General features: G+C 38.2%; 2 protein-coding genes, 2 long non-coding RNA genes and 1 other non-coding gene across 6 annotated transcripts; 2 read left to right on the top strand and 3 right to left on the bottom strand.

Annotated features, from left to right (window-relative positions):
• The first annotated feature begins 33171 nt into the window (after nucleotides 1-33171).
• On the top strand, nucleotides 33172-38134 carry LOC140184445 (uncharacterized). The gene is made up of 3 exons (XR_011881205.1): nucleotides 33172-33821; nucleotides 33956-34161; nucleotides 37921-38134. It is a non-coding gene; the product is annotated as an uncharacterized lncRNA (long non-coding RNA).
• LOC140184446 (uncharacterized) lies at nucleotides 33172-38229 on the bottom strand. The gene is made up of 2 exons (XR_011881206.1): nucleotides 37245-38229; nucleotides 33172-37185 (listed from the first exon to the last, which is right to left on the bottom strand). It is a non-coding gene; the product is annotated as an uncharacterized lncRNA (long non-coding RNA).
• Nucleotides 38230-38575: 346 nt separating this feature from the next.
• On the top strand, nucleotides 38576-44512 carry LOC140184512 (uncharacterized). Its single transcript, XM_072236275.1, has 4 exons — nucleotides 38576-38606; nucleotides 39639-40258; nucleotides 40351-40598; nucleotides 44299-44512. The coding sequence occupies exons 1-2, from the start codon at nucleotides 38576-38578 to the stop codon at nucleotides 40190-40192; spliced, it is 585 nt and encodes a 194-aa protein (XP_072092376.1). The 3' UTR covers nucleotides 40193-40258; nucleotides 40351-40598; nucleotides 44299-44512.
• A 5730-nt stretch (nucleotides 44513-50242) lies between these two features.
• Nucleotides 50243-50346, bottom strand: LOC112799204 (small nucleolar RNA R71). The gene has a single exon (XR_003200780.1). It is a non-coding gene; the product is annotated as a small nucleolar RNA R71 (small nucleolar RNA).
• A 16468-nt stretch (nucleotides 50347-66814) lies between these two features.
• LOC112795005 (protein trichome birefringence-like 10) lies at nucleotides 66815-68774 on the bottom strand. 2 transcript variants are annotated; one of them, XR_011880758.1, is made up of 5 exons: nucleotides 68712-68774; nucleotides 68450-68535; nucleotides 67969-68081; nucleotides 67462-67620; nucleotides 66815-67377 (listed from the first exon to the last, which is right to left on the bottom strand). XR_011880758.1 is itself a non-coding variant. In XM_029297888.2 (3 exons), the coding sequence occupies exons 1-3, from the start codon at nucleotides 68151-68153 to the stop codon at nucleotides 67110-67112; spliced, it is 612 nt and encodes a 203-aa protein (XP_029153721.2). In that variant the 5' UTR covers nucleotides 68154-68454; the 3' UTR covers nucleotides 66815-67109. The 2 variants fall into 2 exon arrangements, 1 of the variants encoding a protein (XP_029153721.2); XM_029297888.2 differs by lacking the exon at nucleotides 68712-68774 and having other exon boundaries at nucleotides 67969-68454.
• Nucleotides 68775-72089: the final 3315 nt, after the last annotated feature.

Here is a 72089-nt window from a genome sequence, read left to right as displayed (position 1 = left end):
AGTAGACGCAGCCTCAGGCTATAGATATCTCTCCTTCATGGACGCATACTCGGGATACAATCAAATCCCGATGTACGGACCCGACCAAGAAAAGACCTCATTCATAACCCCAAGGGCAAACTACTGCTACGTAGTAATGCCCTTCGGGCTGAAGAACGCAGGGGCAACCTACCAGAGGCTAATGAACAAAGTGTTCTCAGAGCACATCGGATTACAGCTGGAGGTGTATGTCGACGACATGCTGATAAAGACACAAGAAGACAAAAACTTGCTGACCGACCTCACCAGTATCTTCGGTACCCTCAGAAAACACAACATGAGACTTAACCCGACAAAGTGCACCTTCGCCTCAGAGGCCGGAAAGTTCTTAGGCTTCATGCTGACTCAAAGGGGCATCGAAGCAAACCCGGACAAATGCCAAGCGATACTCAATATGAAGAGCCCGACGTGTGTCAAAGAAGTACAACAACTGAATGGAAGGCTAGCCGCCCTATCAAGATTCTTGGCAGGATCAGCAATAAAGTCACTACCTCTCTACTCACTCCTAAAGAAAGGGAAACCCTTCTCATGGACCCCGGAGTGCGAAAAAGCCTTTCAAGAATTCAAGGAATTCCTCGGGCAGCCACCAATCCTAACCCGACCTTTAAAAGGAGAAGAGCTCGTACTATACCTCTCAGTTGGACATCGAGCAGTCGCTTCAGCATTAATACGAGAAAATGACCAAGGACAACACCCCATATACTTTGTAAGCAAGGCACTACAAGGGGCCGAATTAAACTATCAGAAGATAGAAAAATTCGCCTACGCCCTAGTGTTCACAGCTCGGAGGCTCCGTCCCTACTTTCAAGCCCACACCATCAAAGTCCGGACAAACCAACCCATGAGACACATCCTCCAAAAAACAGACCTGGCAGGACGAATACTGCAATGGGCAGTGGAACTGTCCGAGTTCGACCTCCACTATGAAACCCGGACTGCCATAAAATCTCAGTATCTAGCCGACTTTATCGCAGAATACACTGAGACCCCTGGAACCCCACTCTCATGGAACCTGTATGTCGACGGGTCCTCAAACAAAACTGGAAGCGGAGCCGGGGTTATACTCGAAAGCGACCAAGGAACGCGGATAGAACTATCCCTAAAATTCGAGTTCCAGGCTTCGAACAACCAAGCCGAATACGAGGCCCTGCTAGCAGGTCTAAAGCTAGCCGAAGAGGTCGGAGCCCAGAAAATCACGATCTTCAGCGACTCCCAGGTCGTCACATCACAAGTAAATGGAAGCTACCAGGCCAAAGACCCCACCATGAAAAAATACCTGGACCAAACACAGGCACAACTACGCCACTTTTCAGAGATACAGATTCAGCACATACCTCGGGAACAAAACGCCCGGGCAGACGCCCTCTCAAAGCTCGCCAGCACCAAGCCCGGAGGCAACAACAGAAGTCTCCTCCAGGAAACCTTACAATCCCCCTCCGTGCTAAGAGAGGAAGAAACGCTAAATATATCCAACCAACAGCAAGGATGGATGACCCCCATACTCAACTACCTGAAGTCGGGAACTCTTCCCGCCGAAAGAAAGGAAGCTAAAAGACTCACGAAAGACGCCCAGAATTATACACTAATTCACGACGTACTATACAGAAGAGGATTCTCAAACCCCCTCCTTAGGTGCGTCCCGACCTCAGAAACAAAGAACGTCCTCGAAGAAGTCCACGGAGGCATGTGTGGGAACCATCTCGGAGCTCGGGCATTATCCAAAAAAGTAGTCCGAGCCGGGTTCTACTGGCCGACCTTGCAGAAAGACGCAACGGAATTTGTGAAAATATGCCCCCCTGCCAAAAACACGCCAATTTCCACAAGGCACCACCCGAAGACCTTATCAGCATCACCGCACCATGGCCCTTCGCAAAATGGGGACTTGACCTACTCGGCCCGTTCCCCCAAGGACCGGGGCAAGTCAAATACCTCATAGTGGGGGTCGACTACTTCACAAAGTGGATCGAAGCTGAACCCTTAGCCACCATTACGGATCAGAAAAGCCGCAAATTCCTATACAAAAACATTGTCACAAGGTTCGGAGTCCCCTACTCCATCACAACAGACAATGGAACACAGTTCACGGACACAAGTTTTCAGAACTTGGTGGCCGAACTAAAAATCAAACAGCAATTCACCTCAGTCGAGCACCCACAAGCCAATGGACAAGCAGAGGCCGCAAATAAAGTCATCTTGGCCGGGTTAAAACGAAGACTCCAAGAGGCCAAAGGGGCATGGGCCGAGGAGCTCCCCCAGGTACTATGGGCATATCGGACAACCCCACACTCTACAACGGGAGAATCGCCATTCCGACTAACTTACGGGATGGAGGCAATGATTCCTATCGAAATAGATGAAGGGTCACCCAGAGTCATCTTCTACAACGAAGAAGGTAACCCGCAGGCACAAAAGGAAGAACTCGACCTCCTCCCCGAGGTCCGAGAAAGAGCCCGGATCCGAGAAGAAGCCTTAAAACGGCGAACGGCCCTCAGATACAATCAGAAAGTAATAAAGCGAAGCTTCTCCATTCACGACCTGATTCTAATTCGAAATGACATCGGAACACAAAAATCGGGAGAAGGAAAGCTAGCTGCAAATTGGAAAGGACCCTACAAGGTAACAGAAGTCTTAGGAACAGGCTATTACAAAGTATCCGACCTAGAAGGCAATGAGCTGCCCAGGGCCTGGCACGCCTGTAATCTAAGACGGTACTACAGCTAGAAAAATTTAACCCGAGGTGTACTCTTTTTCCCTACAAGGGTTTTTTAATGAGACACCCGGTCAAAGTAAGGCACCCGACCTAGTCAAGGGTAAACACTCTGTAAATATTCTTTCTTTTTTAATACTAATCAAATTTTTCTATTTTCTTTTCTTCTTCCTCGTGATGAAACAAATCCTGAAAAGTACCCCGCCAAGGCGCATTAATTTATGCTCGACAAAACGCAAAAAATCATTGCCAAGAGACCACACAAGGTCGGCAAAGATAAAGCGACGAGGTTCAAATTAATGTGAGAAGTTATAAAGCAACTCTGAAAAGGCTCAAAAAGCCAAATAAAAAGAGATTACAAAAATAACTTAAAAGGCCGACCAACGACAAGGTCGGGCCCAACAAAGGGAAGTACTCGACCGCCCCCTCCTGAGGTCCGAGAAAAAGCCCGGACCCGAGAAGGAAGCCTTAAAACGGCAAAAACAAAGATTTCGAAAACGCTTACTAAAAAGTTGCTATACAACTAAAAAGTACAAGCGAAAAAACGAAATCAAAGAAAAAGGGTAAAACAAAAGTTTCAAGCGCTAGCTAAAAGGTTGTTATCCAAAAACAACTAAAAAGCATAAAAGCAGAACAAAAAGTCAAAACGCGAACAAAACACCGCATAATAAGCTAAAAAGTTACTACAAGTAGCTAATAGCAAAAAGGTGTCCAAAGCATTCACAAAAACCATTCAAAAACAAAAGAGCCCACAGGCCGGGCAAAAAACCAAAGATAAAAGGATTACAGAGAATCAACATCCTTTCCGGACTCCACATCAACAGGAGGCTGCGGAGGAAACATAGAAATCGGGACAGCATCGACGGCACCGTCATCTCGGTTTAAAACCTCCACACCAGATCCATCCCCGGCCAAAGGTGAAGTCGGGTTCGCAACCAGAACTTTGGGGTCGGACACCGGAACCTCATCCTCGTTGGGAGCAGGAACAATCTTTCCCTCCACAACAACGTTATCCGTACTGAATAAGCTCAGATCCAGGTCAGGAGCAAGAACCCGGACCTGAGCCTTCAAATTTTCAAACATAGCATCCATACCCTTAGCCACATGACCTTCTAGCTCGTAAAAATCATCCTGAGCGGATTACAATCTCTCTTTTGTCTCCACAAGCTCAGCATATGTCCGAGTATAATTCTCTGTAGCCGCCTTCGCCATCTCCTCAGATGCATTCGCAGCCGCCACAGCCGCAGTAGCCTTAGCTTTCTCCTTCTCCAAAGATGCCTCCAGCTCAGCAATCCTAGCAGCCTTCAGTTCACTAATCCTCTCGAACTCAGACTGAGCCTTCTCAAGTCGGGAGCTGGTCGCACCAATGGGGGATTTCTTGAACTCCCGGGCAATAGCGGCATGAAGACTAGCCATCCGGACACAACTCCGCGCCATATACTGAAAATGGTGCTCCATAGACACATCATCAGTAGAAATAAAGGTCTGAGGGAGAATATGCTATTCAATCCAACCAAGAGCATCAAAATCCTTGTCATTAAAGCCCGCAAGCTCTTGGGAGGACTTCTGTTTCTTGGGAGGAGGACCCGAGGACGAAGGCGGGGAAGAGTGACCGGGTCCAGAGGTCGGAGGATCTTGATTTATAGCTCGGAACTGGGGAGTCGGAATAGTCTTCGACCGAGTAGTAACACCCACAGTAGTCTTCTTCGGAGAAGATCGGGCAGAAGCCTCCCCAGCCTCGATATTTCGAGCAGCCATAGACTTCTTCGTCCGACGAAGGTACTTCATGGAATCCGCCTGAGAAGACATCTCTGCAGAAATAAAAGAAAAAGGATTACCACAAACAGAAATTCCACCAAAACAAGCAAAACCAAAATACTAAAAAAGATGAATCTCGGAGAGGTCGGGAACTACCTAACTCGGAACGGAGAAGGCTTGGATCTCCCAACATTTTCTTCGTGTCCAAGTGAGGTGCCCGACCCCATAAACTGCTTACCACACCCACAAAAGCCTGCTCCACCTCATCTAGACTCTCAAGGGTATACTTAGTAGACACTACATTCTCCTGCCAACAAAGAGGAAAAGAAGGCTCCCCACTCTCATCTAGAAAGAAAGGTCGGACGTCTCCAGTAGCCCGGACCTTGAAATAAAAGTTCTTAAAATCATGAAAAGACTCATCATACAGGGTACAAAACTTCCTTCCCTGATTAGCCCTAAAAGAGACCCAAGATACCTTCCCTCCACCCGACCCCGGCTTCGTCAACACAAACAAATAGGAAAAAAGAGAAATAGAGGGAGAGACGCCCAAAAACTGACACAAAAGTTGAAACAGCTTTAAAAACGCCCAAGAATTTGGATGGAGCTGCGTAGGGGCAAGGTTACAAGACCATAACACCTCGGACTCCAGATCGGTAAAGGGAAGTCGGACACTCAGCTTAGAGAAAAAACAATCATAAGCATAAAAGAAGAGCTTCTCGGAACTATCTAAGGGCGGGAAGCACACTCTCTCCTCGGAATCCGGGGCTACTAGTTCATAATCCCTCTCAGACTCTCTATTTTCACATATGCTACAGTGCCTACGGAACCTAGCTAAATACTCAGAATCTACCACAGAAGGGACTCTTAGAGGAAGAGGGTCTACCCAACCAAGACCACATGGAATCTTAGTCGACATCGCTTGAAGAACCTTTCGAGACATAAAATTCTTACCTACAAAGAAGAATACAACAGCAAGCAAAAATCACATAAAGAAGACAACGAAAACCCATTCAGCAAAGCAAGAAACAAAAACCCCACGAAGAAAATGCGGCAACCCGGAACAAAAAATACCAGAGAACAAAAAAGAGCCCCCCCCATATATACAAACAACAAGCAATGGCGGCGCCTCTTTTCGGGGCAACCCAGGCATAAAGAAAAAGAAACAAACAAGAGCCACACAAAGAATAGAAGCATATGTGCACAAGAAAAGAGAAACATGGGAACAAACCTGGAAGAAAGAAACGAAGACGACGAGCTCCGAAGCAAGGAGAACGAAACGACGGCACAGAGGAAACCCCAGAAAGACACACAGAGAGATTCGGGGAAGCAGAGCAAAGAGAAAGAAGAAGCAGTGCTCGAAAAAGGATAAAAAAAAACAAAACGCAGAAAAGGAGGAAAGGGGCAAATAAATAAAGCCTTCACAGGGCCCGAACGGAAATCGAGGAAAAACGGTAAAATGCAATAAATGCAGGAACGGCCATTTTTGAATTTTGAAAAACTACTATGCCCGAGCTCGACCTCCCAAAAAGGACGAACTCGGGCAGGGGCACTGTTCATACCCTGACCGGGCTCCTCCAACTCGGCAAATTCATAAAAGGTCCGACCTCGTCCTAAGGCTCACGCCTAAAGGTCGGACCTCGGACAATAAAGCAAGGAAGGCCCATCAAAAGGAACGCAGCCCAAAACCTAAAGGCCGAAAAGGCCTAGAAAAGGCGGTTCCACAAAGATAGAGATAAAACTCCCAAAGATAAGATAAGATAAGAATATCTTATCCAGGAAAGATCACGGCCAACTACTATAAATACACTGGAGCACCCAGGTATGGCATTCATTCCACATTCTACACATATCTGCTTGGACCCATGCTAACTTAAGCATCGGAGTGTCATTGCAGGTACAACCACCAACCACTCTGCATATCAAGCTCGGGTCCCTGAACCCCCACCTCGGGCCTCTCCAGACGACCGAGCTACACGTTTCAGGTAACCCTCGGAACAATACCCAATTATGAAGAACAACTACTAACGCTCCAGCCAATTGGGCAGTAACTTCAGTGTTGATTTTAAAGATGTATTATATTTATGGATAAAAGTATAATTTTTGAAAGTTAATATTTTGAAAAAGCACAAGAAAAACAAGAAAAGACACAAAACAAGAAAAACTCAAGATCAAACAAGAAAAATAAACAAGAACAACTTGAAGATCAATGAAGAACAAAAAACACAAGTTCGAAAATTTAAAGAAAAATATAAAATATGCAATTAACACCAAACTTAGAACAAGACACTAAACTCATGAAAATTAGCAATTGATTAAGAAAAATAATATTTTTGAAAAGAAACTATCCTATCAGGATTTAATGACACTATAACAATAAAAATAAATTATTCCTAATCTAAGAAATAAAATAAACCTTTAGTTGTTCAAACTCGAATAATCCCCGGCAACGGCGCCAAAAACTTGGTGCACGAAATTGCAATCACACTTTTTGCAATCCGCACAACAATCCAGCAAGTGCACTGGGTCGTCCAAGTAATACCTTACGTGAGTAAGGGTCGATCCCACGGAGATTATTGGTTTGAAGCAAGCTATGTTTATTTTATTATTCTTAGTCAGGATGTCAATCAAAATTATCAATGGGAGTTATTAGATAAAAAAAATAAAAGAGGATAAAATCGTTACTTGTTTTGCAGTAATGGGGAATATGTTGGGGTTTTGGAGATGCTTTGTCCTCTGAATTTCTGCAATGTAATATTCAACTCAATTGTTTGTAAAGCCCGACTACGGCAAGCTGTATGTAGGGTGTCACCATTGTCAGTGGCTACTTCCCATCCTCTCAGTGAGAACGTTCCAGATGCTCTGTCACAGCACGGCTAATCAGCTGTCGGTTCTCGATCATGTTGGAATAGGATCCATTGAACCTTTTGCGTTTGTCATCACGCCCAGCAGTCGCGAGTTTGAAGCTTGTCACAGCCATTCAGTCCTTGGATCCTACTTGGAATACCACAGACAAGGTTTAGACTTTTCGGATCCTCAAGAGTGGCCGCCATCAATTCTAGCTTATACTACGAAGATTCTGATTAAGGAATCTAAGAGACGCTCATTCAGTCTTATGTAGAACGGAGGTGTTTGTCAGGCACACATTCATGAGTTGAGGAAGGTGATGAGTGTCACGGCTCATCACCTCCTTCACAATTAAGCGCGAATGAACATCTTAGATAGGAACACACACGTTTGAGTGAAATAGAAACAATTGCATTAATTCATCGGGACGCTGCAGAGCTCCTCGCCCCCAACAATGGAGTTTAGAGACTCATGCCGTCAAAAAGTATGTAATTCAGATCTGAAAATATCATGGGATACAAGATAAATCTCTAAAAGTTGTTTAAATAGTAAACTAGTAACCTAGGTTTACAGAATATGAGTAAATTAAGATAATTGGTGCAGAAATTCACTCCTGGGGCCCACTTGGTGTGTGCTGGGGCTGAGACTAAAGCTATCCACGAGTTGAGGCCTTTCTTGGAGTTGAACTCCAAGTTATAACGTGTTTTGGGCGTTCAACTCCGGATCATGACGTTTTTCTAGCGTTTAACTCCAGACAGCAGCATGTACTTGGCGTTCAACGCCAAGTTACGTCATCTATCTTCGCGCAAAGTATGGACTATTATATATTGCTGGAAAGCCCTGGATGTCTACTTTCCAACGCCGTTGAGAACGCACCAATTAGACTCCTGTAGCTCCAAAAAATCTATTCCGAGTGCAGGGAGGTCAGGATCCAACAGCATCAGCAGTCCTTTTTCAGCCTAACTCAGATTTTTGCTCAACTCCATCAATTTCAGTCAGAAAATACCTGAAATCACAGAAAAACACACAAACTCATAGTAAAGTCCAGAAATATGATTTTTGCCTAATAACTAATAATATTCTACTAAAAACTAATTAAAACATACTAAAATCTACATGAAATTACCCCCAAAAAGCGTATAAAATATCCGCTCATCAAGGATCAACAAAAGCCTCAACAAGGCTTTAATAATGGTGGAATAAATAGGCTCAGCAATATCAAGCCTTATCCATCATCTTCTCAGCAACAGACAGAGAATTATGAACAGAGTACCTCTAACTTAGCAAATTTAGTCTCTGATCTGTCTAAGGCCACTTTAAGTTTCATAAGTGAAACAAGGTTCTCCATTAGAAATCTGGAGGCACAAGTGGGCCAATTGAGTAAGAAAATCACTAAAACTCCTCCTAGTACTCTCCCAAGCAATACTGAAGAAAATCCAAAAAGAGAGTGCAAGGCCATTGATATAATCAATATGGCCGAACCTAGAGAGGAAGGAGAGGACATGAATCCCAATGAGGAAGACCTCATGGGACGTCTCTCAAGCAAGAAGGAGTTCCCTTTTGAGGACCTAAAGGAATCTGAGGCTCATATAGAGACCATAGAGATCCCATTAAACCACCTTCTGCCATTCATGAGCTCTGAAGACTATTCTTCCTCTGAAGAGGATGAAGATGTAATTGGAGAGCAAGTTGCTTAATATCTAGGAGCCATCATGAAGCTGAATGCCAAGTTGTTTGGTAATGAGACTTGGGAAGGTGAACCTCCCTTGCTCATTAGTGAACTAGATACATGGGTTCAGCAAATTTTACCTCAAAATAGATAAGATCCTGGTAAATTCTTAATACCTTGTACCATAGGCACCATGACCTTTGACAAGGCTCTATGTGACCTAGGGTCAGGCATAAATCTTATGCCACTCTCTATAATGGAGAAACTGGGGATCATTGAGATACAGCCTGCCATATTCTCATTACAAATGGCAGACAAGTCAGTAAGACAAGCTTATGGATTGGTAGAGGACGTGTTGGTAAAGGTTGAAGGTCTTTACATCCCTGCTGATTTCATAATCTTAGACACTAGGAAGGAGAAAGATGAATGCATCATCCTTGGAAGACCTTTCCTAGCCACAGCGAGAGCTGTGATAGATGTTAACAGAGGAGAATTAGTCCTTCAATTGAATGGGGACTACCTTGTGTTTAAGGTTCAATGATCTTCTTCTTTAACAATGGAGAGGAAGCATGAAAAGCATCTCTCAGTACAGAGTCAAACGAAGCCCCCACAGCAAAACCCTAAGTTTGGTGTTGAATGCCCACATCCAAACTCTAAGTTTGGTGTTGTGAGTCTACAACATTGACCTGATCACCTATGAGGCTCCATGAGAGCCCACTGTCAAGCTATTGACATTAAAAAAGCACTTATTGGGAGGCAACCCAATTTTTATTTATCTAATTTTATTTTATTTTCATTGTTCTTTTATGTTTTATTAGGTTCATGATCATGTGGAGTCACGAAAAAAAATATTAAAATTAAAAACAGAATCAAAAATAGCAGAAGAAAAATCACACCCTGGAGGAAGGACTTACTGGCATTTAAACGCCAGTACAGAGCATCTGGCTGGCGTTCAACGCCAGAACAGAGCATGGATCTGGCATTGAACGCCAGAAACAAGCAGCATCCTGGCGTTTAAACGCCAGGAATATACCCTGAGGAGAGCTGGCGCTGAACGCCAGAAACAAGCATGGAACTGGCGTTCAACGCCAGAAACATGCTGCAGTTGGGCATTGAACGCCCAGAACATGCATCACCTCGGCGTTTAAATGCCAGAATTGCATGCAAAGGCATTTTACATGCCTAATTGGTGCAGGGATGTAAATCCTTGACACCTCAGGATCTGTGGACCCCACAGGATCATCTCAGGATCTGTGGACCCCACAGGATTCCCACCTACCATATTCTCCCCTCTTCTCAACATTCATCCTCTCTTTCCAATAAACACTCTTCCCCAAAACCCTTCACCAATCACCTCAATCTCTCTTCCCAATTACCCCCTTCACCACTCACATCCATCCACTCTTTCCCATAAACCCCACCTACCTTCAAAATTCAAAATTTCTTTCCCACACAAACCCACCCTAAATAGGCAAACCTACTCCCTCTCCCCTCACTATATAAACCCCTCTATTCTCCTTAATTTTCACATAACACAAATCCCTCTCCTATACCTTGGACGAATACACCTTTCTCCATTCTCCTCCATATTTTCTCTTCTTCTTTTCCTTTCTTTCTTCTCTTGCTCGAGGGCGAGCAATATTCTAAGTTTGGTGTGGTAAAAGCATAAGCTTTATGTTTTTCCATTACCATTGATGGCACCTAAGGCCGGAGAAACCTCTAGAAAAGGGAAAGGGAAGACAAAAGCTTCCACCTCTGAGTCATGGGAGATGGAGAGATTCATCTCCAAAGCCCATCAAGACCACTTCTATGGTGTTGTGGCTAAGAAGAAGGTAATCCCTGAGGTCCCTTTCAAGCTCAAGAAAAATGAGTTTCCGGAGATCCGACATGAGATTCAAAGAAGAAGTTGGGAAGTTCTAACCAACCCCATTCAACAAGTCAGAATTTTGATGGTTCAAGAGTTCTATTGCAATGCATGGATCACTAGGAACCATGATCAAAGTATGAACCCGAATCCAAAGAACTATCTTACAATGGTTCGGGGAAAATACTTAGATTTTAGTCCGAAAAATGTGAGGTTGGTATTCAACTTGCCCATGATGCAAGGAGATGCACACCCCTACACAAGAAGGGTCAACTTTGATCAAAGGTTGGACCAAGTCCTTAGGTACATATGTGTTGAAGGAGCCCAATGGAAAAGAGACTCCAAAGGCAAGCCGGTTCAATTAAGAAGACTGGACCTCAAGCTTGTGGCTAGAGGATGGTTGGAGTTTATCCAACGCTCCATCATCCCCACTAGCAACTGATCTGAAGTTACTGTGGATTGGGCCATCATGATTCATAACATCATGAATGGAGAGGAAGTAGAAGTTCATGAAGTCATCTCCCTTGAATTCTACAAAATAGCCAAAAAGCCCTCTACCTTGGCAAGGCTAGCTTTTCCTCATCTTATTTGCTATCTATGTTACTCAGCTGGAGTCATCATAGAAGGAGACATCCCCATTGAGGAGGACAAGCCCATCACTAAGAAAAGGATGGAGCAATCAAGAGAGCCCACTCATGGAACCCAAGAGACGCATGAGGAAGCTCATCACCAAGAAATTCCAGAGATGCCTCAAGGGATGCACTTTCCTCCCAACAACTATTGGGAATAACTCAACACTTCTCTTGAAGATTTGAGTTACAATATGGATCAATTAAGGGTGGAACATCAAGAGCACTCCATCATTCTCCATGAAATTAGAGAAGATCAAAGAGCAATGAGGGAGGAGCAACAAAGGCAAGGAAGAGACATAGAAGAACTCAAGGACATCATTGGTTCTTCAAGAAAAAAGCGCCACCATCACTAAGGTGGATTCATTCCTTGTTCTAATTTTTCTGTTTTTCAGTTTTTATGCTTATTATGTCATCTATATTTGTGTCTCTGTTACATGATCATTAGTATTTAGTAACTATGTCTTAAGGCTATAAATAATTCCATGAATCCTTCACCTCTCTTAAATGGAAAATGTTTCTAATTCAAAAGAACAAGAAGTACACGAATTTCGAAATTACCCTTGAATTTAGTTTAATTATATTGATGTGGTGAGAATACTTTTTGTCTTCTGAATGAATGCTTGAATAGTGCCTAATTTTGATCTTGTTGTTTATGAATGTTAAAATTGTTGGCTCTTGAAAGAATGATGAACAAACAAAAATGCTATTGATAATCTGAAAAATCATGAAATTGATTCTTGAAGAAAGAAAAAACAGTGAAAAAGCAAAAGCTTGTGAAAAAAAATATAGAAAGAAAAAGAAAAAGCAAGCAGAAAAAGCCAATAGCCCTTAAAACCAAAAGGCAAGGGTAAAAAGGATCCAAGGCTTTGAGCATCAATGGATAGGAGGGCCCAAGGAAATAAAATCCAGGCCTAAGCGGCTAAATCAAGTTGTCCCTAACCATGTGCTTGTGGCATTGATGATTGGATTTTTGACGGTTTAGAATTCACAAATGAATTGTCGTTGCAAGTATAGTTTCTAAACCAATCAATAATCCTTTCATACAAAAAGTTGTTTGTCACTAGTACAAACCCCTAAAATTTATAAACCGAAGTATTCAAACCTCGAGTCGTTCTCCCTAGGAATTACAATAAAGTGTCTTGTTATTGGTTGTGAGTTGTTTTGGGGTTTTGATAAGAAGCATGAAAGATAAATGACAAGAAAGTAAACTAGGGCCTAAAAAGATCTTGGCAAGGGTTGGTGGTCAAGGATCTCTATCCTAATCACTAACCACAATATGAGAATTGGCAAGGATTAATCTCATTATATCATCCTCTAACTAGTAGTAAAGGAAAGTCAAATGAGCTATATCAATCCTAGTCCATAAGTCCTAACTTTCCACTAATTCAATTAGTGAGAACTAGAGTCAATGGATCCCAATCATCAATTACTTGGACATTAGTAACTCAAGAGTTCCTAAGTTACCTTTCCAAGCCGAGAACATAAAATTTTACTCTAAAATCCAACCAAGCATTTCATCAAACACTTGGAAGGCATAAAAGGAAAGCATAGTAAATCAACAAGAATAAAATCTAACAACAATCAAATGTAAAGAATTAACAACAACAATCAAGGAAACCACAATTATCATGAATTACCTCAAATTGCATTATTGAAAGAAGACAAAGGAACAACAATCTATCCAAAACAAAATGAAGGATTACAATTATTAAAGCATATAACTAGAAAGAGGAAGAGGAGAAGATTAAGACTTGATGAAGGAAAAGTGAATTGAAGCATGAATTAAACCTAGATCTAAGAAGAGAGATTAACCTAAACCTAATCCTAATTTTAGAGAGAAGAGAGAGCTTCTCTCTCTAAACTAGCTCTAAACTAATCCTAATTATGCTATATGCTAGAATGATGATCCTCCTTCCCCTCAATCCTTGATCCTTTTATTCCCTTCTATCAGCAATTGGCGCCAAAATGGGTTCAGAAACCCTTCCAAATCGCCAGGCACGTGTTGCTTTAATGAAGTCATGTGCGGTCATCGACGCGTGCGCACACGGCACGCGTGCGCGTCCATGGCCGATTTTGCAATGTGCCCGCGGGCGCCTTGTGCGCGTGCGCGTGCATGGTCGAGATCAATTCTTTGGCTTTTATGCTTCTCTCCACTTGCTTCTTCCTTGCTCCTTTGATCCATGTCTAGCCTATTTCAACCTGAGATTACTAGCAAACACATCAAGGCATCTCATGGAATCAAGGATGAATTAAAATTATCAAATTAAAGGCTTAAAAAGCATGTTTTTACACTTAAGCACAAATACGGGAGAGATAACAAAACCATGCTAATTCATAGGTTAAATGTGAGAAAAGGTCATCAAAATACTCTAAATTCAATACAAGATAAACCCTAAAAATGGGGTTTATCAGGCATGCAGGTCCAAGTGAAAAGCTTGACACTGAGTGGTTAAAGTCGTGATCCAAAGCAAAAAGAGTGTGCTTAAGAGCTCTGGACACCTCTAACTGGGGACTTTAGCAAAGCTGAGTCACAATCTGAAAAGTTTCACCCAGTCATGTGTCTGTGGCATTTATGTATCCGGTGGTAATACTGGAAAACAAAGTGCTTAGGACCACGGCCAAGACTCATAAAAGTAGCTGTGTTCAAGAATCAACAAACTTAACTAGGAGAATCAATAACACTATCTGAAATTCTAAGTTCCTATAGATGTCAATCATTCTAAACTTCAAAGGAGAAAGTGAGATGCCAAAACTGTTCAGAAGCAAAAAGCTACAAGTCCCGCTCATCTAATTAGAATTAATATTCATTGATATTTTGGGATTTATAGTATATTCTCTTCTTTTTATCCTAATTTATTTTCAGTTGCTTGGGGACAAACAACAATTTAAGTTTGGTGTTGTGATGAGCGGATAATTTATACGCTTTTTGACATTGTTTTTAGGTAGTTTTTAGTAGGATCTAGCTACTTTTAGGGATGTTTTCATTAGTTTTTATGCTAAATTCACATTTCTAGACTTTACTATGAGTTTCTGTGTTTTTCTATGATTTCAGGTGATTTCTGGCTGAAATTGAGGGACCTGAGCAAAACTCTGATAAAAGGCTGACAAAAGACTGCTGATGCTGTTGGATTCTGACCTCCCTACATGCGAAATGGATTTTCTGGAGCTACAGAACTCCAAATGGCGCGCTCTCAACGGTGTTGGAAAGTAGACATCCAGAGCTTTCCATAAATATATAATAGTCCATACTTTATTTGAGATTAGATGACGTAAACTGGCGCTCAGCGCCAGTTCCATGCTTCATTCTAGAGTCAAACGCCAGAAACACGTCACGAACCAAAAACACGTTACAACTTGGCGTTCAACTCAAAAAGAAGTCTCTGCACGTGTAAAGCTCAAGCTCAGCTGAAGCACACACCAAGTGGGCCCTGGAAGTGGATTTCTGCATCAATTACTTACTTCTGTAAACCTTAGTAGCTAGTCTAGTATAAATAGGACTTTTTACTAGTGTATTCAGTGTCTTTGATTGTAAGGTCTTTTGACCATTTGGTCTTTGATTGTATTTTTTGATCTTTTGATCATGTTTAGGGGCTGGCCATTTGGCCATGCCTGGACCTTCATCACTTATGTATTTTTAACGGTGGAGTTTCTACATACCATAGATTAAAGGTGTGGAGCTCTGCTGTACCTCAAGTTTCAATGCAATTACTACTATTTTCTATTCAATTCCGCTTGTTCTTATTCTAAGATATTCGTTGCACTTCAACATGATGAATGTGATGATCCATGACACTCATCATCATTCTCACCTATGAACGCGTGACTGACAACCACTTCCGTTCTACCTTAGACCGGGCGCATATCTCTTGGATTCCTTAATCAGAATCTTCGTGGTGTAAGCTAGATTGATGGCGGCATTCATGAGAATCCGGAAAGTCTAAACCTTGTCTGTGGTATTCCGAGTAGGATTCAGGGATTGAATGACTGTGACGAGCTTCAAACTCGCGATTGTTGGGCGTGATGACAAACGCAAAAGAATCAAGGGATTCTATTCCAACATGATTGAGAACGGACAGATGATTAGCCGTGCCGTGACAAAGCATTTGGACCTTTTTCACTGAAAGGATGGGATGTAGCCATTGACAACGGTGATGCCCTACATACAGCTTGCCATGGAAAGGAATAAGAAGGATTGAAGGAAGACAGTAAGAAAGCAGAGATCCAATAGGGACAAGCACCTCCACACACTTATCTGAAATTCTCACCATTGAATTACATGAGTAACTCTATCTTTATTTTCTGTTTTATTTATTATTTGAAAACTCCATAACATTTACTATCCGCCTAACTGAGATTTACAAGATGACCATAGCTTGCTTCATACCAACAATCTCCGTGGGATCGACCTTACTCACGTAAGGTATTACTTGGATGACCCAGTGCACTTGCTGGTTAGTTGTGCGGAGTTGTGACTAAGTGTGATTCACGTTTGAGAGCGCTACCAAGTTTTTGGCGCCATAGTTAATTAATTCTTATTTAAATTTAAATTTTATTTTAAAATAGGAAAAGATATTATTTTAATTTTAGAAAATAAATTTTAAATTAATTAGGATTAGATATAAAAAGAAGAAACTTTTCTTCTGGGGATTATTCCATCCCATCCCAAAAATTCATAGTTTACCAAAATCCTAGTTTTCACTCTTTTCCATGAGCAACTAAACCTCCACTGTTAAGGTTAGGAGCTCTGTCTATTGTATGGATTGATTCTGTTGCTTGTTTTTTTCTATTTTAATTCATGTACTGATTTATGTTTCAAGAATTATTTTCGTTCTTTATTTTATGAAATTGGGTGGAACGGAAGTATGACCCTCTTTCTAATTGAGTTCTTATATAACTTGGAAAAGCTCTTTACTTGAACAACAGCTTGAAAACATATTCTCTTAAATACTAATTATCTGGATCTAACGGGATACGTGATATATAATCCTCTTATTTTTGGATAATTAGAATTTTTGTGGCATAATAATTAGAATTAAACTTCACCCTCTAATTGGAATTAATTGACCGAGGAATTAGCGGTTGATGAATTTTAGAGGAGACTAAAAAGGTCTAAGGAATTAGGGTTTAGTCATATACAGTTTGCTAGGAATTAAATCTTGCATGATTAAAATAACTTAATAAGAAAAATCAATCCGAAAAATAGATAACTCTGAAGCCTTAACTGTTTTTTTCATATTTTATTCCCAACTTATTTATTGCATGTCTTTTGATATTCTGAGTTTCCTGTTTAATGCTTCTTGAACTCTCAAATACCATTTTCTGTCTGTCTAATTAAGTAAATCACTTAACCATCATTGCTTAGTCCATCAATCTTCGTGGGATCGACCCTCATTCACTTGAGGTACTACTTGGTACGACCCGGTGCACTTGCCGGTTAGTTTGTGGTTGTAAAAATCCGCACCAAATTTTTGGCACTGTTGCTGGGGAATGATTGTGATTGACAACTATTCGTTGTTTGATTGCTTAGATTAGATAATTTTTCTTTTAATTAATTTTATTTTAGTATCATTAATTTTTATTTTTCAATTTTTTTCCTTTATTTTTTTCGTTTTTCGTTCACCCAGCCCCTGTCTTGTTTAATTTCTTTTATATACTCCTTTAACTTCCATTGTGAGTGTTTCAACCTTCTTTTGTTTCTTTTTTTATTTATTTTACTTCATTTTCATTTTTTCCTTCGTTATCTTCTTTTATTATTTTTAATGTTCTTATTTAATTAGTCTCATTTAAATTTTAAGTTTTAAATTTTCGAAATTTTAGTCAACTATATCTTTTTAATTCTGAAATTAAGTTTGGTGTTCCCTAGTTAGTCTTATTTTAATTTTTCATATTTAATTTGCCTAATAATTTCGAAAATTTTTAGTCTTAATTTTACTAGTAATTTTCGAATTTTTGTGTTTGTTTGTTTTATTCAATACTTTTATCTCTTTACACAGGTTACCTCACTGGAAATTCTTTGCACTTTAACGTAGAAAGTTCCATCTATTCTTGTTTTCTGTCTATTTATGCGCAGGAACAGAGACAAGAAACCTCTCTTAGACTTTCATCCTGAACCTGAAAGGACTTTTATGCGACGTTTCCAACAAGAAAGACTTTACAAGGCTGCAGAATCCACTATGGATCAGAATAATTCTGCTAATGCCAATATGGAAAATCCGAATGAGAATGAACAACCTAGGAGAGTGCTTGGCTCTTATACTGATCCTACTACATATCTTTATGGAAAAGGCATTGTGGTGCCTCCTATAGCTGCAAACAACTTTGAGTTGAAGCCACAATTGATCACCCTGGTGCAACAAAACTGCCAATATCATGGTCTTCCCCAAGAAGACCTAAATCAATTTATTTCTAATTTTCTGCAGATTTGTGATACTGTGAAGACAAATGTAGTGAACCCTGAGGTGTACAAACCCATGCTCTTCCCGTTTGCTCTAAGGGATAGAGCAAAGCTATGGTTAGATTCACAATCCAAGGAGAGTTTGGATACCTGGAACAAGGTTGTTACTGGGTTTCTTACTAAATTTTTCCCACCAAAGAAGCTGAGTAAGCTTAAGGTGGAGGTTCAAACCTTCAGGTAGAAGGATGGTGAAACTCTTTATGAAGCTTGGGAGAGATACAAGCTACTAACTAGGCAATGCCCTCCAGACATGTTTTCCAAATGGACGCAACTAGATATATTTTATGAAGGCTTGGTGAAATGTCCAAGATGTGCTTAGATAATTCTGTGGGTGATTCATTGTACATGAAGAAGACACGGAGGAGACTATTGAGCTTATTGAGTTAGTTACTAGCAACCAATATTTATACTCATCTAACAGGAATCCTATGAACTCTGAGGCTCCTTAGAAGAAAGATGTTATGGAAGTAGAAGCTCTTAATACTATCCTTGCTCAGAATAAAATTTTGAGTCAGCAGATGAATTTAATTATTCAACAGTTGAGTGGAATGCAAGTTTCAGCTGTCAACACCCAGAATACACCTCAAGAGCTCCCTTACGACATGACAGGTAATTTTATACAAAATGAAAATTATAATTATGCTCAATCTTCCTCTGAATAGGTAAATTACATGGGGAGTGGTCCTAGAAACCCCAATAATGATCCATACTCTAAGACATACAATCAGGGATAGAGAAATCACCCAAATTTTGGGTGGAGGGACCAACCTCATAGATCTCAGAATTTCAACAATGATTCTCAAGGCGATTTTCAACAGAACAATCATAATAACCGCCAAGTTCAGTCTCATCAACAACAACCACCTCAGCAGGCAAATTCTCAACCCCAACAAGATTCTAATTGGGAGATGATGAAAACTTTTATACAGGAAACCAGAGCTTCTATTAGAAACTTGGAGGTGCCAATGGGCCAACTGAGCAAGAAAATGCCTGAGAGGTCCTCAAATACATTTCCTAGTGATATAGTGGTGAATCCAAGAGAGGAATGCAAGGCTATCACTTTGATAAGAGGACAAGTAGCAAGTATGGAAGCACAAGTTAATGAGGAGCCAGTTGAAAAAGAAGCTCCAGAGAAGAAGAAGGAAGAAGTAGAGCACACCCCTCCAAAGCGTGCGGACAACCCATTTCCAGACTCTCTTAACACTTATCCTACATTGCCAAAGGCTCCTGAGTACAAGCCTAAAATGCCATATCCTCAGAGACTTCAAAAAGAGACCAAGGACAAGCAGTTTTCAAAGTTCTTGGAAGTCTTCAGAAAGTGGCAAATTAATATTCCTTTTGCTGAGGTTTTGGAGCAAATGCCTCTCTATGTCAAGTTCATGAAGGAGCTGTTGTCAAAGAAGAAGCCTTTAAGGGGAGATGAGACAGTGGTCCTGACTAAGGAATGTTATGCCATAATTCAGAATAACTTACCACGGAAGATGCCAGATCCAGAGAGCTTTCAAATTCCATGCACCATTAGGAGCACAACCTTTGAGAAAGCGTTATGTGATCTGGGAGCAAGCATCAATTTAATGCCCTTGTCTGTGAAGAAGAAGCTGCAAATCCAAGAGGCACAACCCACAAGGATAGCATTACAGATGGCAGACAAATCTATAAAACCTACATACAAATTAGTGGAAAATGTCTTGGTCAAAGTGGGTAAGTTCTTCCTCCCAGCAGATTTTGTGATTCTTGACATGGAGGCGGATGAGAATGCCTCTATAACCCTAGGAATACCATTCCTAGCCATTGGGAGAGCTCTAATTGATGTGGAAGAAGGTGAATTAGTGCTTAGAGTGAATAATGAGCAACTGTTCTTTCATGTCTTCAAAGATATACATTCATCATGTGAAGAAGAGAGGTGCATGCAGACTAAGCTTATTGATCCAAACCTTCAAGAACCCCCTGATGATGCACAGTAGAATCTGCAGCTCAAACCTCCTTTTGTGACAATCAATAAAATTCCTCCTGACATCAAACCTAAGTTTGGTGTCGGGAATGCATCATCCACCAAGGAGGAGGTTCCCAAAAAGAAAAAAGTACCCAGAAGATGGAGAAACAAAAAGATCCCCACTGAACGTTTCTCCCCAGGAATGAAAGTGGTGTTGACTAGCAATCCAGTGTGGATTTATACAGTAAACTAAATTCTCTCTCTGGAGCATATTAAGCTACTTTATGGAGACACAGGAAAGAAGTTCAAAGTAAGGGGCGAAGAGTTGAGCCCCTATGATCCTCCTCCTTAGAGGAGTTGACCGTCAAGCTAGTGACGGTAAAGAAGCGCTTATCGGGAGGCAACCCGATAATTTCGTATCCATAGTTATTTTTCGTAGTAGTGGTTTTCTTATTTATTTGATTTTTATTGAGTTTTTACTATTTTTCTTTCGTTTTACGTGTGTTTTGATCATGCAACTATTTTAGAATAAGAACCGAACACTTCGAAAAATTTTTGCCTATCTCCAAGTTCAACGTGGGAGAATTGAAAAAAAAATGCAAGCTGGTCCCCACAACACCCTTCTTCATCCCCTTATTCCCGTGATCTCCCCCACCTATCCCCTCATTCATTCCCCATTCAAACTAACACCTCTCCCCCACCCTCCTCTATTAATTAACCATTAAACCCAACACCCCCTTCATATATATATATATATATATATATATATATATATATATATATATATATATATATATATTACAGGCAACCCCCCCAATTATATAACATATATATATACTTATATTATATATATATATATATATATATATATATATATATATATATATATATTACAGGCAACCCCCCCAATTATATAACATATATATATACTTATATTACTACCCCCCAATTATTCTTCTTTTATCATACTATTTGTTTTTATTTTTTCGTGTGTCTTTTTATGTTCCTTTCTATTTTCAGTTCTTGTTTGCTTGAGGACAAGCAAACCTTTAAGTTTGGTATTGTCGCTTCGCTGATGGCTTTTCTGTTTATTTTTATGGTACCAAAGGGAGGCGATGGCTCTTGATATGGATAGAAAGATGATGATTTTTGATATGGATAGAGAGGTGGTGGTTCTTGGTATGAATAGGGAGATGGTGGCTCTTGGTATGAATATAGAGATCGTGGTTCTTGATAGTTGGAACATGGAGCACTGAAGTTTCTTTGGTTTTGACTTTGCCAACCAAAATTCGGATAGTTCCTCCATCCACAATAATATGAATCACTACTTGGGTGTGAGTAGTAACCCATGTGATCTCTCTCTATTATTTTTCCTCAGAACAAAACACAAAACAGAATTAAACGCACCATGTGGTAAATAGGTAAGTAAAGAAGAAAGAGCATAAAGAAAAATAAAAATAATAAAAAATAAAAATAAAGTAAAATATAAAAGAAAACAAAAATAAAAGAAAAATAATATATAAAAAATAATATAAGAAATTTCCTGGGCGTGCGCACGCACAGACGCCTGTGCGGCCGCACACTTCCTATTTCTCAAATTTACTTGTTTTTCAACTATTTTACCTTCCCAACATAGTTGTAAGCTTCTATAACACCATTTAAGATTTTTGGGCTTAGTTTTGAGTATTAGCAAATGGAGGCCTAGGTTTCTGGCGGGCTGAGGATGGTTTGATGTCATACGAAGGGTATTGGATATACGAGATGAAAAATTATGATTTGTCGATGTTGGGAAACTGAATTGTAAATGGACAGTGGTTGAGATGAGTCGAGGACTCGGATTGAGATGATGGATCTCTGTATACTGAAAATGCTTTTTGAAAACCGTTGAAATAATGTTTTTACTGAGATTATGAGATGCTATGTGCCCAGCAGCGACGGTGGTTAATCCCGCCTAGCGGCAGCAGCGTAAGAACGGTGGTTAGTCCCGCTTACGTTGAGATGTGAGGTCTGAGGCAAGATTATCCCACTCGCATCCCTTCAGATCTATAGAGCGTGCAGGCACCGGTACCTGGACAGTGATCTGGGCACTATATCTCCGGAGTTCCCATATGAGAAAATCTGAAGGGCAACGTCTCCATGGTAATGTGTCAGGTTGGCAGCTGAACCGACAATGTGATATCACAGCCAGTAGGGTAGGCATTCATCATATGCATCTTCTATCTGATTGTATGCTTTGTTTACTTGAAATGGCTTACCTAATTGAATAACATGCTTACTTGTTATGTGAATTATGTGCCTTATATGCTTCTACTTATGCTTTACTTGCATTGTATATTATCTGTGTTTTCTACTGGGATTGAGGAGGTTCGAAAGGCGATGGCGATGGGATCGCATGGAGGATCGGTGGGTGAAGGCTGTGGGACAGTGGTGTTTGGTTAGAGTAGAAATCTCCTAAGATAGTTGACCTGGTTTATTTAAGTTAATGTTGGCATACTTATGCTTATCTGTTTTAGAATGCTTTAAACTTGAATCTTGTGATGGATATGGGGTCTAGGATTGCCTTTGACGTTCCAGGGTCTTATATCCTACATCACTAGGCACTGTTACCATACTGAGAACCTCCGAATCTCATACCATATTTTTGTTATGTTTTTCAGATGTAGGTCGCAACCCACCTCGGTGAGTTGTTTTGGATGGTGACAAAAGCAGAGGATCTTGGATTCTTCTGGAGACTTTTTGGTTTATGTTGTTTATACATCTCTCACTTTTGTATTTTGTTTTGCCTAGAGGCATGTATATGAGAAAACAAAACTTCTATAAGCTGTTTTCAAACTGTCAGTTTTCTGTATGGTCTATATATGGCTAGCCGGCTTAAACTCTGCGAGTCACGGCTAGTTCCTTATGATACTACTCTATGATAATATTAGCTTGTGTATATCACATCTGTTTCTTGTACCTTAATACAGTACTTCATTAGTACGTTTGCACTTTTAAAATCCTATTTTTGAGCTATATCTTTTATCGGGCTTCTAGATTATACTATTCTTTATATATATATATATATATATATATATATATATATATATATATATATATATATATATATATATATATATATATATATATATATATATATATATTATGTATGAGCTTAGAACTGTCGTAATCTCTGATTAACCTTTACTTTACGACACGAGGTAAGGCTTAGGCTAATTAGGGTGTTACAGCATACATATGCACCAGAGGGACTTTCAGCAGTTGTGCGTACGCACAACTGGGTGCACAGGCACGCACCAGAGGGATGAATTTTTGAGATGCGTATGCACAATAATATGTGTATGCATGAATTGGTTAAATCTTGATGATGATGCGCACGCATGAGGGATGCGTACATGATAAACCACAATTTTATGGTAAATTTTGTATTGAAATGAGTAGATTTTATCAACTTATCTTGCATTTATTTGTTGAAATGGCATGTTTTTGTGAATTTATCCAAATTATGCTTAGTGATTAAAAACATGCTTTTTATGCATAAAAATTGCTAAAATTAATTCACCTCTATTCCATTTGATACTTTGATGTGTTTGTTGAGTGATTTAAGGATTGGAAGGCAAGGATGTCTTGAAGAAGTGAAGAAAAGTATGGAAAGTGGAGAATTCATGACGAAATGGAGATTTGGAAATCTGTCCACCTGCGCGTACGCATCTTTTGCAAATTATCCAAGTTGTGTGTACGCATGCCTCATGTGTACGCACGAGTTGCAGCACGTGATTTACTTAAGTAAACACGTGGGTCGTGATTTCAAGGCCAGTTTTAGCCCAATCCAACTCATTTCTAAAATATTTGATGCTAAATTCAAAAAGGATCAAGGGGGAGCAATTAGGATAGTTTTAGGCCATGTTTTAGGTTAGATTTCTAGAGAGACAAGCTCATTTTTCTCTCTAGAATTTAGGGTTTTAGGTTTAGTTTTTCCCTTAGTTTAGGTTTTAATTCTTGTTTTGATTTAGTTTTCTCTACTTTTTATTGTTCTAGCATCTTAATTCTCTAGTAGTTCTACTTGCTATTTCTTTTATTTTGTTACTTTTATTTTTATGAAATCTTGTTCAATTTTTATTTTCTTTAATGCAATTCATGTTTTCATGTTTATTGTTGCTTTTTTAATTGTTCTTATTGCTTTCTTGTATTTGGCAGCTTTAGATTTTATTATTCTTGCAATTTTATTATGTTTTACTTTTATGCCTTCCAAGTGTTTGTGAAAATACTTCTCTTAGTTTTAGAGTAGCTTTTTAGTACTCTTGGCTTGGAATTGAGGATTTAGGTGATCTTGAGACAAAACTAGGAGATTCTTACCCATGAATGTATCAAGTATTATATCTTTTATCTTGAATCTAGATCTACTAACCTTGAAAAGTTTGGGGCAGGCATCCCAGTATCAGAGTTTCAAACATTCAGTGCAACACTTCAAGAATTGTGTTAGCCATACCTGAAGAAGAGATATCATAGTGCATACCTAAAATATTACCCAATGACAAAACATTCAGTGCAACAAGCATACCTGAAGAAGAGACATCGTAGTATTATCACATAAGCAGAGGATTGTGTTAGGCCCTCGACAACCAACATAAAAGTTTACCGAATCTTCATGACTATGAATATTATCCCATGTTGATTGCTGTCTCCATTTTGTCACCAGTTAAAACCCATAGCGTGATGCCTGCCTGTGCTAGCTTGTCAATGCAATTAGGAACCTAGATTTCACAAACAAGTTTATAAGAATACAAAATAAAGAACTATAACCGTTAGAAGTTCTTGTCATAGAATAGGAAATAGAATTAGGGTTAGCAATGAAACATAAGATAACATAATTAGAGTTAGCGATAGAATTGAATGGAAGAAAACAGCAACGAAAGAGAAAGGAGATTATGGTTACTTGCACAGCTAAGGCAAGATCGAAGAGAGAAATATAGCAACACGCGGCAAAGAGCAAGTACTAGTGGTGAGATCAAAGAGAGAAGCACGCATTAGGGTTCGAAAGGGAGCGACGCGAGCAAGGCTGATGGGAAGGGTGCGACGAAGAAGAACCAGGAAGGGGTATCACAGAGCCTTAGTGCGATGGAAGTTCAATGCAATAGAGATTCGGTGCGACGGCATTGTAAGGTCGAGAGGCGCTGCCAAAGGAGTATTTAGAGGGGATGAGTGTGGAGGCGCAAAAGTGTGATGTGAAATGAAGAGGAGAACGTGATCCCCAAACCTTTATTTTAACATTTCCAACCGAATATTTTAAATTGCAGACATATTTTTTGTCTGTAATAATTTAATAAAACGCAGTGGTTTTGTTCATTTAAATACAGACAGATTTTTTGTCAGTAATTATTTTCCACAAAAAATTATATTTCCGATAGAATTATCGCCAGATCCTCTTTTCCATATGTAATTCATGCTAATTCATTTTTCTTTGTTTCCAATAAAAACTCCCTCGTAAAATCTGTCGAAAATATCTGTCTGTAACAAGTAGTTTTTTAGTAATGAGAGAGAGAGCAACAAAGACAGAGAAAGTTCACAGACACAGATCAAGAAGTGGAAAGGGAGAAGAGAAGGAAAAGATGATAGTGTCGGCATAGCAAGGGGAGGTTGTAGCCACTTTCGAGCTAGAGAGGAAGAGAGAAAGACAAACAACGAAAGAAAAGGGCAGCGCTGCTGCCATCACTAGAAAGCCATAACCAACTTCGTTGAAGGAGCTTGTCGGCGAGCTGCACGCCACTGTTATAGTAGCCATTGCTATACCACCCTAATTTTCAAGTCCTTATGCTCGAGTCATAAGTCGATGATAATAAGGTAATACGACTCAAGGTGGATTCATAATATGCATATAATTGAAAGGAATTACTAAACGAGAAGCCTAAAAATGAGTAAAAATAAAATCGTGAATCGGAAACACTCACGTATCGATAAAAAGAAAAGATAATGCATGATCGGAAAACGAAATAAATAAAACATTAAGGTAGAATAGAATAAAGATAGTTTAGGCCGACTAGTGATGACCTGTGAAGTTTAGACCGACTAGGGTTACAAAATAAATAAGTTGACAATAGTATTTTCCTATCTCCCAAAATATATATCAAGGCATCTATAGGCAAGTTCCAAAAGAAATAAACTGAAGTTCAATGATCTTCACCATCACCCAAATGAACCGCAGCTTACTTCTGAGCACCATGACCTGCATTTATAAAATAGAAAATATATATATATATATATATAGGGAATGAGAACCCCCAACCCATGGGTTCCCAGTATGGTAAAAGTGTCAAACAAATATATATATATATATATATATATATATATATATATATATATATATATATAGGGAATGAGAACCCCCAACCCATGGGTTCCCAGTATGGTAAAAGTGTCAAACAAATATTGCATACGGCAACCTGAACTTGCTAAGCAATTTTAAACTCCATACCCCATCATATCCATCCTAAGTTATATCTAATCCATAAATTGGCAACTATCCTAAGGGAGTCTAAACTAATTCAACATTTCTCATACTTTCACCACTTTCCAACAAAATAAATCCAAAACTAGAATCAGCCAGCAGATAATTCGACTTAATAATAATATCAACATATCAACTTTCCACTCATAGCAAGTGGAATCATTCTACTGCATCAACCCATGAGGCTCAAATCATCCCATTCAATATCAACCTTTATTATTCAACCATTTTCATCATTCTATCTCAACAAGGATAGCCTTTAGCGTCAACCAATACCAGTATGAGGGACCTCTTAGTTATGCAAACACAAGCAATGCAAACAAGAAAACACACAAGTAGATTAAAGTAAGACAAGTAGCATTTAATCATGTACGATATACAATTAGGCAAACGATACAATTAAGCAAACCCAAACAAATCAAAATATGCAAATGATGTATGCATGTCCTATGGCTGATAATATCATCTGTCGATTATAGAGCCAAACCCGACATGTTCGGAGCAAGTGAAATCACTCCATTGCATCTACCCAGACAGGTATATCTGGCAAATAGAATCACTCTGCTGTAGCAAGTGGAATCACTCCATCACAAGTAGAATCACTCTACTGCGGCAAGTGGAATCACTCTACTGCAGCAAGTGGAATCACTCCACTGCAAGTAAATCATTTTTAAAAGCAAGTAGAATCACGCTACTGTGGCAAGTGAAATCACTCCACTGCAAGTAAATCATTTTCAAAAGCAAGTAGAATCACTGTATTGCGGCAAGTAGAATCACACCACTGCAAGTAAATCATTTTTAAAATCATTCTCTTCATAGCTCAATCATAATCAATCGTTCATCACTTCTTAACATCATAATCGCTCCCATCATATCTTAATCAAATTCTTTCATCCTCATCGTTCAATATCATTCAACCATTTACCATTCATCATTTCATTATCACTTATCATCCATTACTTCACAATTTGTTCATCTCTTATCAATTCACCAACTCATCTCTTTAATTCTTACTTCTAACTCCTCTATCCTCAATTACACTGGCTCTAGACTCTTATCTGGGTTTATATAGGTTTGGAAGTCTCGAGAAATGGTTGAGAGGTTAAAAATTCACTTTACAAAAAAACAAGGGTGGTCGTGTACGCATGCACATGTTCACGTATGCATGAGTGTAATTTTTTAAAACTCGTGTATTTGGATCACCATCGCGTCTGGGGAAGGTTTGGGTAGTGGGACTTGCTCGCGTACGCATGAGCATCATTTTAACAAACTCGCATAGGCAGCCCATGTTCGTGTACGCATGGGTGTTGGCAGAGACCGACTTTTGCGTACGCGCGACAGTGCTCATGTACGCATGGTATATCATACTTTGAAAAAAGCTGATATGCTCTAGAAAAGTTTTTCAACCCAAATTTCAAACCTTAATATTTTTTTCCACAAAATTTCTTTTTCAACCATTCTTGAACTGTTGGAAAGATCGATAATTGAATTTTCATAAAAATTTAGTTTTGTAAATTTTCCAATTCTGAGGATCGAGTTATGGCCTGCCGAAATTGGTCAAAAATCAGTTTTAACCAAAAAACAGCATTTGCCAACTTTTCCAAAAGTTTCTAAGCCAAAATAGTTTTTAACATCAACAAAATTACCCCAAACCAAATCAATTTACATATTCATACTCAACCAAATTCAAACCTACTTCATCTACAAATTTCAACTCAAATTCATCAACTTCACACCTCAAATCCTCAATTTCCATTATCCTATCAATCATTCTAATTTTTACACATTCAATACCAATTTTTTCATTCAAACTCATACATTATCACACAATTCAATCACCACTTACCATTCTTATATTTTTTCGGCCTCTGACCTAAATTCATAGCTTTTGGCCCAATATTCATCAAGTCAATACATAATTCATAAATACATTATCACCGTCCAAATCATCAAACTCCACAACACATTAACTATGCATAATCACACAATCCTCATCCAAATCATCAATTACCACAACGCATCATCTACACATTTTAAATTCCAACCAAATACACAATTCAAACTTAATCCTAGGGGCATCTAGCCTAGGAATTCACGTTACATTATACTGTATTTAAATGAAACTTAAACTGTACCTCTTGAAAGCCAAAATCAAGCCTCTTACTTATGGATATCTACTCCGAGTCTCACCTAAAAGCTCCACAAGCTAATTTCAAGTTTTCAAGGTGTACCAAAATCATCTAACACTCTAATATACACAATTTCATACATACATCAACCTAGAATTCATGAAACTTCATAAATCACAAGGGTTTGAGGATCTCATACCTTAACCATGAAAATGGTTGATGAAACTCACCAATAGCTCATATTAGGTCACCCCTAAACAACCAGAATCACAAGATTTCTTGAAACCCATAACTAAATTCTGAATTTGGCATGTTTTGCAAAAATGGGGTAATAAAACTCAAAATGCTTACTAATATTTTTAGATAGAATTGTAGAGAAAGAAATGGGCTTCGTGTTGTTGCAAATGGTGCCACAATCGAAGCTCCAAAGAGAACATTATGGTGGATTGGGCCTTCCGAATTTGGCATGTTCTGCAAAAATGGGGTAATAAAACTCAAAAGTTTGTGTGGTCAGGGTTTCAAACTCTCTTTTCTCCTTCTCTTCTCTTCATCGTGGAGCACTCAAGAAAAGGGGTGAATGATGCTGAAATGCATTAATTTGAAGGCTTATATATGTGAGCTTGGGCTCACTTGGGCCTGGTTCACTCGGTTTAGCTCGTTGACCCAATTTTAGGTCAAAATCTTTAAGATTAGTATTTTCGCATTTTAATTACTTTTACTTTCCCAAATCATCAATTCTAATTTCTTAATCTTTCTGGCTCATAATTTATTTTCTCACTTACAGTACTGGACAGTCTAAGTCGGTATTGCCGATTAAATTTTCAATACGCGTCCTTACGTATTTTTCCGCAGACAAGTACATTTCCAGTAGGAAAAATTCTCTTAATCCAATCATCACATTTAAATTTCCAAATTATGATTCTAAATTTTTCACCCCCAGCGGCCCATATTTAATTAATTAGTTATTTATTTATGATTTGACCGAATTTTACATCCTACCCACCTTATTTAAAATTTTGTCCTCAAAATTTAGTTGCGTCAAATTCGTCTTCAAGCCACTACGTATCTTTATTGTTCTTAGAATTAGACAAGAATTCGTGACTAAGTCAATAATTCATCTCCTATTGTGCAATCAAGATTAGCTCTGTTTCTTGTACCAAATCTATCTCAAGTTCACTCTCCCTTGCCATAAGGGTTGGGTTCAAACCTTGTTAGTCATTAATCAATTTAAATCCTTTGCATTCCTCTATACTCTACTTCATCAATACTGGATTCAACTACTCCCGCACCACTCATTCTACCTTCCTTCAGTATTAATTCAAACACCAATCTACACTCCTCATTCTAACTTACAACATCATAAGTTAAACCGATCTCAAGCCTATGTCATAATCATTCATTTCACTATTAGCTTTCTCTAGGTCTTTCTCAATAGTTAATCCAATATCAAGTTTGCCTCACGTTTTTGAAACCTCCTGTAACTCCCGATTAAACTCTTAACTTAAAATTTCTAAAACTCTGCAAATCCTTACCAAAGGTTAACGGAGACTCCCCCAAGCCGAAATTCACCACCCTCGCGGTCTCGCTCAATTTAATCGCAACACAAACTTAACATTTCAACTCAACTTTTTCAAGTTCGCCATTTAAAACCAATCATTACCAATGTCAACCTAAAACCAAAACCGACATGATCAAACATTGTAATATTTATCATATAAACACAATATCTTTCACCTACTCATAATCTAAATCCAGATACACACCCATAACCATTTCCACATCCACTTCAGAATCAATCTAATCTCGCAACCACAATCAACTCAAATATCTAGAATCATTATTTGCACTAATCCGCTAACCTTTCAAGTATTCAAAGTCTAAAGTATTTCTAATCACCCCTACTACTACTTGTGGCCATTATCCTATATCAACACTCCAGCAATCTTCCGCTACGTCACTCTGATTTTCATCCACCAAGAATCCAATCATTCATCCTTAAGTACTAAACCATAACTTAACATAATAGATAATCACTTAATTCTATTTATGACAACTAAAATCAAATGCCAATCAATGTTAAACTTAGTCAGATTCGAGCGTAATTCATGCTCTATCTACCCCAACACTTAAGAACTCACCATCTATCCAATGTTATCCCAAGACACCCTATCTCTGCTAATACATCCAACTTCAAATGTTAATTTTGGCACCTTTATTCCTAAATTAACAACTTATCAATTGTATAATGCGGTTAACTCTTTTATCACGAATCTATCATTTACCTCTGACCAAAGTCTCTGATCCATCAGCCTCACCCGCCGTCACAATATACACACGACCCTGTTGTTGGGCTCTACTAGTATTCTGATTGGCCTTCTCGGAACAATTCCACACCATGTGACCGGCTCCTCCACAACAGTAACACAATCCTAATCCAGTTCTACATGCAGTGTTCGGGTGATAACTTTCACACCTTCTACAAATCAAATCATTCTGAGGTTGCTTTTCATACCTCCTTCCTTGATGATTGTTGTTATTATTGTTCCTCCAGAAGTTGTTTTGGCCTTGCTGAGGCTGTTGGTTGTAACCTCCCCTCTTAAAATCCTAACCCCTTAGGGCAAAATATCTCACACTCTCAGATCATCTTGATACTTCATACATTTTCATTCCTTGTACCATTCAGGGGCACCCTAACAAACCCTCGAAAAGTAGTATAACTCTTCAAACTAGCTTGTGTAAGCAGCCACTGTCATTAATCCTTGCTTCAGTTGTAGTAGCTCCAATTCTTTAGCTTGTCTCGTAGAGTTCGGGAGGTATTTCCTGTAAAACTCCCCTCTAAACTGTGAGCTCTCTGCCACCAGTGTTGTGCTTCTCCATTAAACTGATATGCAGCGAATTCCACCAATTGATCTTCCAGTACATGTTGTGCTTGCATTTCTCTTTCTATCACCTGGAACCAATTATGGGCTTCCGTCAGATTAGTTAAACCCTTTAAGATTGGGGGATTGACCTTCAGAAAAGTCACCAAGGTGATCGGACCTCCCCCGGCTTGATGGTTTTCCGTTACTGCTCTCGTTCATTCTTTCTATGGTCTAGTTAGTAGCCATAGTATTTGCGTGCATAGCATTCACAAGAGTGGTCAGAGCAACCAAGAGCACGGCTTGGTTATCCGCTGATGCGTCTTCCCTATTTTCTCCCCGCATACGGGTTCGACCACGGTGATATCAAGGTGATCAGTTTCAATATTTCAAGTCAAGTGCTTCAGATTTCCAATAGTATACTCATGGACCTCATGCTAAAAATATCAATTAAATATCCTAAATAGCACAGGCACAAACTCAGAGTATACATTAAAGCATAAGCAGTCCATCCCTTAGGCTCACGAGTACGAACTACTCTGATACTATAATATAACACCCTAATTTTCAAGTCCTTATACTCGAGTCATAAGTTGATGATAATAAGGTGGTATGACTCAAGGTGGATTCATAATATGAATATAATTGAAAGGAATTATTAAACAAGAATCCCAAAAAGAAGTAAAATAAAATCGCAAATCAGGAACACTCACGTATCAATAAAAATGAAAGATAAAGCGCAAACAAAAAAAGGGAAATAAATAAAACCTTAAGGTAAAATAGAATAAAGGTAGGACATTATATATATATAAGTAAATAGCCAGTAATCGCGACCTGCGACGTTTAGGTTGGCTAAGGTTACAAAAATAAAAACTAGTTGACAACAGTATTTTTCCTATCTCTCCCAAAACGTACATCAAGGCCTTTATAGGCAAGTTCCAAAAGAAATAAATACATAGATATAAGTTTTCCAAAATAAGTACGGAGAGATTCTAAACCATATATAAACAGAAGTCCAATGATCTTCGTCATCTCTCAAATGAATCGCAGCTCACTGTTGAGCACCAGAACTTGTATCTGAAAAATAGAAAATACATATACGGTGTAACAACCCTAGTTTTTGAAAATTAGATAATTAGTTATTTGTGATTTATTTTATTTGTTGATAATTTTATTTTAAGAAAATTATTTTACTAAAGGTAATTAAATGGAGTTTCATCATAATTGGAGTTTAAATTAATTAGAATTCTTATATAATCTTTATTAGATATTTGCTATAATTGAAATTATAATTTTGATAAATGAAAAATAAGAAATAATTGTATAATTTAATTTAAATAAATCCTATTCTGAATGAATTATGTTATTAATTTGAACTCCTAGAAATTATTTTATTAGAAATGATTAGATTGATATTTATAAATACTTTAAGTTTAAGTCAATTAATATTTATGTACAATTTTTATTATGATTAATTACTTTATAAATTGAAATTAAAGTTTCAGAGATAAAAAAATAATAGAGATTTGTATGATTTAATCTAAAAAATTGATATTTGAATTTAAATTGTACTTTACAAAATATAATTAATTTGTTCATTTTATAATGTAAATTAGAAATAATTGATTTAACTTGGCAATATGTTGATAAATACCGTTTCTAAATATTTTTAATAGAGTACATTTGATTTTAAAATTATCCTATCCTCCAATTTTATCAAAATATCTATTCATATCTATCCATATTACTTTATAAAATCCCTAATTCCTAAATTCCCAAATCAAACTCAGAAACCCTAATTCCCAAATTGAGGAACCCTAACCCCAGCTTCTAAACGCAGCCCCACCCCCTTTCTTCCCAAACCTAATACTGAAACGGAATCAGACAGGGAGAGAGAGAGGAAATCAGGGTGTGATCCAAGCAGCCACCGTTCAGTCGCCAGAGACGCCGCTGGGGGTTCTTCGCCGTCACTATCGTCCTCATCCACACGAGCTGCAGCGCTGCGCGGCCCAGCCATCGTGACCTCCGTGGAGTCCGCGTCGCTGTCGCCTCGGCTGCTTCCACCGCCGCTGGATCCGTCGCGCGCGCCGTTGTCTGAGGAGCCACCGTCGTCCTTGCTCTTTGTCTCCCTTAGAGCCGTCACCGTCGCTGGAGCCAGCCGCCTTCGTCGCCGTTCATCTTTGCCGTCGCCCTTATCGCCGCTCTGTGGAGGCCGCAGAGAAGAACGTGAACCAGGAGCCATAGCGCCGCCGCCGCCGATCTGTCACCATGCTGCCGCGCTGCCGTTCGTTGTTGTTCCGCCACCGGCAGGCCTTGTCGTCGCCGGAGTTACCACCGCCGCGTGCCACGCCGCTTCTCACCGCTGAAGGGAAGCGCCACTGCTATTGCCCGACAGTAGTTTCCCCTTTGTTCCCAATTCCATTCCTGAAACTGTAACACTCTTGCTCATGCTCTGTTTCCTGAATCTATTTCTCTACCATATTTTGTTTTGTTTACAATAGTATATGTTAATGTCTCTGTTTAGTATTATCGTCCTTATCCGGAACCACTGATGTCACCGCTATAGAGATGATTGGGATAGGCGCGATTGTCATTGTTGTTGCTGCCCCAGAAGAAGTGAGGCTGCTGCTGCTGTTTGGCTGAAGCTGAGACCTTTCACCATCACTGGAGCTGCCCAGAATCATCATGGTAGCTGCTAAGAGAGCAGAACGGATGTTAGAACTGCCAATGGAGCTGCTGGGTTTAGTGATTTCTGTGAGTTTCGACTTTGAGGTAGGGGATTTAACGTTTTTAATTTAGAATGCCTAGAAAGTTATTGGATAAGTGCAAATGGTTAACAATGGTTAAGAATTTCTTAATTAACATGAATGACCTGAAATGCATTTGGAATTTGTTAGTTGTTGTGAATATTTTGAGCTGTGATTGGAAATAAATGTGGTTGTGAATAATGATTAGTTTAGTGTAATTTATCAAATTGATATATGCTAGGTTAACTATTGAAAAGTTGTCGTAATGATAATTGATGAACTGAGTTAGATTTGTGTTTGGTTTGGGATTATTGTGATGATGGTTGAGGTTGTAAAATTTGGAGTAAGTTTTGATGATGTTTTGGTGTTTCAATTGGATTATTGAATTCAGGTTAAGGCTGTGATTGTCTTTGGGCTTTGTTGTGAGTGTTTGAAGTTGTAATTGATATTGTTTTCTCTGATTTTGATGGAATTGTTGAAAAGTTCTGGTTCTAGGTGATTATACTGAATTAGTTGAGTTGTGTGGCTGAAATTATGATTGGAAATGATTGAGATTTTTGATTGGAACTTTGGTTGAATTTTGTTGATTTTGTGAGATTGAATTATAAATTGTTTGATGAGAGATTATTGTGATCTTGGTATTTTGATGGGTCAAATTGAAACTATTGCTGTTGAGTTGGTTTATTGTAATGGGTTAGTTAGTGATTAATTGAAGTTGGGCTTAAGGAATAATTGGAAGATTGAATCTTAAAATGTTAAACTAGTTGCTGAAAATCTGATTTTTGAAATTAAAAGTGACTTTGGAAGTGAATCAGTTATTTAACGATAATCGAAAGGGTAATAGAGTAAATGCTGAGTAAAGTATAATAAAAGTTGTTGTTGAGACTCAATTTTGAGAAGTTTGAATTAATTATAGAACTAGTTATGATTTTTCAAAGTTAAAGTGTAAAACTTGATTTTCTGCATTATGTTTAAAAGAAACCGGACACTTTGAAAAGCTATAACATTTTCTGTGATTATCGGAATTGTGTGAGACCAAGTCCGGATTGAGCTTGGGAATATAGGGAACTGGACTGCTGAATTTGAGGCTTTTTCACTAAGTGTATGCTTTATGGTGAATTTTTGAATCATGGATGTCAAATCTGGTTTTTCTGCTGAGCATTTAACACAGCAGCAACTTGATTTCTTTGATGGAAATTCTGCATTTTGAATTTTGAAATGGAACCAATTTTAAATGAAACTTTGGTCCTAATACTTTAATTCCATAAAAATTTAGAATTGTTAGAGTTGTGGTTTTAAAGATTTGGATTTTCAAAGAAAGATGTTTTATGCAGTAAAAGTCAGGCTTTGTTTTCAAAGTCAGTAACTTTGAGGTTTTATAATTTTTAAATCTGGAATGATATTGAGATGCAACCAATTGGAAGTGAAAACTAAGTATGTTTAGCATATGTGACTTAAATTTCAGGGCTATCCATGTTTTAATGAGTAAGTTATGGGACTTAGAAGAAGATAAGTTCATTAACTTTTAAAGCAGAATTCTGCAGAAAATCAGTCAACTTCTAGGTTATATAACTTCTTCATTAAAAATGATATTGACCTGAAACCAATTGCAAAAGAAACTTAGATGAGTGAAGTTGAACTGTATTAATTTTCAAAGTCATTGGATTTAACTTGGATTTTATATTGAATTTTGAATGTCACATGCTGCTGCTGTTTTTCTGGTTTTACGCACTGCGGAGCAGTCTTGGTTTTTCCTTTATTCCTAAGGCTAGAGAAACCAGAAAATTATGATCTTTGATTTGTTAGAAGGCTTATCTCAAGACTAACGCCTGGACATAAAGTTTGCACAATTCCGAGTTTATTTGCTATATTAAAAACAGAAAAGAAGATAGAGTGTTGAGGATGTCCTAGTGACAGTTATGAGTTTATAAAACTAAAGATGAACCTTAGTGCTATATGGCTGATTCAATGTTGAATTTTGTTGGATTCTGAGTTGATGTGATGCTGGAAAGGTTGAAAAGAGTAAAGTGAATTGTTTGGTTGGGACCCGTAAGGGTGGCTAAGCCCGAGTTTTAGCGGAGGTGCTGCCGGAATTTTGTAAAATCTGAGGTTTTACTTGAAAAGGTTATTTTAGAAGGTTTGAACTTAGAAAGTTATGTTATTTAAGTTTTATCTATTGATTAAAGTATTATGTATGGGCTGAGTTTATTATGAAAACAATTTTATTTAGGTAAGGAAAGAATTGTACTATTTTGAATTTGAATTACCAAGGTTTATGTTCAAGTTTGAATTATTTATAAAAGAGGTTATGTTTTGAGATTTATTCAATATGAAGAGAGTTATGCTTGGGGTTTGAAATAAAGGATTACTTTTTAGAAGGTTAATGAATATATAATATTTGAATTTGAATGGTAAAGAGAGACGGTTTTTGAGTCTTTGGGAAGTTAGTAAACTTGAAAAAGAGTTTTATATGGTTACTTTTAGTAAGAGGGTGATGTTTTGAAAAGTATTTAGCGAATCTAAAATAAATGATTTTCTTGAGTCTTTTGAAAGAAAATTAAACTAGAAAGTGGTTTTAAAATTGGTTTGAGTTAAGAGGTTGTAAAAGTGGAAGTCACAAGGTTTGTACAACATGATTGAATAAAGGAAGAGAGAGATATTGTGTAAGAATATGTAACTAGAAATGAATAATGAGAATGATAACTTACGATGATAATTACACTGATTCTTTTGAGGAAAGATATTCAGTTTATGAAATTATTGGCAAGGGCGTGGGTTTTGTCCCGCTTGCGTATTTATGATTATAAAAGAGAATAAAAAGCAGAGGACCTGTTGAAAGGTTAATTGTTGCTTGAGGCAACCCAAGAGATGTGTATATTCATTTGTTGCATTATGGCAACTTCTGAGATATTTGTGTAATGATCTGCTGCATGAAGGCAGCCAGATAGATAATGGTATGATTACTGAGAACGCTTTCCTACGGTACAGATCCAACTTTAATTCTGTAAGGCAGAGGGGTTATTTCCTGCTACAGAAGTACCGTGACCACCTGTTCCATTTCTGTAGTGGCAGAGGGGTTATTTCCTGCTACAGAAGTACCGTGACCACCTGTTCCATTTCTGTAGTGGCAGAGGGGTTATTTCCTGTATACAGAAGGTGTGTCGGCGTACATCCCTGCAATGGCAGATGTGTTATTTCCTGCGTGCAGTGGACCCTGTGGTGGCAGAGGGGTTATTTCCTGTACACAGGGGTATAGCCAATAGGAAAGCCTTATCCAGACAGAGGTTGCTGGATAATATCGGGAGCGGGTTAGTAACCGACAGATGAGCTCATTACCTGCACTAGGGCTAGACATGCATCATCCTTGTTTGTGCATTTGCATTTGATTGGGCTTGCTCGTTGTACTTCCCTGTGATTGTGCTGTTTGCCTTGCTGTGACTTGTTTGTGTGTTGAATTGAATCTCTTGCTTGTGCTATTAGTTGGTGAATGTATGATGATGAGTAAGAATTGACGTTGTGATTGAAAATTAATCGTGTGGTTGAGAAAGACTTAATGTGACTAGTTTTATATTTTGGAATTTGTTTTAAGCTTAGATTTTTTTGGAAAGAGATAAATAGTTAGTTAAAGTAAAACCAAGAATAGTATTTTCAAAAAGGTTTGATAAAAATATAGTTTCCTTGAGTATGTTAATTATTTGCATGTAAATCATTACTTTTACGGCATTCCTATTCCCTACTGAGAACGTGTGGTTTGTTCTCACCCCAAAATCTTCCACCCTTTCAGTGACACAGGTTCGAAGACTCCATTTGAAGCTGCAGGCGATTATAGATCTTATTTATGAGTTAAGTTTATGACTTGAGTTATTTTCATAGAAGTTCCCTCGCTCTTATTGCTTAACATTTTTATTTTATACAGAGGGATAGGATTTGTATGCGAGTTTTGTTTGAAATCTTTTGTATGACAGATATTATTATTAATGATTATGTGATTATTATTACTTGGTGATGCTTGCTATATGATTTGATAAATAAAAACAAAATTTTCTGGTATTTTTACTAAAACAAAATCGCGATATCGAACTAAAGGCTCAATAGTAAATAGTTAATAAAGGAAAGCAGGTTGGTAACACCTTACTTTCGGTACGATCATGACGTTCTGGAAGTTGGGTCGTTACAATATGGTATCAGAGCAGTTCGTTCCTGTTAGAGCCTTGGGAATGGACTGACTATGCTTCACTGCATACTCTGAGTGTCTGTCATGCTTTGTGACTTGTTCTGATAACAAGAGTTTGTGTTTTATTTGCATGACTGTCTGATGATTAACACTGTTGGTTTACCATTGCATGCCTCATGGTATTAGGTCTGGCCAACTTAATACTAATGATTTATCTATATGGGAACACTAATGGGTTATCATAGACGAAATAGAAGAATAGGTAATGCGGTTCACGGGGTTTGGCAGCGTTAGAGGTTATGAAGTTAGCTTCAATTCGACGTATAATCTTTATTCGTGCCACATGAACTCGTGCTATCTTTTTCTTCGTTGCTTTCATTGGAATTCTCTAGTTTGAATTTCCTTCTTAGAATGTGATTTGCTTGTTTCCCAACCATACTTTGTCATTCTTGTATGCCTTTGCTTGCCTATGAATCTGATTGCTTACGTAACTCTTTAAATATCCATCCTTGACAATGCCTATACCCCGGTTCGTATATTCTGTTTTCTTTGATTTCAGTTTGAACTTATTTTATTCTAACAATTTTCGAGGACGAAAATTTTTCTAAGGTGGGTAGAATGTAACAACCCTAGTTTTTGAAAATTAGATAATTAGTTATTTGTGATTTATTTTATTTGTTGATAATTTTATTTTAAGAAAATTATTTTACTAAAGGTAATTAAATGGAGTTTCATCATAATTGGAGTTTAAATTAATTAGAATTCTTATATAATCTTTATTAGATATTTGCTATAATTGAAATTATAATTTTGATAAATGAAAAATAAGAAATAATTGTATAATTTAATTTAAATAAATCCTATTCTGAATGAATTATGTTATTAATTTGAACTCCTAGAAATTATTTTATTAGAAATGATTAGATTGATATTTATAAATACTTTAAGTTTAAGTCAATTAATATTTATGTACAATTTTTATTATGATTAATTACTTTATAAATTGAAATTAAAGTTTCAGAGATAAAAAAATAATAGAGATTTGTATGATTTAATCTAAAAAATTGATATTTGAATTTAAATTGTACTTTACAAAATATAATTAATTTGTTCATTTTATAATGTAAATTAGAAATAATTGATTTAACTTGGCAATATGTTGATAAATACCGTTTCTAAATATTTTTAATAGAGTACATTTGATTTTAAAATTATCCTATCCTCCAATTTTATCAAAATATCTATTCATATCTATCCATATTACTTTATAAAATCCCTAATTCCTAAATTCCCAAATCAAACTCAGAAACCCTAATTCCCAAATTGAGGAACCCTAACCCCAGCTTCTAAACGCAGCCCCACCCCCTTTCTTCCCAAACCTAATACTGAAACGGAATCAGACAGGGAGAGAGAGAGGAAATCAGGGTGTGATCCAAGCAGCCACCGTTCAGTCGCCAGAGACGCCGCTGGGGGTTCTTCGCCGTCACTATCGTCCTCATCCACACGAGCTGCAGCGCTGCGCGGCCCAGCCATCGTGACCTCCGTGGAGTCCGCGTCGCTGTCGCCTCGGCTGCTTCCACCGCCGCTGGATCCGTCGCGCGCGCCGTTGTCTGAGGAGCCACCGTCGTCCTTGCTCTTTGTCTCCCTTAGAGCCGTCACCGTCGCTGGAGCCAGCCGCCTTCGTCGCCGTTCATCTTTGCCGTCGCCCTTATCGCCGCTCTGTGGAGGCCGCAGAGAAGAACGTGAACCAGGAGCCATAGCGCCGCCGCCGCCGATCTGTCACCATGCTGCCGCGCTGCCGTTCGTTGTTGTTCCGCCACCGGCAGGCCTTGTCGTCGCCGGAGTTACCACCGCCGCGTGCCACGCCGCTTCTCACCGCTGAAGGGAAGCGCCACTGCTATTGCCCGACAGTAGTTTCCCCTTTGTTCCCAATTCCATTCCTGAAACTGTAACACTCTTGCTCATGCTCTGTTTCCTGAATCTATTTCTCTACCATATTTTGTTTTGTTTACAATAGTATATGTTAATGTCTCTGTTTAGTATTATCGTCCTTATCCGGAACCACTGATGTCACCGCTATAGAGATGATTGGGATAGGCGCGATTGTCATTGTTGTTGCTGCCCCAGAAGAAGTGAGGCTGCTGCTGCTGTTTGGCTGAAGCTGAGACCTTTCACCATCACTGGAGCTGCCCAGAATCATCATGGTAGCTGCTAAGAGAGCAGAACGGATGTTAGAACTGCCAATGGAGCTGCTGGGTTTAGTGATTTCTGTGAGTTTCGACTTTGAGGTAGGGGATTTAACGTTTTTAATTTAGAATGCCTAGAAAGTTATTGGATAAGTGCAAATGGTTAACAATGGTTAAGAATTTCTTAATTAACATGAATGACCTGAAATGCATTTGGAATTTGTTAGTTGTTGTGAATATTTTGAGCTGTGATTGGAAATAAATGTGGTTGTGAATAATGATTAGTTTAGTGTAATTTATCAAATTGATATATGCTAGGTTAACTATTGAAAAGTTGTCGTAATGATAATTGATGAACTGAGTTAGATTTGTGTTTGGTTTGGGATTATTGTGATGATGGTTGAGGTTGTAAAATTTGGAGTAAGTTTTGATGATGTTTTGGTGTTTCAATTGGATTATTGAATTCAGGTTAAGGCTGTGATTGTCTTTGGGCTTTGTTGTGAGTGTTTGAAGTTGTAATTGATATTGTTTTCTCTGATTTTGATGGAATTGTTGAAAAGTTCTGGTTCTAGGTGATTATACTGAATTAGTTGAGTTGTGTGGCTGAAATTATGATTGGAAATGATTGAGATTTTTGATTGGAACTTTGGTTGAATTTTGTTGATTTTGTGAGATTGAATTATAAATTGTTTGATGAGAGATTATTGTGATCTTGGTATTTTGATGGGTCAAATTGAAACTATTGCTGTTGAGTTGGTTTATTGTAATGGGTTAGTTAGTGATTAATTGAAGTTGGGCTTAAGGAATAATTGGAAGATTGAATCTTAAAATGTTAAACTAGTTGCTGAAAATCTGATTTTTGAAATTAAAAGTGACTTTGGAAGTGAATCAGTTATTTAACGATAATCGAAAGGGTAATAGAGTAAATGCTGAGTAAAGTATAATAAAAGTTGTTGTTGAGACTCAATTTTGAGAAGTTTGAATTAATTATAGAACTAGTTATGATTTTTCAAAGTTAAAGTGTAAAACTTGATTTTCTGCATTATGTTTAAAAGAAACCGGACACTTTGAAAAGCTATAACATTTTCTGTGATTATCGGAATTGTGTGAGACCAAGTCCGGATTGAGCTTGGGAATATAGGGAACTGGACTGCTGAATTTGAGGCTTTTTCACTAAGTGTATGCTTTATGGTGAATTTTTGAATCATGGATGTCAAATCTGGTTTTTCTGCTGAGCATTTAACACAGCAGCAACTTGATTTCTTTGATGGAAATTCTGCATTTTGAATTTTGAAATGGAACCAATTTTAAATGAAACTTTGGTCCTAATACTTTAATTCCATAAAAATTTAGAATTGTTAGAGTTGTGGTTTTAAAGATTTGGATTTTCAAAGAAAGATGTTTTATGCAGTAAAAGTCAGGCTTTGTTTTCAAAGTCAGTAACTTTGAGGTTTTATAATTTTTAAATCTGGAATGATATTGAGATGCAACCAATTGGAAGTGAAAACTAAGTATGTTTAGCATATGTGACTTAAATTTCAGGGCTATCCATGTTTTAATGAGTAAGTTATGGGACTTAGAAGAAGATAAGTTCATTAACTTTTAAAGCAGAATTCTGCAGAAAATCAGTCAACTTCTAGGTTATATAACTTCTTCATTAAAAATGATATTGACCTGAAACCAATTGCAAAAGAAACTTAGATGAGTGAAGTTGAACTGTATTAATTTTCAAAGTCATTGGATTTAACTTGGATTTTATATTGAATTTTGAATGTCACATGCTGCTGCTGTTTTTCTGGTTTTACGCACTGCGGAGCAGTCTTGGTTTTTCCTTTATTCCTAAGGCTAGAGAAACCAGAAAATTATGATCTTTGATTTGTTAGAAGGCTTATCTCAAGACTAACGCCTGGACATAAAGTTTGCACAATTCCGAGTTTATTTGCTATATTAAAAACAGAAAAGAAGATAGAGTGTTGAGGATGTCCTAGTGACAGTTATGAGTTTATAAAACTAAAGATGAACCTTAGTGCTATATGGCTGATTCAATGTTGAATTTTGTTGGATTCTGAGTTGATGTGATGCTGGAAAGGTTGAAAAGAGTAAAGTGAATTGTTTGGTTGGGACCCGTAAGGGTGGCTAAGCCCGAGTTTTAGCGGAGGTGCTGCCGGAATTTTGTAAAATCTGAGGTTTTACTTGAAAAGGTTATTTTAGAAGGTTTGAACTTAGAAAGTTATGTTATTTAAGTTTTATCTATTGATTAAAGTATTATGTATGGGCTGAGTTTATTATGAAAACAATTTTATTTAGGTAAGGAAAGAATTGTACTATTTTGAATTTGAATTACCAAGGTTTATGTTCAAGTTTGAATTATTTATAAAAGAGGTTATGTTTTGAGATTTATTCAATATGAAGAGAGTTATGCTTGGGGTTTGAAATAAAGGATTACTTTTTAGAAGGTTAATGAATATATAATATTTGAATTTGAATGGTAAAGAGAGACGGTTTTTGAGTCTTTGGGAAGTTAGTAAACTTGAAAAAGAGTTTTATATGGTTACTTTTAGTAAGAGGGTGATGTTTTGAAAAGTATTTAGCGAATCTAAAATAAATGATTTTCTTGAGTCTTTTGAAAGAAAATTAAACTAGAAAGTGGTTTTAAAATTGGTTTGAGTTAAGAGGTTGTAAAAGTGGAAGTCACAAGGTTTGTACAACATGATTGAATAAAGGAAGAGAGAGATATTGTGTAAGAATATGTAACTAGAAATGAATAATGAGAATGATAACTTACGATGATAATTACACTGATTCTTTTGAGGAAAGATATTCAGTTTATGAAATTATTGGCAAGGGCGTGGGTTTTGTCCCGCTTGCGTATTTATGATTATAAAAGAGAATAAAAAGCAGAGGACCTGTTGAAAGGTTAATTGTTGCTTGAGGCAACCCAAGAGATGTGTATATTCATTTGTTGCATTATGGCAACTTCTGAGATATTTGTGTAATGATCTGTTGCATGAAGGCAGCCAGATAGATAATGGTATGATTACTGAGAACGCTTTCCTACGGTACAGATCCAACTTTAATTCTGTAAGGCAGAGGGGTTATTTCCTGCTACAGAAGTACCGTGACCACCTGTTCCATTTCTGTAGTGGCAGAGGGGTTATTTCCTGTATACAGAAGGTGTGTCGGCGTACATCCCTGCAATGGCAGATGTGTTATTTCCTGCGTGCAGTGGACCCTGTGGTGGCAGAGGGGTTATTTCCTGTACACAGGGGTATAGCCAATAGGAAAGCCTTATCCAGACAGAGGTTGCTGGATAATATCGGGAGCGGGTTAGTAACCGACAGATGAGCTCATTACCTGCACTAGGGCTAGACATGCATCATCCTTGTTTGTGCATTTGCATTTGATTGGGCTTGCTCGTTGTACTTCCCTGTGATTGTGCTGTTTGCCTTGCTGTGACTTGTTTGTGTGTTGAATTGAATCTCTTGCTTGTGCTATTAGTTGGTGAATGTATGATGATGAGTAAGAATTGACGTTGTGATTGAAAATTAATCGTGTGGTTGAGAAAGACTTAATGTGACTAGTTTTATATTTTGGAATTTGTTTTAAGCTTAGATTTTTTTGGAAAGAGATAAATAGTTAGTTAAAGTAAAACCAAGAATAGTATTTTCAAAAAGGTTTGATAAAAATATAGTTTCCTTGAGTATGTTAATTATTTGCATGTAAATCATTACTTTTACGGCATTCCTATTCCCTACTGAGAACGTGTGGTTTGTTCTCACCCCAAAATCTTCCACCCTTTCAGTGACACAGGTTCGAAGACTCCATTTGAAGCTGCAGGCGATTATAGATCTTATTTATGAGTTAAGTTTATGACTTGAGTTATTTTCATAGAAGTTCCCTCGCTCTTATTGCTTAACATTTTTATTTTATACAGAGGGATAGGATTTGTATGCGAGTTTTGTTTGAAATCTTTTGTATGACAGATATTATTATTAATGATTATGTGATTATTATTACTTGGTGATGCTTGCTATATGATTTGATAAATAAAAACAAAATTTTCTGGTATTTTTACTAAAACAAAATCGCGATATCGAACTAAAGGCTCAATAGTAAATAGTTAATAAAGGAAAGCAGGTTGGTAACACCTTACTTTCGGTACGATCATGACGTTCTGGAAGTTGGGTCGTTACATACGGAATGAGAACCACCAATCCAGGGTTATCAAATAGGCTAGTCCGGCCCATTTAGGCTCAGCTCATTAAGCCCGTGAGTTAAATAGGTTAGACCGTTTAAGCCTCCTTTATTCGCAGGCCATAATTTTTTAACTCGGACCGTTTATAGTCAGCCCGATTGGTTAAACAGGCCAGCCCGTTTATCCTTTTATTTTATTTTTTGAAAAATATCGTTAAAAGTGCTACTTTTTTTGAAAAAATGTAAAAACAAATTAAACGGGCCACCAGTTTAGCTCGCGGGCTAGCCCGTTTAACCCGTCATTTTTTCGGGTTAATCGAACTAAGTCCGTTTAACTTAAAATTTAAATGGGCTTAATTTTAGAGACAAAGCCCACCCATTTAAATGTGTAAATAGGCTGGCTAGATGGGTTTGGCCTATTTTGATGGCCTTAGGCACCCACGGGTTTTCAGTACGGCAAAAGTGCCAGATAGATACTGCATTAATCAACACGAACTCGCTAAACAATCTTAAACTCCAAACCTCATCATATCCATCCTAAGTTATCTCTAATCCATAAATTGAAAACTATCATAAAGAAGTCTAAATCTAATTCAACATTTCTCATACTTTCACCACTCACCAATAGAATAAATCCAAAACCAGAACTAGCCCTCAGATAATTCGACTTGGTAATCCTATATCAACACATCAACTTTCCGCATGTAGCAAGTGGAATCACTCCACTGCATTAACCCAGGAGGCTCAAATCATCCCATTCAATATTTACCTTTATTATTCAACTATTTTGTCATTCCATCTCAGCAAGGACAACCCTCGACGTCAACCGACACCAGCATGAGGGGCCTCTTAGTTATACAAATACAAGTAATGCAAACAAGAAAATACACAAGTATATTCAAGCAAGGCAAGTAGCACTTAATCATGTAAGATATAAAATTAGGCAAACGATACAATTAAGCAAACCCAAATAAATCAGACATATGCAAATAATGTATGCCTGTCCTATGACCGATGATATCATCTGTCAATTATACAGCCAAACCCAACATGTTCAGAATAAGTGAAATCACTCCACTGCATCTACCTAGACAGGTATCTCACAAACAGAATCATTTCGTTGTAGCAAGTGGAATCACTCTGCTGCAAGTAAATCATTTTCATAGGCAAGTAGAATCACTCTACTGTGGCAAGTGGCATCACTCCACTGTAAGTAAATCATTTTCAAAAGCAAGTAGAATTACTCTACTACGGCAAGTGGAATCACTCCACTGCAAGTAAATCATTTTCAAAATCATTCTCTTCATAGCTAAATCATAATCAATCGCTCATCACCTTTTAACATCATAATCACTCCCATCATATCTTAATCAAATTCATTCATCCTCATATCTCAATATCATTCAACCATTTACCATTCATCATCTTATTATCCATTATCATCAATTACTTCACAATTTGTTCATCTCTTATCAATTCACCAACTCATTTCTTTAATTCTTGTTTCTAATCCTCTATCCTCAATTCCACTGGCTCTAGACTCTTATTGGGGTTTATAAAGGTTTAGAAGGCTCGAAAAATGGTTGAGAGCTTAAAAATTCACATTTCAGAAAAATAGGGGTGGTCGCTTACACATGCACATGTTCGCGTTAAAACTCGCGTACGAGGATCACCTTTGCGTACGCAAAAGATTTGGGCATTGGGACTTGCGTTGCGTATGCATGAGCATCATTTTGACAAACTCGCGTAGCATCTGATGAGCGGATAATTTATACGCTTTTTGGCATTGTTTTTAGGTAGTTTTTAGTAAGTTCAAGCTACTTTTAGGGATGTTTTCATTAGTTTTATGTTAAATTCACATTTCTGGCCTTTACTATGAGTTTGTGTGTTTTTCTGTGATTTCAGGTAATTTCTGGCTGAAATTGAGGGACTTGAGCAAAACTCTGATAGGAGGCTGACAAAGGACTGCTGATGCTGTTGTAATCTGACCTCCCTGTACTCGAAATAGATTTTCTGGAGATACAGAACTCCAAATGGCGTGCTCTCAACGGCGATGGAAATTAGACATCCAGAGCTTTCCAGCAATATATAATAGTCTATGCTTTATGTGGGAATTGACGACGTAAACTGGCGCTCAACGCCAGTTCCATGTTGTTGTCTGGAGTAAAATGCCAGAAACACGTCACGACCCGGAGTTGAACGCCCAAAACACGTTACAACTTGGCGTTCAACTCCAAAAGAAGCCTCAGCTCGTGGATAGATCAAGCTCAGCCCAAACACACACCAAGTGGACCCCGGAAGTAGATTTATGCATCAATTACTTACTCATGTAAACCCTAGTAGTTAGTCTAGTATAAATAGGATAATTTACTATTGTATTAGACATCTTTGGTCTCAGTTTTATTTTATTCTTCATCTGAGGAGACTATTGATCACTTTTGGGGGGCTGGCCATCCGGCCATGCCTGAACCTTTCACTTATGTATTTTCAACGGTGGAGTTTTTACACAACATAGATTAAGGGTGTGGAGCTCTGCTGTACCTCAAGTTTCAATGCAATTACTATTATTTTATATCCAATTCAAATTATTCCTATTCTAAGATATTCGTTGCACTTCAACTTGATGAATGTGATGATCCGTGACACTCATCATCATTCTCACCTATGAACGCGCGTGATTGAAAACCACTTCCGTTCTACCCTAGACCGGGCGCATATCTCTTGGATTCCTTAATCAGAATCTTCGTGGTATCAGCTAGAATTGATGGCGGCATTCATGGGAATCCGGAAGGTCTAACCTTGTCTGTGGTATTCCGAGTAGGATTCCGGAATTGAATGACTGTGACGAGCTTCAAACTCCTGAAGGCTGGGCGTTAGTGACAGACGCAAAAGAATCAAGGGATTCTACTCCAACCTGATTGAGAACCGACAGATGATTAGCCGTGCTATGACAGAGCATTTGTACCTTTTTCACTGAGAGGATGGGATGTAGCCATTGACAACGGTGATGCCCTACATACAGCTTGCCATAGAAGGGAGTGATAAAATTGGATAAAAGCAGTAGGAAAGCAGAGATTCAGGAGGAGCACAGCATCTCCATATGCCTATCTGAAATCCCTATCATTGGATTACATGAGTAACTTTATCTTTATTTTATGTTTATTATTTATTAATTTTTGAAAATCCATAATCAATTACTATCCGCCTGACTGAGATTTACAAGATGACCATAGCTTGCTTCATACCAACAATCTCTGTGGAATCAACCCTTACTCACGTAAGGTTTATTACTTGGACGACCCAGTACACTTGCTGGTTAGTTGAACGGAGTTGTGTCCACACATAGCAAAGAGCCATTATAATTATTCCATACAACAATAAAGAGTACAAGTATGAATCACAATTTCGTCCACCAAGTTTTTGGCGCCGTTGCCGGGGATTGTTCGAGTATGGACAACTGACGGTTCATCTTGTTCTCAGATTAGGTAATTTTCTTTTTATTTTCTTTTCAAAAAGGTTTTCAAAAATCTTTCAAAAATTTTTCTTTATTGTCGTTTTCTTAAAATATAATTTTCAAAAAAAAATAATAAAAATACAAAAAAAATCATAAAATCATAAAATCAAAAATATTTTGTGTTTCTTGTTCAAGTCTTGAGTCAACTTTTAAGTTTGGTGTCAATTGCATGCTTTAAAAAATTTTCTTGCATTTTTCGAAAATTCATGCATTCATGGTGTTGTTCATGATCTTCAAGTTGTTCTTGACAAGTCTTCTTGTTTGATCTTGATGTTTTCTTGTTTTGTGTTGTTTGTTGTTTTTCATATGCATTTTTTTGTTTGTTAGAGTCCATGCATTAAAGATTTCTAAGTTTGGTGCCTTGCATGTTTTCTTTGCATCAAAAATCTTTCAAAATTATGTTCTTGATGTTCATCATGATCTTCATAGTGTTCTTGGTGTTCATCTTGACATTCATAGTGTTCTTGCATGCATTCTTTGTTTTGATCCATAAAAAAAAGATAAAAACACAAAAATGACGTTTTTAATTTTTCTCTCTCATCATTAAAAATTCAAAAATAAAAGAAAATATATTTTCCTTTTTTCTCTCAAAATTTTGAAAATTTGAAGTTGACTTAGTCAAAATTTTTCAAAATTAGTTGTTTCTTACAAGTCAAGTGAAATTTTCAAATTTTAAAAATCTTATCTTTTCAAAAATCTTTTTTTCAAAAATCATATCTTTTTCATTTTTTTCTTTTTTTTCAAAAATTTTAAAAATCTTTTTCAAAATATTTTCAAAATCTCTTCCTTATCTTTATTTCAAAAATTTCGAAATTACACTAACAATTAATGCGATTGATTCAAAAATTTGAAGTTTGTTACTTTCTTGTTAAGAAAGGTTCAATCTTTAAATTCTAGAATCTTATCTTTTAGTTTCTTGTTAGTAAAGTAATTAATTTTAATTTTAAAAATTAAATCTTTTTCAAACATATCTTATCATATCTTTTATATCTTATCTTTTTATCATATCATTTTCAAAATTTTATCTTTTTCAAAAATTTGATTTCAAAATATCTTATCTAACTTCTTATCTTCTTATCTTTTCAAATTTGATTTTAATATCTTTTTCAACTAACTATTTGACTTTTTATTTGTTTCTTATCTTTTTCAAAACCACCTAACTACTTTTCCCCCTCTAATTTTCGAAAATACCTCCCTCTTTTTCAAAAAATTTTTTTTAATTGTCTAAATTTTAATTTTAATCATATCTTATCTTTAATTTTCGAAAATCACTAACCACTTTTTCAAAATTATTTTCGAAATTCTCTATCTCTCCTTCTATCTATTTATTTATTTATTCACTAACACTTCCCTTCATCTCTCTTCATCTCAGATCACCACCTCTATCCTTACCCATTCTTCTTCACTACTCTGCCCTTTTTTTTCTTCTACTAACATAAAGAAATCTCTATACTTTGACATAGAGGATTCCTCTTTCTTTTCTTGTTCTCTTCTTTCCTATATGAGCAGGAACAAGGAAAAAGACACTCTTGTTGAAGCTGATCCAGAACCTGAAAGGACTTTGAAGAGGAAACTAAGAGAAGCTAAACTACAACAATCCAGAGGCAACCTTTCTGAAATTTTCGAACAAGAGAAGGAGATGGCAGCCGAACCCAACAACAATAATGCAAGGAGAATGCTTGGTGACTTCACAAAACCAATGTCCAAATTTGATGAAAGAAGCATCTCCATTCCTGCCATTGGAGCCAACAATTTTGAGCTTAAGCCTCAACTAGTTGCTTTAATGCAACAGAACTGCAAGTTTTATGGACTTCCATCTGAAGATTCTTACCAGTTTTTAACTGAGTTCTTGCAGATTTGTGAGACTGCTAAGACAAATGGAGTAGATCCTGAAGTCTACAGGCTCATGCTTTTCCCTTTTGCTGTAAGAGACAGAGCTAGAACATGGTTGGACTCACAACCTAAAAATAGCATGGACTCCTGGGATAAGCTGGTCACGGCCTTCTTGGATAAATTCTTTCCTCCTCAAAAGCTGAGCAAGCTTAGAATGGATGTTCAGACTTTCAAGCAAAAAGATGGTGAATCCCTCTATGAAGCTTGGGAAAGATACAAGCAGATGACCAAAAAGTGTCCTTCTGACATGTTTTCAAAATGGACCATATTAGATATATTCTATTATGGTCTATCTGAATTTTCCAAGATGTCATTGGACCATTCTGCAGGTGGATCTATTCACCTAAAGAAAATGCCTGAAGAGGCTCAAGAACTTATTGACATGGTTGCAAATAACCAATTCATGTACACTTCTGAGAGGAATTCCGTGAATAGTGGGATGCCTCAGAGGAAGGGAGTTCTTGAAATTGATACTCTGAATGCCATATTGGCTCAGAACAAAGTGTTGACTCAGCAAGTCAACATGATCTCTCAAAGTCTGAATGGATGGCAAAATGCATCCAACAGTACTAAAGAGGCAGCTTCTGAAGAAGCTTATGATCCTGAGAACCCTGCAATGGCAGAGGTTAATTACATGGGTGAACCTTATGGAAACACCTATAACTCATCATGGAGAAATCATCCAAATTTCTCATGGAAGGATCAACAAAAGCCTCAACAAGGCTTTAACAATGGTGGAAGAAATAGGCTCAGTATAACAAGCCTTTTCCATCATCTTCTCAGCAACAGACAGAAAATTCTGAACAGAGCCCCTCTAATTTAGCAAACTTAGTCTCTGATCTGTCAAAAGCCACTTTAAGTTTCATGAGTAAAACAAGGTCCTCCATTAGAAATCTGGAGGCACAAGTGGGCCAGCTGAGTAAGAAAGTCATTGAAACTCCTCCCAGTATTCTCCCAAGCAATACAGAAGAGAATCCAAAAGGAGATTACAAGGCCATTGAAGTAATCAATATGGCCGAATTCACAAAGGAGGAGAAGGACGTAAATCCTAGTGACAAAGACCTCTTGGGCCGTCTCTCAAACAAGAAGGAGTTCCCCATTGAGGACCTAAAGGAATCTGAGGCTCATATAGAGACCATAGAGATGCCACTAAATCTCCTTCTACCATTCATGAGCTCTGAAAACTATTCCTCCTCAGAAGAGGATGAAGATGTAACTGGAGAACAAGTTGCTATATCTAGGAGCTATCATGAAGCTGAATGCCAAGTTGTTTGGTAATGAGACTTGGGAAGGTGAATTCCCCTTGCTCATTAGTGAACTAGATACATGGATTCAGAAAACTCTACCTCAAAAGAGACAAGATCCTGGTAAATTCTTAATACCTTGTACCATAGGCACCATGACCTTTAACAAGGCTCTGTGTGACCTGGGGTCAGGCATAAATCTTATGCCACTCTCTGTAATGGAGAAACTAGGGATCATTGAGGTACAGCCTGCCTTATTCTCACTTCAATTGGCAGACAAGTCAGTAAGACAAGCTTATGGATTAGTAGAGGACGTGTTAGTAAAGGTTGAAGGCCTTTACATCCCTGCTGAGTTCATAATCTTAGACACTAGGAAGGAAGAAGATGAATGCATCATCCTTGGAAGACCCTTCCTAGCCACAGCAGAAGCTGTGATTGATGTTAGCAGAGGAGAATAAGTCCTTCAATTGAATGGGGACTACCTTGTGTTTAAAGCTCAAGGACCTTCCTCTGCAACCATGGAGAGGAAGCATGAAAAGCTTCTCTCAATACAGAGTCAAAAAGGGCCCACAGTCAAACTCTAAGTTTGGTGTTGGGAGGCCACAACCAAACTCTAAGTTTAGTGTTGAGAAGCCCCCTCATTCAAACTCTAAGTTTGGTGTTGGGAGGCCCTCATCATGCTCTGAATATCTGTGAGGCTCCATGAGAGCCCACTGTCAAGCTAATAACACTAAAGAAGCGCTTGTTGGGAGGCAACCCAATTTTTATATATCTAATTTTAAATTTATTGTTATTTTGTGTTTTATTAGGTTCATGATCATGTGGAGTCACGAAAAAAATACTAAAATTAAAAACAGAATCAAAAATAGCAGAAGAAAAATCACACCCTGGAGGAAGGACTTACTGGCGTTTAAACGCCAGTAAGGTGCATCTGGCTGGCGTTCAATGCCAGAGCAGAGCATGTTTCTGGCACTGAACGCCAGAAATAAACAACATCCTGTCGTTTGAACGCCAGGAATATGCCTTGAGGAAAGCTGGCGCTGAACGCTAGTAACAAGCATGGAACTGGAGTTCAACGCCAGAAACATGCTACACATGGGCGTTGAACGCCCAGAGTGTGCATCACTTCGGCGTTTAAACGCCAGAATGGTGTGCAAAGGCATTTTACATGCCTAATTGGTGCAGGGATGTAAATACTTGACACCTCAGGATCTGTGGACCCCACAGGATCATCTCAGGATCTGTGGACCCCACAAGATCTCCACCTAACATATTCTCCCCTTTTCTCAACATTCATTCTCTCTTTCCAATAAACACACTTCCCCAAAAACCCTTCACCAATCACCTCAAACCTCTCTTCCCAATTACCCCCTTCACCACTCACATCCATCCACTCTTCCCCATAAACCCCACCCACCTTCAAAATTCAAAAATCATTCCCACCCAAACCCACCCTAAATGACCGAATCTACACCCACTCCCCTCCCTATATATACCCTTTCATTCTACTTCATTTTCACACAACACAAACCCCATCTTCTATACCTTGACCGAAACACCTTCCCTCACTCTCCTCTATATTTTCTTCTTCTTCTTCTTCTCTTCTTTCTTCTCTTGCTCGAAGGCGAGCAATATTTTAAGTTTGGTGTGGTCAAAGCATAATCTTTTTGTTTTTCCATTACCATCAATGGCACCTAAGGCTGGAGAATCCTCTAGAAAAGGAAAAGGGAAGACAAAAGCTTTCACCTCCGAGTCATGGGAGATGGAAATATTCATCCCCAAAAGCCATCAAGACCACTTCTATGATGTTGTGGCAAAGAAGAAGGTGATCCCTGAGGTCCCTTTCAAACTCAAGAAAAATGAGTATCCGGAGATCCGACATGAAATCTGAAGAAGAAGTTGGGAAGTCCTAACCAACCCCATGCAACAAGTCGGAATCTTAATGGTTCAAGAGTTCTATGCCAATGCATGGATCACTAGGAACCATGATCAAAGTGTGAATCCGAGTCCAAAGAATTATCTCACAATGGTTCGGGGGAAATACTTAGATTTTAGTCCGAAAAATGTGAGGTTGGCATTCCACTTGCCCATGATGCAAGGAGATGAACGCCCCTACACTAGAAGGGTCAACTTTAATCAAAGGTTGGACCAAGTCCTTATGGACATATGTGTGGAAGGAGCTCAATGAAAAAGAGACTCCAAAGGCAAGCCGGTTCAACTAAGAAGACTAGACCTCAAGCCTGTGGCTAGAGGGTGGTTAGAGTTCATTCAACACTCCATCATCCCCACTAGCAACCGATCTGAAGTTACTGTGGATCGGGCCATCATGATTCATAGCATCATGATTGGAGAGGAAGTATAAGTTCATGAAGTCATCTCCCATGAATTCTACAAAATAGCCAAAAAGTCCTCCACCATGGCAAGGCTAGCTTTTTCTCATCTTATTTGTCATCTATGTTACTCAGCTGGAGTTATCATAGAAGGAGACATCCTCATTAAAGAGGATAAGCCCATCACCAAGAAGAGGATGGAGCAAGCAAGAGAGACCCTCCACGGATCTCAAGAGATGCATGAGGAAGCTCATCATCAAGAAATCCCTGAGATGCCTCAAGGGATGCACTTTCCTCCCAACAACTATTGGGAACAACTCAACACTTCCCTAGAAGATTTGAGCTACAATGTGGAACAATTAAGGGTGGAACATCATGACCACTCCATCATTCTCCATGAAATAAGAGAAGATCAAAGAGCAATGAGGGAGGAGCAACAAAGGCAAGGAAGGGACAAAGAAGAGCTTAAGGACATTGTTGGTCCTTCAAGAAGAAGATGCCACTAAGGTGGATTCATTCCTTGTTCTTACTTTTCAGCTGTTCGGTTTTTATATTATATGTTTATCTATGTTTTGTGTCTCTACTTCATGATCATTAGTGTTTAGTAACTATGTCTTAAAGTTATGAATAATTACATTAATCCTTCACCTCTCTTAAATGAAAAATGTTTTTAATTCAAAAGAACAAAGAAGTACATGAATTCCGAATTTATCCTTGAATTTAGTTTAATTATATTGATGTGGTGACAATACTTTTTGTTTTCTGAATGAATGCTTAAACAGTGCATATTTTTGATCTTGTTGTTTATGAATGTTAAAACTGTTGGCTCTTGAAAGAATGATGAACAAAGAGAAATGTTATTGATAATCTAAAATATCATGAAATTGATTCTTGAAGCAAGAAAAAGCAGTGAAAAACAAAAGCTTGCGAACAAAAAAAGAGAGAGAGAGAAAGCAAGCAGAAAAAGCCAATAGCCCTTAAAACCAAAAGGCAAGGGTAAAAAGGATCCAAGGCTTTGAGCATCAATGAATAAGAGGGCCCAAGGAAATAAAATCCAAGCCTAAGCGGCTAAACCAAGCTGTCCCTAACCATGTGCTTGTGTCATGAAGGCCCAAGTGAAAAGCTTGAGACCGAGTGGTTAAAGTCGTGATCCAAAGCAAAAGAGTGTGCTTAAGAGCCCTGGACACCTCTAACTGGGGACTCTAGCAAAGCTGAGTCACAATCTGAAAAGGTTCACCCAGTCATGTGTCTGTGGCATTTATGTATCCGGTGGTAATACTGGAAAACAAAGTGCTTAGGGCTACAGCCAAGACTCATAAGTAGCTGTATTCAAGAATCAACATACTTAACTAGGAGAATCAATAACACCATCCGAAATTCTAAGTTCCTAGAGAAGCCAATCATTCTGAACGTCAAAGGAAAAAGTGAGATGCCAAAACTGTTCAGAAGCAAAAAGCTACATGTCCCGCTCATCTAATTAGAATTAATATTCATTGATATTTTGGAATTTATAGTATATTCTCTTCTTTTTATCCTATTTAATTTTCAGTTGCTTGGGGACAAGCAACAATTTAAGTTTGGTGTTGTGATGAGCGGATAATTTATACGCTTTTTGGCATTGTTTTTAGGTAGTTTTTAGTAAGTTCAAGCAACTTTTAGGGATGTTTTCATTAGTTTTTATGTTAAATTCACATTTCTAGACTTTACTATGAGTTTGTGTATTTTTCTGTGATTTCAGGTAATTTCTGGCTGAAATTGAGGTACTTGAGCAAAACTCTGATAGGAGGCTGACAAAGGACTGCTGATGCTGTTGGAATCTGACCTCCCTGCACTCAAAATGGATTTTCTGGAGCTACAGAACTTCAAATGGCGCGCTCTCAACGGCGTTGGAAATTAGACATCGAGAGCTTTCCAGAAATATATAATAGTCCTTAATTTATTTGGGAATTGATGACGTAAACTGGCGCTCAACGCCAGTTCCATGTTGTTGTCTGGAGTAAAACGCCAGAAACACGTCACGACCTGGAGTTGAACGCCCAAAACACGTTACAACTTGGTGTTCAACTCCAAAAGAAGCCTCAGCTCATGGATAGATCAAGCTCAGCCTAAACACACACCAAGTGGGCCCCGGAAGTGGATTTATGCATCAATTACTTACTCATGTAAACCCTAGTAGCTAGTCTAGTATAAAAAGGATAATTTACTATTGTATTAGACATCTTTGGTCTCAGTTTTATTTTATTTTTCATCTGAGGAGAATATTGATCACGTTTTGGGGGGCTGGCCATCCGGCCATGCCTGAGCCTTTCACTTATGTATTTTCAACGGTGGAGTTTCTACACACCATAGATTAAGGGTGTGGAGCTCTGCTGTACCTCAAGTTTCAATGCAATTACTATTATTTTCTATCCAATTCGAATTATTCCTATTCTAAGATATTCGTTGCACTTCAACTTGATGAATGTGATGATCCGTGACACTCATCATCATTCTCACTTATGAACGCGCGTGATTGACAACCACTTCCGTTCTACCCTAGACCGGGCGCATATCTCTTGGAATCCTTAATCAGAATCTTCGTGGTATAAGCTAGAATTGATGGCGGTATTCATGGGAATCCGGAAGGTCTAACCTTGTCTGTGGTATTTCGAGTAGGATTCCGGAATTGAATGACTGTGACGAGCTTCAAACTCCTGAAGTCTGGGCGTTAGTGACAGACGCAAAAGAATCAATGGATTCTACTCCAACCTGATTGAGAACCGACAGATGATTAGCCGTGCTGTGACAGAGCATTTGGACCTTTTTCACTGAGAGGATGGGATGTAGCCATTGACAACGGTGATGCCCTACATACAGCTTGCCATAGAAGGGAGTGATAAAATTGGATAAAAGCAGTAGGAAAGCAGAGATTCAGGAGGAGCACAACATCTCCATACGCCTATCTGAAATCCCCATCATTTGATTACATGAGTAACTTTATCTTTATTTTATGTTTATTATTTATTAATTTTCGGATCCATAATCAATTACTATCCGCCTGACTGAGATTTACAAGATGACCATAGCTTGCTTCATACCAACAATCTCTGTGAAATCGACCCTTACTCACGTAAGGTTTATTAGTTGGACGACCCAGTACACTTGCTGGTTAGTTAAACGGAGTTGTGTCCACACATAGCAAAGAGCCATTATAATTATTCCATACAACAATAAAGAGTACAAGTACGAATCACAATTTCGTCCACCTGCATCCCATGTTCACATACAGATGGGTGTTGGCGGACTCGCGTACACATGATAATGCTCACGTATGCATGGCATATCAAACATGGAAAAAAGCTGATGTGCTTCAGAAACCAATTTTCAGCCCAAATTTCAAACCTTCATATTTTTTTTTTCACAAAATTTTTTTTTCAACCATTTTTAATCTGTTGGAAAGATCAATAAATGCATTTTCAGAAAACTCTAGTTTTGTAAAATTCCAAACTCCGAGAACCGAGTTACAGTCCGTCGAAGTTGGCCGAAAATCAGTTTTAATAAAAAAACAGCATTTGCCAACTTTCCCAAAAGTTCACAAGCCAAAACAGTTTTTAACATCAACAAAATGACCCCAAACCAAATCAATTCACATATTCACACTCAACCAAATTCAAACCTACTTCATCTATACATTTTAAGTCAAATTTATCAACTTCACACCTCAAATCCTCAATTTTCATGATCTTATCAATCATTCCAATTTTCACACATTCAATACCAAATTTTTCTTTCAAACTCATGCATCATCACACAATTCAATCACCACACCATTCTTACCTTTTTCTGGTCTTCGGCCCAAATTCACAGGTTTCGGCCCAATATTCATCAATTTAATACATAATTCATAAATACATTATTCACCATCCAAATCATCAAACTCCACAACACATTAACTATGCATAATCACACAATCCTCATCCAAATCATCAATTACCACAACACATCATCTACACATATCAAATTTCAACCAAATACACAATTCAAACTTAATCCTAAGGACATCTAGCCTAGAATTTCATATTTCGTTATACAGTATTTAAATAGAACTTTAATCGTACCTCTTGGAAGCCAAAATCATGCCTCTCGCTTAGCTTGCCTGCCTCCTAATGTTGCTTTGATAACTCTTGAGGTACACTTAGCTACAATACAATGTGAATTTTTAAAATTTTCAGAGCAATGTACATGACATTAGTTAGTATAAGGGTCCTCATTACAACAAAAATTAGCATCTTGTTTCTCTTTGACTATTAATTGATATTATGCCTTTAACTTGTGCAAGGAAAATTGTTCGCTCTCCGCATGGTGTCATGCATGAAAAAAGTTCTTTGATATATTATGATGTTAAAGGAAAAGATGGATTATTTGTCTGGATTAGCAAAATAGGGATTCATTGATATTATTTATGAAATTTGATTGTTGTATTTTGATTAGTTTTATTTGTTCTATTTTTACTATAATTGGCCATCAGTTCAGCAACTGCATTCACTCATAATGTAAATTTTATAATGCAGTGGATATGATATAATATATTTTAATTTGTGTCGATTGGACTAAAAACATATCTATTTTATGATGTAAATTTTATGATTTATATTACTTAAATTTATTTTTTTAGATAAATTTTTGTAATTATCATAATTTTTGGATATGATTATGTTTTAAAAAAATAAATCTTACAAAATAGAGTAAGCCATGGTCACAGTTTTAAGATAGCGTGACCATAGATTAGGCTATGGTCACGATTTTACAAAATGATGACCATAGAGTAAGCTATGGTTAAGTTTTAAAATAGCGTGACCATAGATAAGTTATGGTCACGCTAAAACCGTGACTATAAATTAGGCTATAGTCATGGTTTTACAAAAAGGTGACCATAGAATAAGCTATGGTCACAATTTTAAAATAGCATGACTATAGAATAAGCTATGGTCACGGTTTTATAAAAATGTGATCATAGAATAAGTTATGGTAATGGTTTTAAAGTTGCATGACCATAGATAAGCTACGGTCACGCTAAAACCATGACGATAGATTAGGCTATAGTCACGGTTTAAAACTAGAGCGACCATAGAGTAAGCTATGGTCACAGTTTTAAAATAGATTATCTATGATCACACTAAAACCATGACCATAACCGTGACCATATATTAGGCTATGATCACAGTTTTTACGCGTGACCATAGAGTAACTTATGGTCACAGTAAAAAAAACATGACCTAAAGTGTCAAAAAGAAAATATTATTATAACCGTGACAAAAAAACCGTGACTTTAAATAAAAAAAATGTGACCATAGATTTATGATCACATCAAAATAGATTACAGTTTAAAAAACGTGACCTAAAGTTAAAAACAGTGACTATCACCCTTTTTACTAGCTATAGTCATGGTTTGATTTTTTTTTTTTTGTGATAATTTCCTATAGAAAGGATTATAATTCAAGTTTTCAGTCGGATGATTTCTCCTAAATTTTCGCTCGGTATTGTTGTTGCTTGGATTCACGCAATCATTTGCATCCAAAAACTATCGTTGATTGTTTCTTAAATCTTTTGACGGTCGAACCAAGTCTTTAAAATGGGCACATCCGTGGATGATCTCTTCCTTTCTACCTTGATCCATTGTCTCAACTTTCAGCCGAATATCTCAAATTTTAAAATAACACAATGTTAATTAATTTTCTCAACTGGTAATCCTATTTTTCTTTAAAAAAAGGAATAGTATTGATGTGTAGAAAGAGACATGCGGTAACTACAAACAAAAATAAAAAAGATAATTTTATATAGTTAGTTTAATTTACCTAAAATATAATCAATAAATTTTTAATTATTTTATTAATTCATATGATAATTAATTTTTAACACGTTTCTGAAATCAAAAGTAATACTCTTTCCTTGATGTTTGATGAATAATGCATTAATCATTATCCATATTAATCAAATTAATTAATTTCCAGTAAAAATGAAGAAACAATGTGAAGCCTTAACTTCTAAGTATATATCCACATTAATCATTCTGAGGATGAGCTGCTAAACCATAGCTTTTTAGGTCTCTTTTCCTTTCTATTTTATTTTATTTTATTTTCTAATTTCCAACTAGCTTCCCTGAATGCTGATCCTTTTATAGTAGTAGAAACTGAATCATTATCTATTATTGTGATTATATATATATATATATATCCTAAAGTAAACCACATCCACATCATCAACTTTTGTATTAACAAATGAGAAAAACTCTTGGAGCAAAGCAAAGGACACTCATAAGCACACAATTTGCCTTTGTTAATTACATCAAAGTTTATTTCATCATCGTCATTGCAGAAACAAATGTGTCAAATGGCAATGTTATGGATAATAAGATATTCCACTTTTGGCCTAATTATATGCATAAGTACAGCCCAAGACACACACAACTGAATTCTTATTGGTTGTAGGGTCAATGTCTCTATTAATTTCTCATATGTTCATCTAAAGTGTGGTTATCTGACTCTTTTTGTCTAAATCACACAAAAGGATTTATTGGAAAAATATAAGATTCTTAGCTATTGAAATATTTTAGTAAATTATCAAAGTTAATTAGAAAGAATTACAAAGTTAAAGGCACTCGATTTAAGTCCAATGGAACAAGGAATGAAGAAAATTATAGTGTTTGATTTCGGACTCGTTATCTAAGTCTCGATTAGTAACCTATGTCAAAGTACTAGATGAATGAGTTCGCCTACACAAAAATAATACGCCCTGTACATAAAAAAATAAATAAATAAATAAAAAATTTTGAGAACAAACAATTTTTAGTAATTGTAGTTAGTATTTGGCTAGTATAAATATTAAAGTATGTTTAATACATAAATTTTATTAATTTATGTATGTCAATTATGATAAGAATTCTGTTAGATAATTAATTATAGTCCAATTAATTTTTGTCAACTCTTATTAGACTGGACCCAAAAGCCCAAATTACCAAACAATCATCTACTCAATTACCCAACTTTTACCTTAATTGCCCTGATCAATTCAAAAAATCACCGTTTAACCTAATGTCCAGTTTCGACCATATCGTTTCACTTCTCCAGTTCTATACTATTCATACACTGGGTCAAGCTGTCCGACCCGGGATGTTTAGCGACAAGCCGACCGACCTCTTCAGGTCAGACTATCCGACTTCTTCTCAAAGAGCTCGGCCAATGCCCGACCTCTTAACAAAGAGCTCGGCCAAAATTGCTACAAAGGCCCAAGAAGGCCCAAATAAAGGGACACAGCCCAATCTAAAGGCGGTTAAAGCCTAGAAAGATAAGGACAGTTCCCCAGAAGATAAGATGACCTCATTCAAAGAGAAAGATAAGATAAAATAAGATAACTAACTTATCTTATCTAAGAAGGTCACTCTACACCCTTATAAATACACTGGAGCACCCAGGTATAACTCATACTCGGATTCTACTCAATACCTGCTTAATACCCTTGCTAACTTAAGCATCGGAGTCCCTTGCAGGTACCCCCCACCCTCCGGGGACGAAGGATCAGCACCACCACCAAGTCCAACAAGTCGGACACACCAGCTCCGGCCACCGTACACCTGCCGGACACGTCGGCTCTGACCAACACAGAAGATCTCATCCGAGATCGACCTACAGTTTCAGGTAACCCTCGGAACATTGGCGCCATTGCCGGGGAACCTGGAAGTCATCCCATCACCATGGCGGACGACCATGACAACAACCACGACTCAGATCTAGAGGATAGAGCACCGCACAAAAACGCGGACACAACACTGAAAGATACCCCGGAATCTAACGGGGACAAGAACTCATCAAATTCGGGAGTGATAGAAGCGCTTCAAGATCGTTTAAGGCAACTTGAGAAAGAAACCCAGCATCAACAAGAAGTTGGAAAGGATCTACAAAGAGTGGTAAGGCGACGCCAGGAATTAGAAGATAAACTTCTAAAACTCAAAGCCGATCTCAAAGCCAACGCTACTCGGTCCACCCCTGAGGACAACTCTCGCAAAGATCAGGATCCATTCACTAGGAAGATCATGAAGACCAACATCCCTAAGGACTTCAAACTTCCGGATATGACTTTATACGATGGCACTATAGATCCCAACCATCATCTTAGCAATTTCAGAAGCAGGAGGTATCTCACGGAGGCCTCAGATGCAATCCGTTATTTTCCATCAGAAGGACAAAGCCAAGCACGCCCCCAGTGTATTAGGAATCAAGCAGGGAGATCGGGAAAATCCTTCACAGCTATAAGGAAAGATTCAACAAAGCGTGCCCGGACATACAAAGTCTGCCAACAGAAGCAGCTATCATGGGCCTCATCAATGGCTTGCGAGAAGGACCTTTTAGCCAATCTATATCAAAAAAGTACTCAACATCTCTAAACAAGGTTCAAGAAAGGGCAGAAAAATATATGAATATGGAGGAGAACTCCCGATTGGGAGACAGCTCAAAAATCGGATTCTCCTAACCCACTACGGGACAAGGATAAAGAGTCCAGGAAGAAAGAAGACCAACCCACTGAGAAACCTATCTCATGTGAATGTCTACCAAGAGATATACAACACTGAAAAGATCTCACTACCTCGCCCAATCAAACACAAAAGAGGTCGGACGAGTTGACGGTCCACCTCACACCAAAGAGGTTGGACGAGTTGAAGGTCCACCTCACACCAAAGAGGTCGGACGAGTTGAAGGACCACCTCACACCAAAAAGGTCGGACGAGTTGAAGATCCACCTCACAACAAAGAGGTCGGATGTGTTGAAGGTCCACCTCACACCAAAGAGGTTAGGCGAGTTGAAGGTCCACCTCAGACCAAAGAGGTCGGACGAATTAAAGGTCCACCTCAGACCAAAGAGGTCGGGCAAAGGTCCACCTCACACCAAAGAGGTTGGACAAAGGTCCACCTCACACCAAAGAGGTCGGACAAAGGTCCACCTCAGACCAAAGAGGTCGGGCAAAAGTCCACCTCACACCAAAGAGGTTGGACAAAGGTCCACCTCACACTAAAGAGGTCGGACAAAGGTCCCCCTCACACCAAAGAGGTCGGACAAGTTGAAGGAAGAGGTCGGACGAGTTAAACGTCCACCTCACAACAAAGAAGTCGGACGAGTTAAAAGTCCACCTCACAACAAAGAGGTCGGACGAGTTGAAGGTCCACCTCACACCAAAGAGGTCGGACGAGTTGAAGGCCCACCTCAGACCGAAGAGGTCGGACAAAGGTCCACCTCACATCAAAGAGGCCGGACAAGTTGAACGTCCACCTCACACAAAAGAAGTCGGACAACTTGAAGGAAGAGGTCAGACGAGTTAAACGTCCACCTCACACCGAAGAAGTCGGACGAGCTGAACTTCCGTCTCACACCCCTGAGAGACATGTTCATATGATAAATGGAGGATTCGCAGGAGGAAGGATCTCTAAATCATCTTGCAAAAGACACCTCAAAGAGGTATCTTAAGGAAGGAAGAGAGGTTTGGAAAGGACAACGGAATGCGAACAAGCCATCCGAGATTTCAAAAATTCCTGGGACAACCACCCATTCTCACCAGACCTTGGGAAAGTGAAGAACTCATATTATACCTCACAGTGGGAAGTCGGGCAATAGCCTCAGCACTAGTCAGAGAAGACGAAAGTGGGCAACAACCCATTTACTTCATCAACAAAGCTCTACAAGGGGCCGAACTAAACTATCAAAAGATAGAAAAAGTTCGCCTACTCCCTCGTACTCACCTCTCAACAAACTCCACCCATACTTTCAAGCTCACACTATCAGAGTTCGGACCAACCAGCCCATAAAAGGCATCCTACAGAAAACAAACTTAGCTGGAAGAATCCTATAGAGGACAGCTCAGATAATTCGGGGGACCCTGGACAAAACCAGAGAACATCTCAGACAATCCAGGGGACCCTGGACAAAAACAGAAAACGGCTCGGACAAATCAGAGAAAATGAAGTCCGATACATAGAATGCCCGAGCTAATGTACTTTCATAACCAGGTAGCACCAACAGCTCGGACAATTCGGGGAATATGAAGTCCGACACATACCTCGGGAGCAGAATGCCCGAGCTGATGCATTTTCAAAACTAGCCAACCAAGGGGCAATAACAAAAGCTTCATCTAGGCTACATTACAAGACCACAACAAGTCGATCTCAAAGGCGGTATAAGGAATGTACTCAGGGTCAGCCACAGTAACACGCATTAAAACTATGAAATCCAGCTAATCAGACATGCTGTCCGGGATCTTAGTAGACATCTCAAAGACATAGGTCGACTATGGGATTACTACCAAGCACCTCAAGCAAATCAGGAAACAACTCGGACAATAACAGCAAAACATCAAGTGACAGACATGGTAGTAAAAGGGAAACCCCAGGACTCACACGAAAGTCCAGGGGCACTCTTTGGAGGCAACAATAGGGCAGGAACACAGAAAAAAGAAGTCGACAATCTATACCCGAACAGTCTAAACACCTCTCAAACAAAAGGCCAAAACAAAAGCTAGAAATTTTGTACAAAAGGAGTCAAGCAACGATGAAAAGAAATAGGAACAGCAACCAAACCCTAAGCAAAGCACACATTCTTCTCAAAGGCGAATAAAAAAAAAAAGAAAAGTGACAACAAACGATCAACCAAAGTTCTTCAGAGCAAATACCAAGTCAAAGCTTTACATCAAAGCATGCCAACTTCCCTATAGCCCCACCTGAAGAGCTCCCACAAGTCCTATGGGCATATCGGACAACCCCACACTCTACTACAAAGGAATCACCCTTCCGATTAGCTTACGGAATGGAGGCAATAATCCCAGTGGAGGTCGAAGAGGGATCGCCCAAAGTGATCCACTACAGTGAAGATGCCAACTCCCAACATCAAAAGGAAGAACTCGACCTACTTCCAGAAACCCGAGAAAGAGCTCGGATCAAGGAAGAGGCGTTAAAGCGTCAAATGGCCTCAAGATATAATCGGAAGGTAATCTAGCAACAACGATCTCATCCTAATCCGAAATGACATCGGAACAAGTCGACCGGGAGAAGAGAAGCTAGCAGCCAAAAGACCATACCAAGTTGTTTAGAAGAATTGGGAAAGGTTGCTACAAAGTGTCCAACCTCGAAGGGCAAGAGCTACCAAGGTCATGGCATGCTTGCAATCTAAAAAGGGCGCCAGGCCGAGATCCAAAAAGATTTCCCGACCTAGAAAGGTAAGTACTAACATGTACACACTCTTATCTTCATTTTATTGTTTAAAAGATTGCAGATTCCCTAAAAAGTTTCCTACCAAGACGCCCGACTACGGCAGGTCGGCAAGGTGAACACCAAATTCACCGCCCGATCATGACAAAGTCGGCAAAGATGAAAACCAAATTCATCGTCCGATTACAAAAGCGACAAGTCGGCAAGGTAAAAACCAACTTTGCCGCCCAACCACGATGAAAACCGAATTCATCGGTCGACAAAGTGAAAACAAAATTCACTGCTATACCAAGACGCATTAATCTGAAACGCAAATTTCACTGCCAGATCACGACAAGGTCGGCAGGGTGAAAACCAAATTCACCGCCCGATCACGATAAAAGTTGGCAAAGATGAAACCAGAATTCATCGCCCGATTTCGACAAGGTCGGCAAAAAAGTGAAAGCAGAGTTCATCGCCCGATTATAAAGCAACAGATCGGCAGAAAGTGAAAAATAATTTCACTGCACGATCATGATAAAGACAATCGTCCGATAAAGGTGAAAACACGATTCACCTAAAAGACGATCTAAAGATAGCAACCACCTTCTACAAATCGGCAAAGATGAACACAGAATAATGTAAGAAGTTATCGAAAGTGATCCAAAAAAGAACCTGACGAGGTCTTATGGATTGCTAAATAGTAACTTAAAGACTGGCCGACGTTAAGAAGTCGGACCAAGTCAACCCAAGTTATAAGTAAACCCTGGAAAGAGGTCTGGCCAACCCTATTAAAGAGGATTACTTTAACTTAGAAGGGCCCGACATGACAGAGACGGCCCAAAATGAAAAGTTATAAAAGTAATCCCTTAAAGAGGTCTGACAAAGATCCAAGAAAGAGGATTACAAAAATAACTTAGAAGAGACCGACATAACGAAGTCGGACTCCTACTACCAAAGAGTTATAAAAGTAATCCCTGAAAGAGACCTGACAAAGGTTCAAGAAAGAGGATTACAAAAATAACTTAGAAGGGCCCGACATGAAGAAGTCAACCCGAGCCAATTAAAGCGACAGATTGGACCGACGAGAAGAAGTCGGACCAACAAAAGCTACAGCTTGGACCGACAAGAAGAAGTCGGACTAACAAAAAATGTGCGCTAAACGGACATAGCTTCGGCCAAAAAGCCACAGCTCCACGACAAGGCTATCAAAAATTGTTTAAAGTGACTAAAAAGTGTTCTATGAGAACACTAAAAAGTCGTCGGACAAGTTAGCCCCAAGGACCACCTCGACCAAGCAGAAAGTAGACAAAACCAGAAGTGATCAAAAGAGGTCGGACAACAAAGTACCGACACTCTACAAGGATCCACAAAGGGGACAAAGACATCTCGCAAACGGCCAAGGAAAGGTCAAAAGACCAAAGCCCACTACAAGAAAAACACCCATTCAGGTACACTTGAAAAGTGTAGCCAAAAGTGAAAAAAATGATGCCTTAGGCTACGGCTACGCTTTTTGGGCTACGGCTATGCTTTTTGGGGTGATTCCTATTCGGCCGTTGCCTATTCTCAAAGGCTACGCTTTTCTGCACCAAGGGCTACGCTTTTGGTGTTTGGGAATAGGCTACGCTTTTCAAGTGATGCTGTCCAGGACCAAAGGCTACGCTTTTCAACTTTCATTTTTCCAGAATAAGCTACGCTTTTCAATGCTACTGCATCACTTATAAAGCGTAGCCACATTGTATACCATAGCTACTTTTTATAAGCGTAGCCTTAGATCCCTTTTTTTTTGTATACTATAGCTACTGTATATAAGTGTAGCCTTAGGTCCCTCATTGTTTTTTTTTTATTTTATTTTATATATATATATATATATATATATTCTAATAATTTTTTTTTCTAAAAGCTAATATTTAGTAATATGATTATATATTACATGTATAATAATTTTGTATTTTTATTTGAATGAATTGAATATTATAAAATAAAAATAAATACATAATTATACTAAATAATTTCTTTAAATAAATACATAATTCTATTCTACGTGTTAGCGTCTTTTTGAGACTGCTGAGAACAATTTGCGAGTCCTTGCTGCCCAAGACAAATAAAAAAGAATTGCTGTATATAATGCTTCCATGACTCTTTGAAGTTCCTTGCTATGAGAAGCCTTCATGTTTCATGAACATTGCATAAAGCAGCTCATTCCATGTATCAGGTACACCATGCAGACACTAGTGGCTGCAATCTTGCCGATGGAGTGCCGCCGTGCCGCCATTCGGACCAAGATAGTAAATTGATGAGTGTCCATCTTTTCTCTGAGCTGTCATCTCTGTTATATTCAATATTTTTAACTTGACAAGTTCAGTGCTGTTTTTGTGTGATGATAGCAATGAATTGCCTATTTTGAATTGTGACCAGTTATCATTAGGCACTAATGACATGTTAAGCTCTGGCAGTGTTTCCAAATGACAACTTCCACCGCTTCTCCAATCTCCACTTCTGTTCATACATTATTGGATAAATATATGTAAAACTTGGAAGGCAAAATACAAATCATAACAATTGTTGCAACAAATTACAAACCTGAAGTGCACGGGTGTATATGTACGAAAGAAAACTTGACTCTTGTTAAGATTTACAGTATCTTGTATCCAATTCAACACTGTCTCCATTGACTTCCTATATGCATCTTCCACCTTCATTTCCATCTTAACTTCCATACCTTGTTGGAAATAACAGCCCCTAAGCAAATATGAAAAGGTTTGTTTATAGGTTTGTTTATCGAGATTCCAGAATTAATCCATGTATTAAATGATTCTTAAAAGTTAGCACAACACTGCTACCAGCTCAAACAACTAAACCAAAATAACTGTAAAAATTACAGACAAAAAAATTGTAACTGCCATGCAACCATTTAACCACAAATTCAGCACAATCATCATTTAGCAAGAATTAAATTGATATAATCAAACAGATTTGGGACCCAGCAGCAGCAGCAGCAATTAAATCATTCAAGAGATAACGGCAAAACAACAAAATAGGGCAGGAAAAAAAAAACAACCTAGAAGAAGGTGGAAATTAGGGCAGAACCGGATAGCACAGGACAGAATAGCAGCAGGCAGAATCGAAGAAAAGGAATTTGTGAAACAGCAGGCAAACACAGTAGACGCTGGTGGTGCTGGGTGAGCCACCAAATTTTGCTCCTGAAAAGGAAACACAATTATGTCCACTAGCAGGTCTCCATAGGAACAGTTTACTAAGTTTTTAAAAATCATAGGGACGCATCAAAGATCTTATTATTGCTTCATCAAAGGACATATGCTCAGGATCTTAGATTTAACAATTTTTTCTATCTTATATTTACTTAATTTGAATTAATAACTTCAAACTTAACTACTTAAAGCATGCACTACTCAATCATTTTTTCCATGAAATGGAATTTTGTAACTCATCAATATGTTCATATATTTCTCTGTAAATAAGCCCCCATATTAGGCATTCACTTTGGCTTCATTCAAAATTTTAGTTGAACCTCAGATAGAAAAGAGAAATAAAGCTGACAGAAACATACCAAGATAAAGTCTTATTGGATGTTGAAAGATAGTTCACGAGCATACCCAAATTTCTCTTGAGGACGCCACGAACTACACTTGAAGTCTGAAAGGGGAGGGGGGAAATTAAAAAATCATCCTCGACAAAACATTAAGGTGTATTGACAGGTATTAGTCATCTTAAATTTTTCTCTTTAAACCATACTCACAACCAGCAAAGCATACAAAATTAAAGATGATTTTTTAAATGCAGAGGTTTCATAGTTGTTTCATGCAGGCTACCTTTATCACCACATCTTTTATGGAAAGACTCATGGAAGTTTACAACATCATCTGAGAAAAAGTACCTAAAGAAGTCTTCAACCTTTATCTACAGTTTGTAAATTTAAAATTTTAAAATTTCTAATAAATTTACAAGACTAATATTACTAAAGTCAACAAGGGAAAACTTGAAAATGAAAAAAATGGTATTTTTTCTAATAAGAAATACCAGAAAATCAGCTTCTGCAACACCTGTGTATTTTTCTGGGACTGCACATTAGAAAATAAGCTCAGATCAGCAGAGTTTTTGAAAAAATATGATGGATTAATAAAATATATTATAAGTTAAATACAATAGACATTTTTTTATCTTTTTTATAAAAGAATAATTTCATTAAGATTTAAGGAGAAGTATAATATGATAAAAAAGCAAAACAAAGGATTCATCTATAAAGCATGGCTTTTCAAATCCTAAACACAATGGGCATGAAAAATTGATCAATTTTGCTTAGGCAAAGTTTCAAATCCTAGGGTTATATATTTAATATTTTTTAACTTCTCAGACCATAAATAAACAGAGGGGTTGGAGAATTTCAAAGACGGGATCAATCAAGTCCGTTTACCAACTTCTATTTGTAAGAAATCCCATTTCAATTTGCTTTCTTTTCTTATCAACAATAGAACCAACTTTCCCACCAATAAAAGTCCTCGACTCATATATATCCACCTAATCGAGAGCAATTAGAAGTAAACATACTAGATAAAATGCATTAGCTAGAATATCCTAATAAATTTAACACCATAATTGTGTTAAGAAACTGACCAAATCACTCCCCTTTGCTTCAAAAATCAAGTTTATCATGTACACCATAACATCCAATTTCAAAATAACATTTTCTTCGTTCCATACTGATAAGTCGCTTTGACTTTTCACATATATTCATAAATCAAAGTATCAAAATGACTTATAAAATATGAAATGGAGGAAGTGTGATATTAAAGATTAAAGGAGCTAAAACTCGTGTCCTTGATCCAAGAGTTCCACTGTAGTTGACATGCCAGAAAGCCAGCTCCAATGATGGCAACTTTTAGCTTTGGTCCTCGATAATGTTCTGGCTCCGGCGAAAACAGCCCTTTTGGCGCTGGCAGGAAACCATTTCATTTGTCAAACTTACAGCTCAGCTCAATTACTTAATAACTAAACCTGGTAACATGGCAAACCAGATTCATTCATAAGCTCACACCACTCCCCTATGATATGTGTTGCGTACTCAGGTTTGAGACTTGATTAGGGTCAATAGTGGATGAGAACTCTTAATATTTTGTGTATAACTGTGTGTGTAGTATAGGTGTGTGTTGTGATATTATAATACTCAAAATTATAGGCTATCCAATTTATGACAAAAAAAACATAAATAGAAAACTGAAATATAACATGAGTAACATGGTGAATATGCAGCTAGCATACATAGTAATTAAAATATTTAATAATTGGACTTACAATGTTCCAGCGAATTGTGTGCTAAGATAAGCTTGGTCTTCAGGGAAGAACATGGCAAGGCCAAAGTCTCCAATCTTGGGATGAAACTTATGATCAAGAAGAATGTTGCTTGCTTTGATGTCTCGGTGAACAATTCTTAGATGTGAATCCTCATGAAGGTACTGCAATCCCCTTTCCACGCCTAGAACAATTTAGAACCTAGTGCTCCAATGCAGGAATCGATCAGCATTGTTCCCTGCATGAGGGGAACATTCAAAGTTTCAATTTGCTCTGTTTAACCAATCCTAAGCTCTTGTGGGAATTAAAAAAAGAAGGGATACCATATATGAAGAGGTCCAAACTTCTGTATTCACAATCCTAACCATCCTTCACAATCCAATATTCACCCACAGGCACAAAAATTCAGCAAAAATTAATGAAATTGAAAGTTCAAACACTCCCCTTCCCTCTCTTCCAGTCCAATACAACTTCTAAAATATATTGTTGCCTACAGAGACATCGAAATTAAAATTGAAATGAGAATGAAATGAAAGTTGAAGAGGGAGAGAGAGAGAGAGAGGTTAGGAGTACGGACAGGAGCACGGCAAGCCCTAGCTGCGGCGGCGGCTTCAATCGACCCCAGGAGCGACGATAGTGCACGGCGGAACAGCCTCCTCTCTTGCGTCGCATCTTCGTCCTCTCTCTCCATCTCGTCTGCAAATCGTCTCTCTCTCCCCTCCGGGCTCCCTGCTCTGCGACGGCAATGGCGGCGGCTACAGCGACATTGCGGCGGTGACCCCCTCTCACTCTCTATTCTCTCGATCGCGCTCTCTCATCTCCGTCTCCCTCCTCTCCTCCCTCTGGTTCACTCTTTCTCTCGGATCTGGGTGTGTGTGTGTGAAAGGGGGGCGTGGTGGCAGTGGTGAGTGATGGTGAGAATGAGTGTGAGTGTGTGGGTGTGTTAGGGAAGGGTTTTCAACAATTAATTCGAAGGTGATTTGTGAAGGTGAGGGGCGAAACTTTTTTCTGATCAGAAGGCGAAAGTGAGGGTATTCGAAGGTGAGTGTGATTTGGTGATAACGAAAAGAAAAATTACTAAGTGTTTGGGTGCATTTGGCCTAGATACATTAGGCTACGCTTTTAAAGTGCACCTAAAACTTAACAAATAGGCTACCCTTTAAAAGCGTCTCCTTTGATATGAAAAGTGAACCTATAGATATCAACCTATGGCTACGTTTTATAAGTGATTTCTATAATACTTAAGGCTTCGCTTTTTAAATGATGCCGCATTTGTGTATCCTTTTCTCTTATAAAAAGGCAACACGGAGAAAAGCGTAGCCTATTCTATGAATAGGCTATGCTTTTCAAATGTAGCTTAAAAAAAGTGTGGCTGAATGGGTATTTTTCTTGTAGTGGCCAGAAGTGCTTCGCTGAAAAGTACGAAGTCTTGAAAAAAGACACTACTTAAAAAGCGAAAAGCACGGCCTCAAAGACGGCGCTAAAAAGTCATCCAAACAAACTATAAAAAGTTGTCGGATTATGACTAAAAAGCCCGAGCAGTGAAGACAAACAAGTCGGAAGAAGGCTGAAAAGACCTCTCAACAAACTAAAAAGGGGCAACACCAAACTCGCACAAGGAGAAACTACTCAAGATCGACCAAAGTCAGGATGCTTGAGCACGACTTCCTCAAAGAGATCGAAAATCTGAAAGCACGATCTCACGGAAAGATTCGAACTCAAGCAGGGGCAAAGTTGTACAGGTCGACGTCAGCTAAAAAGAGGCGCAAGTACGATCTCAAAAGAGAACAAGCTAAAAAGTTAGGAAACAACTTAAGGCTCAAATGTGCTTAGCCAAAAGGGATACAACCCCACTCAAGGAAGGCACAATCTCAAACAGGGCTACGTACGTTATCCGAGAC

This window comes from Arachis hypogaea, chromosome 4 (assembly GCF_003086295.3).
Source record: "Arachis hypogaea cultivar Tifrunner chromosome 4, arahy.Tifrunner.gnm2.J5K5, whole genome shotgun sequence".
Taxonomy (NCBI): Eukaryota; Viridiplantae; Streptophyta; class Magnoliopsida; order Fabales; family Fabaceae; genus Arachis; species Arachis hypogaea.
This window is presented reverse-complemented; position numbering and strand designations above follow the sequence as displayed.

What these genes read in the sequence shown, in the direction of transcription:
- LOC140184512 (XM_072236275.1), top strand. Translation starts at nt 38,576, where the DNA reads ATGCGGTTCACGGGGTTTGGCAGCGTTAGAG. An exon ending in GGGGTTTGGCAGCGTTAGAG is followed by an intron (nt 38,607 to 39,638) that starts GTTATGAAGTTA and finishes TCCCAAATTGAG; the next exon opens with GAACCCTAACCCCAGCTTCT.
- LOC112795005 (XM_029297888.2), bottom strand. Translation starts at nt 68,153, where the DNA reads ATGATTTTTAAAAACTTAGTAAACTGTTCCTATGGAGACCTGCTAGTG. An exon ending in ATTCTGTCCTGTGCTATCCG is followed by an intron (nt 67,621 to 67,968) that starts GTTCTGCCCTAA and finishes ATATTTGCTTAG; the next exon opens with GGGCTGTTATTTCCAACAAG. An exon ending in TATACACCCGTGCACTTCAG is followed by an intron (nt 67,378 to 67,461) that starts GTTTGTAATTTG and finishes ATGTATGAACAG; the next exon opens with AAGTGGAGATTGGAGAAGCG.